Source organism: Zonotrichia leucophrys, chromosome 4 (assembly GCF_028769735.1).
Source record: "Zonotrichia leucophrys gambelii isolate GWCS_2022_RI chromosome 4, RI_Zleu_2.0, whole genome shotgun sequence".
In the NCBI taxonomy this organism is placed as follows: Eukaryota; Metazoa; Chordata; class Aves; order Passeriformes; family Passerellidae; genus Zonotrichia; species Zonotrichia leucophrys.
In genome coordinates, this window is record NC_088173.1 from 66,807,091 (window position 1) to 66,878,291 (window position 71,201).

Consider the following 71,201-nt stretch of genomic DNA (forward strand, 5'->3'; position numbering starts at 1 on the left):
TGTGAGGTGCTCAGCAAACAGCTGACAAAGAAGAAAAATGAGTATATTCCCAAATCCCAGGTCCATTAGTGTGCTCACATGGATTTCCTTTTCCACCTCATTCCTCCACTGGAATGGGACTTGTGCTGTGTTTGGGACATCTGCAGCTTCCCAGCACAGCTAAACCCTGTGGTGTGCTGGGCATGGAGGTACAGGAGGAATAATCTGGAATTTTGCATCAGAGGACAAGGGGAAATGGCCTCAGGCTGTGCCAGGGGAGGCTTAGCTCGGATGTTAGAAAAAAAAATTATTCAAAAGTTTGTCAAGGATTGGAACTGGTTGCCCAGGACAGTGGTGGAGTCACCATCCCTGGAGGGATGTAAAAGATGTGTGGGTTGGGGACACTTGGGGACACATTTTAGTGGTGACCTTGGCAGCGCTGGGTTAACAATTGGACCCAATGATCCTAAAGGTCTTTTCCAGCCTAAATGATTCTATGATTTTATGTTTAGAAAACCACCCTCTCCTGTCACCTTGCCTGCTCCAAGCACTCAGCTTTGCCTGTAAATCTCTGTTATGCCCTGACTCAAGCCCTTTATGGTGGCTTATGGAACATCCCTGAATGCTTTCCTGAAGCCCCATGCATGACCTCTGCTGGGCTGTGAGGGCTCCTGAGTGTCTCTCCTCTCCCTGTGGCCGTGCCTGGCTTTGGGGGCAATTTTAAGAGATTTGCCCAGTGGTTTTTGCTGATGAGTGGGGTGTGCAGGAGGGCACAGGACAGCCAGCAGCCACTGGTGTCCCTTAAGGTTTGTGCTTTGCAATCAGACACAAGGTGTGACTATCACAGCTCTGCTCAGGTACCCCAGCATCACTTAGGCTGCCTTCTAAGGAAAAAGATCCAAAAACTCCCATGCTCCCAAGAGAATCCCTGTGGGAGAAGGAGAACAAAGCAGAGGCATGTTTGCACATCAGCCTCACAGATCCCCAATCCGTGATGCCAAGCCCTGGGTTGAACCCCTGTGCCCCAGCAAAGCTGTCCCCTCCTGACCTTGAGCTCTGCTGTGGGGCTGGTGGGGCTCCACACAGCTGCAAAACCCCCTCTGCCCCCGTGGGCCCTGCCGTGCCCGTGGGATGGGGCAGGGGATGCAGCACTTTGGGGATCAAGGGCTGCTGTGTGTGGGTGAGGCTGCCTCAGCCTGGAGACCCAGCAGTTAATTTGTTTGTTTCCTTTCTGAATAGGATATTGTTACCAAAAAAAGAAAATGAGATGGGGGAGAGAGAGAAAAAAAAGAAAGGCTGAGGCTAAATGATGAAAAGGGCTCTCTCCTCCTGCAGCTATGAAATCTCACCCGGAAGGAGGCGAGGGGAAGTGTTTTCCAGCGGGGTACAAAGTCAGCAGCAGAGCTTTGAACTCGGGGGAACTCCACAGCAGCTCAGAGCCCTGCCAGGGAGCCCCAGCTGTGCATAGCTCAGCTGCAGCTGAGGGAGCTGGGGTCGCACCCTGCACCCCTGCTCTGTGCCAGGATGGGCTGGGCACCGGGCTCAGAGCTGCCCGTGGGGAGGGGGCTGTGCTGGGCAGGCACAAGTGAGACCTGTCCCCCAGACCAAAAACTGACCCTCCTGCAAGTTCTTGTTCTGGGATGGGTCACCCTGAGCTTGTCCCTGCAGTGTGGACATGGCCACCCTTCCCTGGCCCTGTCCCCTCCCCTGTCCCCTGGCAGCTCATCCCTGCACACCTCCATCACCCCACTGGGCTCTGATCATACCCAGCACCCTTCACCACAGGTGCTCCAAACAGGGGAAGGTTTGATTCAAATATGGTAACCAAAAAGCGGGGTTTGGAAGGGATCCCAAGTTACTTGGGGGAATTTAGGCAATTATCCCACCATACCTTTTTTTAAATTTTAATTTCACTCTAATGGTTTCAGAGGTACCTTTTCCCCATCTCATTTACAAGTGAAAACACTCAGTTAACTAAACTGAGGAAGGAGTTTGAAAATTAATTTAGGTAAACTTTGGGATGAGCAGTGGGCTCTGTGTGGAACTGGAAGCCAGGTGGAGGTGCTGCTGCTGGACTTTGGTTTTTGTTGAAGTGTCCCTCCCTTTGTCATCAGTCCTGGTGAACTGGGGTCTCTGGGGAATGCGCATCAGTTTGTGGCCCCATTTTTTGTGCTGGATCACAACTGGGCCAGGCAGGAGGAAAACAGCACTGTGAGTCTCCAGGAGAGGGATGAAGCAGAACAGCATCAGGCTCTGAGTTTCTTCTTCAAATTACCCCTACAGTCCCCAGCAGAGCCTTTGCCTGCCATCTGCAGCACTTCTCCTCCCTTATCTGCAGCTAATCCCTTAAACAACCATTTGAAGGAGATTTTGCAGTATTTGCCCGAGAAACAGCTCCCAGATTTGCTGTTTTCTCAAGGACTTAGAGCAGTGGATGATGCTGCTGTTCCCAGGGATCCAGTGACAGGCACCTCCACCCCTGGGAAAACACTGCCCAGCCCAGAACGGATGGGACACCACCAAATAAATCTCCATGTCACTGGTATTTCTGGGGACTGTAATCCCCAAATAAACATCCTGCCACTTGAACCTGTTGTGAGGAGCACGATGGTCACCATCCACAGGAAAGATGCTAAGCTGCCACTGGCTCAGGGATGGGCCAAGAGGATGGAGGTGATGAGCACAGATTTTGGGCTGGTTTGGGATGATGGTTTGGCTGGGTTGGTTTATCCTGGTGCTGAGGAGCAGTGGGACCAGGTTAGCTCTGGGCTCCCCAACATCAGAAGGATGTGGACCTGTTGCAGCAAAGATGCTCAGAGGGCTGGAACACCTCTGCTATGGAGACAGGATTAGAGACCTGTGATTGTCCAGCCTGGAGAAGCTTCAGGGAGACCTTCTAGCACCTTCCAGTGCCTAAAAGGGGCTACAAGAGAGCTGGGGAGGGGTGTTTTACTAGGACACGTACTGATAGGGCAAGGAGAAACAGCTTCAAACTGACAGAGGGCAGGTTTAGATTGGATATTAGGAAAAAATTCTTTATTGTGGTATAGTGAGGCCCTGGCACAGGTTGCCCAGGGAGGTTTTGGCTGTCCCATCCCTGGAAGTGTCCAGAGTCAGTTTGGATGGGGATTTGATGTGATGGGGATTGGGATTTGAGTGACCTGGTCTAGTGGAAGGTGTCCCTGCTCATGGCTGGGAATTGGACCTGGATGACCTTTAAGGTCCCTTCCAACTCAAACCATTCAGTGATTTTATGGTTTCTGGGGTACCCACACTCAGACACACCCCACAGTCAGTTTGATTTTTTGTGCTGAGGAATGAAGCCTGGAGAGCCTGTGAAGGATGGGCAGAGGGACCTTGCTGTTGTGTTGGATTGCTCATCCCAAGGCTGGCACAAACCAGCCCGTGCACAACCAGTGTAACACATCTGCCTTATAGCATCCCTGCAGGGACACCTCGGGCCGCTCCCGGAGATGGAGGGAATTTCCTGGGAGCACACACCCCACCGGAGCGGGAGCACTGCCTGGACAAGGACTTCGGCATTCTCTCTCCCACTGAGAGCCAAACAATGCCACCGTTTGAGCAGGGTGCTGCTTAATTAGCTTTCACTTGAAGGAAAAGGGGGCGGCGGTGGATGGAAGGAGGCGCAGCAAAAGACCACGAGAAAATCCCCTTTTCCCGCTGCGGAGAGGGACGTTCCTGGACTGAAACACCTGCTGCCCGGAGGGAAAGCCAGCTCCCAGGAAATGCAAGAAAGGCACTTTCCAATGTGGAATATGTTGAAAAGCACAGAGGAGGAGAAGGGGAGGAGAGGGGGGGTGGAATGGCTGCGGAGATGCATGAATATTAAAATGATTATAGCGCTTAATAAAGCACCGCACAGGGGAGGAACAATAACAGGTATTGTTGGCAAGCCTGACGCTCAGCTTCCCCTTGATTTGATGGGCCGATAAGCATCGCAGTATCTCTTTCATGATCCCTGGCTCCGTATCTCTCTCGCAGAGCCACACACATTCCAGGGCAGCCTTTGATGTCTCTGCCTCGCTCCCTGCCAGCCCTGGGCAGGCTGCGGGCGCCGCGGCTCCCCCGGCCCACGGCCGTGGGCGGCTGGGGGACACGGGGAGGGGGCTGCGAGGGCTGGGGGGACGTGGGGGGAAGCAGCTGCCAGCTCTAAGCCAGCTTGCTGCCAAAATACCCCAAAATACCAAAATACTTCTTTAGGGTCACCCCAAAGAGCTCAAATCCCAGGAAAATGGGATGCTGCGGTTCTGGGGGTGTCCAGTGAAAAACACTGAAAAGGAGAGAAAATGGCACTTTTTAGTCCTCCATCTCCCAGACAGGACAGGATTTGGGGTGGACTCAGTTAAATGAGAAATAAGAACAAGTCAGGGATTCTTTTAAAAGGCTGTCCGAAGGGACAGACCATGGGGGTTTATGCCCTGGGAAGCAGTCCAGTGTCCAGACCTAGAATGAATGATGAATTTTGGGGCTGGCAGCCACAAGCCCCTCTGAGTGTCTCTTGGGGGTGACACAGATGTGCCTGTAGTGACACAGGAGCCCCCCCATGCCAAAGGGACGAGCTGGAGGCTGTAGCATGGGGGGACACAGCTGTAGGACCCTTGTTAGTGGCTGGGACCTAAAAGGCACCAGACTTTCCCAAGGAGGGTGGGAGGGCAGGATTGGGAAGAGAGAGCGGGATTTTCACCCAGGAGAAAATGATATCCCAAAAAGATGCGTAGCAGGGATGGATGGTGCAAGCACACTCCTGAGCATTTCTCCCTGCCCCTCTTGGTCTGAGAGCTCTCTGATTTTGGGGCAAGGTTTCCTTATTTTGGGCAGGATTTTGAGCATGATGGAGACAGCGCAGTGGAGCCAGTGCTGCTCAGCCACAGCCACCCCAATGCTCCTTGGGTGCAATCTGAGAGGATGAAAGTTCTGCTGTAACCCACATGGCACCCCAGAGGGTTTCATACAATCTGGGGCTCATACCCCACATCAGCTGCTTCTTCTCACCCCCTTTCCCTCCTTCCTTCCCTTCTCTGCCTCTCTGGCCATCTGTACCAGACAAACTATCAGAGCTCCCAAGCAGAACTGCTTGCTTTGCTCTTTTCAAATCAAACTTCTGCCGGTAGCTTACACCTCACACTTCATTTGCGTTAATTGTTGTTGGGTTGTTTTTCAAATTTAATTATTGGTTTCAGAATGCAACAGAAGGAAAAAAAAAAGACACCAAGAATTTTCCAGCCCTTTTTTTTTTTGGTGTGTGTTTTCTTTCTCGTGGGAGGTGGCTGCAGTGGGCTCACCCCTCCATGAGTCTGGGGGGTAAAAGGGGGTGCTGGGAGACAGGAGGGGGCCTGAATGAAGCCACCCTGTGCCTTCATCACCTTCATCCCCCCAGCCTGGCATCTTGGGGATTTGGGAGAAGAGGCTGTGATGCCTTTGGTGCTGATAGGGGTGTGTGTCTGTGAGTGTGTGTGTCTGTCTTGCGCGTTGGCTCTGCCTTTGAGATTTGCCCCTGGTCATTTCAGCTGGGAGGGAGCTGAGCTGAGGCTGGCGCTCTGATGTGGGTGGCCCAGAGTTTGTTACCCGAGGACAGCCGGCTTTACCTCTGAACTCCTCCTGCCTCCCCAACGGTTGCTCTGCTTGTGCCTGCTTGCATTTCTGCCCTGTGTCTTGCTGGATTGCCTTGACCCAAGCTGAGGCCAGCAGCTCCCCAGGGAAGGGGTCAGGCTGGCACGCCAGGCTGCTGGTGATGGTGGTGATGATGGTGGTGGGGGTATCTCCCACCCCAAGGCGCACAGAAATGTTTAGTCTGAGTACAGCCAGCACCCGTAGGGGTTTGGAGTTGAAAAGAAAGGACTTAAAGGCAGAAAACTCCCACTGTGCCGTGGAGGGAGAACACATCAGAGGGAGGCAGTCAAAATCCCCTAGAGGAAAGGCAACCTGATGCTTTGCCCCAAGGTCCAGCAAAGTCATGAGCAGCTCCCCCAACTCTGCTTGCTAATGGGAAGCTTCCCTAGGGACTCCATAAGCACCTATCATTCCCTCTGTCATTTTTCTCAGCAAAAATAAGGAAGAATTACAAGAACGAGAGACTTTTTTTTGGAGAGAAGCACAATCTGCGCTGATGCCGAGCAGCCTCCAAACCCAGGAGAGAAGGGAGGGCAAAATTCCTCCCTGACCCTGCAGGCAACCAGCTTATGCCTTGGAGCAGAAGATTTGATTGCCTTTTACCATTAGCTCTGCTTGCGTTGGTACAAAGAGTTATAAAAATGATCCCCCCTCCCTCGCCAAGCTCCCGAAGCACAAAGGCAGAGGAGCGGCAGCGCCAGCCCCGACCTGCGGCGGGGGGAGCACGGGGATGGGAATGGGGATGGAGATGGGAATGGGGATGGGATGGGGAGGGGGAGAGGGGTGGAAACACAGTGAAACAGAAAAAGATTGACCCAATATCACCCAAGCTGGAGAGACGTCGTTATTCCATTTAAGCCCGCTGAACAGTGCCACAGCAGGGAATCTGTCTGTCTTGGTTAAAGGTCTCGCTGCCAGCCCGGCCTTGGAAGTGCCAACACTAATCTGCAAATTGTTGCAAACCCTAAAGAGCCGCCGAGCTGGGAACCTTGCTGCGGCCCAGACCCCTATGGACCGGGATGCCCTTCCCCATTAGCGTCCCGCTGCCGCCGCCAGGCAGCCTCGGCCGGGCTCCGCTCCCTCCCCGCGGGCTGCGCTGAAAATCCCGGGCATTAAAATCCCCGGCTCCTGCTGGCAGGAGCGGGAATGGGATGTGTGCCACTGACAGAGCTTACATTCTGCCCGGGGAAACTCTTGCATGCTCTGGGATACATTCGTGCGCGTCTTTGTGATTAGTGTCTTCCGGCAGGTCCCCGAATAGACGGTGATTCCTTTGTCCTCTCCTGACCTCACGGATCACATTCAGAGCCCGTAGCTTTTTACTGAAATGCCGGTTTTTTTGGCCTGAAAAAAATCTCTGGTGCAACCTCTGGTGTTGGCCAGGAAGAGGGTAGTCACATGTGCTCTTAGACTAACAAACAGCACTGTTCTTCTAAGACCATGGGTAGCAATAATTCAGGGTCAGTGAAAAGGGCATATCTAATAAGAGGACCTGGTCTAGAGGATAAAAAAGGGGAAAAGAGGGGAAAAAAAGCAGCTAAAAAGCCTTGGCTAGCGTGATAGAAGAGGATGGATGTGGAAGCCTGACTGTGGAGCCAGAGACAAGAGGCATTGGGGAAAATAAAGTGATACATGGAGAGGGATTGGGGGTTGGAAAAGCCTGGATTTAGCCATGTAAATCATGGCATCTACAAGATCTCAGATGGATAGGAGGCTGTGACATGCCACCTTTCAGGCTGACTGGTTGCTGCATGTCCTAGGGACACCAGAAAACTTGTTAGGAGAATCCCCACAGAATCTATACATAGTGCTGATTTTTGTTCAAGACAAGCAGGTAACCCAAGGGTGAGATCTGGGTCCAAACAAAAGACTGGAGCTGACAGAGGTGGTAAACAGTTATTCTTAGTAACCGTATTTATTATTAAAAGTATCAGTTGGAATGAGAAATGTGAACAGCAAATTTAGAGAAGCATGAATTCCTCTGGCAGGAGCTTTAGAAGCAGCCAGGGTTTTAGTCAGGTTTTTTGAGGTCTGTAATAAGGTGCCAAAAAAAGCACAAACATTCTTTAGAACATTAAAAAAACCAAAACCTAACAAAACCTCCAGTCAATCATGAGAGGGGAAAAAACAATGTTACCATAAAAAAAAAAAAATGCACTAAGGAAAAAAAGAAGGCTCCTAGAGCATTATCCTTAAGTCATGTAAAAATCAAAAAACCACTATGCAAAAAATAACCTGTCTGCACAGAAACTTGCTTATGCATATGACTGTAGCGTGTGCCTTTGCTTGTAGTAAACATGCCCTTTGCCTTCTGCTGATGACATGACACTGGCATGTCACAGCTGATTTATAAACACAATTGGATTTTCAATCTTCAGGTCTAAATTCACTGCAGCAGACCCCAGCAGGCAATGTATCTCTGTTTATCTATAAATACCAGTTACAGTGCTTTCTTGGATAGAGGTGGGTACAGTAGGATGTTGTTTATTTTCACTTGCAGTAAGAGGAAGCAGTGTTTGGTATCAGTCGTCATCATGAGCTAAGTGGCTGCAGGGCTCTTTGAGGGCACTGAACTGCAGAATCAAAAATGCAAGCAACACTCTGCAGTGAATCCTTCAGGTTTTGCAAGGACTCACCTTGGAAGAGGAAGACTGAGAGAGGCTTAGAAAATACAGCAGGTATTCCCAAGCCATGGGCAAGCTGGAGTTGCCTTGTGCAGGCCCTGAGGCTCCTGGCTCACATAGGACAGGTTGGGTGAGGGTCTTGGACTCAGTTCCTGCAGTTCCCTGCCAGGCTGGACACTGTGGGTGTGCACAGGGAATTGAGGCTAATTGGGTGCCTGCAGCCCTCAGCTCAGCTCACAGCGGCCGCAGCCGCGGGACACTGCAAGCGGGGCACTGCAGCAACTTGCTGAATTGCTTACCCCGAGCTGCTCCCTCCGTGAGGAAGGGCTGGCCCTCAATGAGCTTCCAAGGACCAGGAACTTGCTGAATTTCTTACCCCAAGCTGCTCCCTCTGTGAGGAAGGGCTGGCCCTCAGTGAGCTTCCAAGGACCAGGACACTGCAAGTGAGGCACTGCAGGAACTTGCTGAATTGCTTATCCCAGGCTGCTCCCTCTGTGAGGAAGGGCTGGCCTTCAGCAAGTTTCCAAGGACCAGGAACTTGCTGAATTCCTTATCCTGAGCTGCTCCCTCTGTGAGGAAGGGCTGGCCCTCAGCAAGCTTCCAAGGACGAGGACACTGCAAGCGGGGCACTGCAGGAACTTGCTGAATTGCTTACCCCGAGCTGCTCCCTCCATGACGAAGGGCTGGCCCTCAGTGAGCTTCCAAGGACCAGGACACTGCAAGTGGGGCACTGCAGGAACTTGCTGAATTCCTTACCCTGGGGCTGGCCCTCAGCAAGCTTCCAAGGACCAGGAACTTGCTGAATTCCTTACCCTGAGCTGCTCCCTCCATGAGGAAGGGCTGGCCCTCAGTGAGCTTCCAAGGACCAGGACACTGCAAGTGGGGCACTGCAGCAACTTGCTGAATTGCTTATCCCAGGCTGCTCCCTCTGTGAGGAAGGGCTGGCCCTCAGCGAGCTTCCAAGGACCAGGAGCAGAGGCCTAGGCATGTAGGCTGAGGGTGGAGAGGTAAACCTCCCTCTGGGCTTTCAGCCTCTCTGCTGCAAGCCACGAGCCTAAAAGCCATAGGACTCTCCCTCTCCTACCCTGTAAAGTTACTGCCCTTGGGAGCTACCAGGCCTCCAGCTCCAGGCCTGAGCTTGAGATTCAGATATCCTGCTATGGGCCCTTAGAACCCTGAATAACCTGACCTCGGTTTAGGCTACCAGGCCTCCAGCTCCAGGCTTGAGCTTGAGATCCAGATATCCCTGTATGGGCCTTTAGAACCTTGAATAATCCTGGTTTAGGCTACCAGGCCTCCAGCTCCAGGCTTGAGCTTGGGATCCAGATATCCTGGTATGGGCCCTTAGAACCCTGAATAACCTGACCTCGGTTTAGGCAACCTTGGACACCGGGTTCTGGTGATTCTTCCTGGCCTCAGTGGCATTTCCCTTCCCAGAAGGGAACCAGCTCACCTCACAGCCTGCAAGCCCTGGAATTTCCATCCTACAGGCAAAGCTGGGAGCTGCTCAGGAAAATCCTTGCTAGAGCTCCTGCAGCTAAGGGTGATGCAGCATCAGGTTCATGTAGGCAACCTGTGAGATCCTTGCTCTGCAAAGGTATCCATAAGAGTTGAGAAGAGACAACTTTTTGCTGTAGGAAGTGCTTGACAGGAACAGAAGGGGTAAAAAATGGCAAGGATTGAAAGGTGTTTGAAAAAGGCAGAGCACAAGGAGAAACAAAGTTGGGGAATAGCCCTTTGTGGTCCCTGAACTATTTAAAAGAGGCTTAAAGGGATTTGGTCAAAAAAATTACAAGAGATTAGAAATAAAATCAAACAGAAACTGTTATGTGCAGCCCTGTGTGGCCGGATAAATGTGAGCACTAGAGATGATCAATATCCAGATTGGTTTCATTCTGGGAGAGGAAGAAGAGGAGTGAAAGAGGAAGGAGGGAGGGGAAGAATTTGGTTGCCCACAAAGGGGCTGATGCTGTCTCAGGTCATGAGTGACTGCATGGCCATGGGGTCCAGTGCCAGAGCAGCACCTTGTCTTAGACAGAGCAGCCCAGGCAGTTCCCTGGCAGTGATAATGAACGTGAACCCTACGGGCTCCAGCCACCAAAACAACGGCATGAAAGGCAGCTCATCTAGACTTTCCTCTTCTGCCTTCGAGGAAGAGGCTTCCCCGACTATGTGACACAACACCAGCCTACAGGGGGAGGACACCAAACCACTGTTTAGATAAGGAAAGCCTTTATCAAGCAGAAAGGAATTTTTAAGAAGAGCTTCCGCTGGTGGCTCCGTGTTAACAAGATTTTCCCATGAGCGGTGACGTTTTATATCTAAATGGTTTCTAACATGATAACATTCCCAGAAAACATGTTTGGAAAGAGCCATAGATCCTCAAAGTCTTGCCAGATGGAAAATAGCAGCAATAACTGCCTTGGTCTTAGAGAAACTTCAAAGCCTTGGTGTCTTCTTGTCTGTGTCACACAAAATTGGGAATGTGCCTGCAGGAGAGTGTGAAAGCACAGCGTGGGTCTGGTCAGTATAACCACAGAGCTCAGCCCCTCCCCAAGGAATTTCATGTACAGCGCAGCATGGCACAGCACAGGGAGATGGTGGGACTCTTCCTCACTCTTGCCCTGTTTTTTTGAGTGATCCTGGGCATGTGGTTGGTGTCCCAAGTCTTGAGATGAGCCTTTTGGATCATTCAATGGATACGGGTTTCAAGGTCTGGTCCCAGATGTCTCCTGAGATGGACTCAGCATTGATAGGCTTTCCTGGATGATTTCCATGTGGTTTTAGGTCTCCTGCTCAGAGAAACTGTGGATGACCCATCCCTGGAGGTGTTCAAGGCCAGGTTGGATGGGGCTCTGAGCAATCTGAGCTAGTGGGTGGCACCCCTGCCTATGGCAGAAGGCTTGGAATTCTCTGATATGTTTTGTCCATTGCAACCCAAACCATTCTACAACTCTTTAGACAACATCCAAAAGTACATAACCATAACCCACTCACTGTACTGTTGCCATCAGACTTTTTCCTGCTGCCCCTGGAAAAGCAGGCCTTTGTTGCTTCAAGGTTTGGTCATCAAATTTACAGCTTTTAGAAGAACTCTTCTGGAGCTTCAGTGAGGGGATGGGGGAGCTCAGGATACACCAAGACCCTCACCTCAGCACCTGGGAATTGTCCTGGTTGTGATGGGGATTTGCCAGGAGAGCCAGGCAGCTTCTGCAGGCTTGCAAGTGAGAGAGATGCCATCCAAGAGTGGAGCAGGCCAGCCCACAGACTGAATGCAGGCAGAGAAAAGCTCAGCAGGCAAACAGCACACAAACAGCACGCACGGCAAACAAACAAACAACTAAATCCAGCAAAGGCCGTGTGAGCCAGCCAGAAATCACTGCCTGGTGCAAAGGGTGCTGGGGCCAGGGGCTGGAGATGTGGGAGGAGCACATCTGCCTTGCCTGTGGGGAGCAGTGACTGTGGCTGGACAGAAATGGGGTACAGATGGATAACCATGTGTGTGTACTCCGAGCTGGGTGTGTGAGACTGCTTGGGCAGAAATGGGGTACAGATGGACTTATGGACAACCATGTGGGGATGCTTGTAGCTGGGTGTGTGAGACTGCTTGGGCACGCAAACATTCTGTGCAAGACATGGACATCCTGAGCAGTGCACCCTTGGCACGAGCCTCCCTTGTGCCTGCTGTACCTGGCCACACTTCCCAGAAAGGGAACAAATAATTTGGGCATTGGGTTAAAGAGTGAAGAGGATGAAACTACTGCAGAGCAGCAGAGCTCATGGAGCCAGAGCTCCATGTGTGACCCATTGGGGTGAGGCTGAGCTCAATCCCATAGCAGGATCAGAGGATGAAGCAGTTATCATTACCCAGATCCCAAGGTGTCCCCAGTGGTGCAGGTGGAGCTCCCTGGCTTGGCTGTGCCTTTGGTGCTGCTCACCCAGGGGGGTTTCTGGGTGATGGGCACATGGGGATGGTGGGACGTGCTGCCTGATCACGTCCCTGGGGCGGGAAGCCTGAGAGGGGAGGTCTGTGAGATCACAAAAACCTTTCCAACACTGGGAAGAGGGGAATTTTCAAAAGCACCCCGAGCGGAGGGAACGTGTGCTGTTTGGGTGTAGGACTGGATCTCCAGCACGTTCACCTCTGGCGTTTGTTTTGGGCCCAGCTCTCCTCCCTGGGGCCTTGGGGCAAGCAGGAGTGCCATAACAGAGAGCCATGAAGAGAGTGGAGCCAGCCAGAGGCAAGGATTTTGTTAGCGTTTGGAGGAGAAAACAGGGAATTTCCACACATGGAAAAATGTTCCTTTAAACAGTGATTATGTAAAAATACAAAGCCACAACTGATAATATCTCTCACTCTGGGGAATGATGGAGAGTGTTTGTTTCTTTAATTGCATTTAATACTCATGAAAGTTACCAGCTTGCCACCACTGCAAGCAAAGCTCGTTTGTTGGATTGCAGCACACACAACACCAGCTTCCTTTCCACGCTCCTTCAGCAGTGAGTTTTGCCCTTGTTATTAAAAGACAGCTCCTAATTTAATATCTGTGCATATTTGATTGCTGGTGCTTTGCCTGAAAATTGCCTGTAGAGGTGCAAACTAAAATTAGGTGTATGATGAGTTTCTAAATGAGGAGCTTTAGCAGTCAGAGGTGAATTGACTCCTGTTAGGCAGGAGCAGAGCCATGAGCCAGGTGAGCATCCTGAGTCTTAGGTGGCTGCAGATGTTCTTTTTATCCCTCTGAACAGTCCTCATTTTCTTGAATTTCACCCATATTTTGGTCTCAAATGTAATGATTTAACCAGGGACTGGGTGGAAAAGTATTTCCATTGGTTTTGGATGTGCTGCCTTGGGATTTTCCTTTGATTCCTGTTCAGAAGCTCCCTTCCCTTGGTATGCTTTCATCCCATGCTCTCCTGTATTCCTCCTCTCTAAGGCAAACGGATTGGGCTGATGTATAAAGGGATGCAGAGGAAATCCACAGCGCAGGCAGGAGCCTGCGAGAGCTGATGTGGGCTGTGCTCCTGTTGCTGCTTTAATTCATCATCACTGGAGCATGTAAAACCAGGACAGTGGCTGGAGCTGCAGAGCATGAATCACCCTTTGAGGGAAACGTGCCCCTGCGTGCTCCGACAAGCCCTCCTTTTCAAAGTGCCATTGTCAAACCCGGCTTGCTGAGAGCCTGGATCCAAAAACCTCTCACTGCAAAGGTAAATTGTACACTGATCCCTGCCTGCAGTTTGGTGCTGTGCCAAAGAGGTGCTGAAACCTCCCAGTGAGCTATATAAATCACAGCCCAAAGCCCTGAGGGGGCTGGATTAATATGGGATCAATGTGAACGTGCCACGGAGTTATTTGATGGCTACAATGCTGGTATTGACTGTTATACACCTGTTGTATCATGAGGGATTACATCTGTTGTAAACATGCTGTTTGATGTTGCAGGCTGTGCTAACCACATGCACCGTAATCATGGCTTGTAGCTGCTGTGGTGGCCTCAACTTGCCCAAATTATGCTAATTTTCATGTTCTGTGGGGTGGCCCGACAAAAGAGGTTTGTTCAGGGTGAGCCTGTGCAGAGGGAGATTGAGCACAGGATGCTGCGGGGGACAGAGAAGGGATGAGATAACAGTCTGCATTGCAATGGAGATGAATGGGGAGGAAGGTGAGAACAAAAATAATACCAGATTACAGCAGACACCAGCTGAAGGAGGGAGCTTCCCAGTTGTGGCTCAAATTTATTGTCAGAATAAGGAGTGGAAAGATGAAAAAATGAAATAAGGATGGGCAAGTGTGGCTGGGCAGGCATGAGGCAGGGTTTAGCTGCTGGAGGGGCTGCTGGTGGTGGGGAGAAGTGAAGTGAGGTTGCTCAGCTGGGGTTTCACACCACGGTGGGGTGGTGGTGCAGACTTGTGGATGGTCCCTGCTACCAGCAGCAGCAGCAGCCTCAGCAGTCCCTCATTCAGCAGTGTGTGCCTGCATTTGGGAACAATTGATCCTTAATTGAGCAATTTGGGTTCACACCAGTGGCTCCCAAGACAGTATCAAATACACCCTTCCTTGCTGGGTGTACTTCTTGATCTCTGTTTTGGCAACTTAAGCCTGAGGGATGAGTTACTTAATGCCGACAACTTCCTTAATCCTCATTTTTCCTGTCTCAGATGAGGTTCCTCCCCTTTACTTCCACTTCCTACCCCAGAGAGGAGCCAGGCTTTCTCCAGAAACTGTCTCCAGAAAATCCTTTCCTGGACATGCTGATGGCAAGGTTGGAAACCAGCCTCTCCACCCAGTGCTGCTCTTCCAGCTGAGCATCCAACACAGATGTGGACATCATCCCCTGCATTTTTATTAGCCATGCCATGACTCTGGTGTAATGAACAATCTGCCCATGCTTCCAGAGGGGGAGCAGGGCAGGACACCCTTCCACCTCCCATATCCATGGAGGACAAAGGCCAAGGGGGTGTGATTGTTCTGTTCCCACATGGGGACACACCTCTGGTCCCCTGGGACTGTGGTGCCATTGCAGTAACAGAGCTCAGCCAAAGGAAGGGGGGATGAAGCCTTCAGGATTAGAGGGGACATCTTTAAAAAAAATCAAACAAAAACCCCCCAAAGCATCTCTGTGAAGTGTTCCATACTTCAACATTTTCTATAGGCTGAATGTCCAGTATATTTGATGTCTTAATTCAATCATTTCTCCCCCTTTCTATCTTACTTGTCTTGTTTTTTTTCCTTTCCTGGGGGTAAGCCAACAAGAGCTGGAAAACTCATACAAACTTGGGGGAAAAGACAATGCAGGAGCCATTCCCAAATATTTCAAAACTTCTGCTTTGTAGTTTTTGACCAGCCCCAAAAGTTTATTTACCTGAAACTGAAGAAAAAAGATGATGCCAAGAGTTGATATTGGAAGGATAAAAAATGAATATTCTTTTCAGTGCCTTTTTGGAGAAGGGTTGAGCTGTCTGCCTGACACATGTGGCCACTCGAGAGCTGGGCAGGAAACAGTGTCTGAGACTTTCTGACTGTCCTCCACACTGGCCCTGCCCCAGGCTGGGGCTGACACTCAGAGGTGGCCTCTGGGTCTCACTCTCCTCCCTTGTGACCAGAAGTCAGTTCAGTGATGTAACTTTTGGGAGGCTAAAAAGAGACTGAACAAGAGTGGTATTTTGGAAGAAGCAGGTGAGTAGAGAAAGGACCTCTGAACAGGCTCTCACCAGGGCAAAGGTCCTGGGCTGGCAGCAGGAAATTGAATATTCTGGGTGGGACAAATGATGGATGAAGTGGGTAGAAGGCCTTCTCTCAACCCAACCCCTACAGATGACCCAACAGTGGAGCAAGCAGGGCTCAGATTGTGTAGGAAATGCTGAGGAGCCCCCCCAGCTCTGAGCAGAGCTCCTCAGCTCTCATCTCACCCAGGTCAGCATGAGCCAGGATGGGGCTGGCTCTGATCTGGTGTGCAGATCACACACAGCTTGGCACTGTGGGACTGTGTTTCACTGGATTTCCTGACACCTTTCCATTCATCTCTTCCTGCAATCTTTTCTAAGGTGCCAAGTGTAGGAGTGTCAGGTCCCAACAGCCAAGAGTGCATGTACAACTCTGGGTCATCTTTTCTGATCTTTACCTGGGGCTTTGCAGTAAAAAAAAATGCCCTACAAACCATTGTGAGGCCCTGGAAGTGCTATCAGAGTCCTTCAGCCTGGGACAACAATTTCCACTGAACTTTTTTTTCCCTAAAACAACAGACAAAGTTTGGCTTTCACCCAACACCAACCCCAGGGTACAGCATGCAGCAGTGAATTTCCCAAGGACAACCTGGGGCACTGTGCAAATTCTGGGGCCCTTTTTGCTGGTCCAGGCAGTGCAGAAATACTCTGAGATGCCTTCCCAAAATGCCCCAGACTCTTCCTTATGCCAGAACCTGGCACATGGGCACAAGTCTTGCTTGCTCCTGGGTAGTGATGTGACTTCCCAGCGCAGATCTACAATTAAACTGCTTCATACTATAAGGGCACAAATGGGTTTTTGCTTTCTGTGAATGTTGGCTCACACTTTGAGACAGCAGCATCGTTCTTCCACACTGCTACCTCAGAGCTTCCCATCCATCTGGTATCCCAGCAGCCTTTCCTCATCCATCCCCTTACTTCCTCCCTTCAGGTACCTGGGCTCTCCAAGTGATGCAAATATGACCATGGCCCAAAAAACCAAATTCCCTTTTGCCCTGTCCTCCCTCTCCAGTGTCTCTCCCCCCTCCCCCCACCTGGGGATGAATGAGATGCTCGTTGTGGCTGCAATATATCATTCTTACTATTTGTTATGAGGTTTTAATGAGTGTGGAAGATTAGGATGTTTGCAACAGCGTAACAATAAAATACATATCTCGCTCATTCCTTGCCAAAAAGTACTTACAAATAATAAAAGTGAGGCTAGCTGAATGCATAAATCTCCTTTCACAAGCCCCCACCCACTGTGCAATAATTAGTACAAAGTGCAGTGCTAATAGATCATCTTACTTGTGTGGGAAACTTGACATTATGCTTTGTTTATATCATCCCTTTGGCAAGAATCTGCATGGCAAATCCTGGCAGCCAGCAAACAAGAGGCTCTCAAGGAAGGTTTCCAGACTGTCGTGCAGAAAAGCAAGCCACAGGATTGCGTGCTGGTCAGGATGCTGAAACCAGCTGGGGAGCTGAAGCGTTAGATCCAGCTTTTATGGAGCTGAGCTACCAAGTTTCCAGCTGACTAGGAGCAACATCCTGCGACTGATTTGCAAAGGGCTGTTCCCACCCCAGCCACAACAAATCAGTGTGAACCTTGGCTTCAGGATGGTGCCCTTTGCTTAATTATATATTCAGGGCCCAATTTACTGCCTGGGCCTCCTAATGGGAACAGACGGGGTCGCCCAGACTTGAGACAGGCACCGAATGCGGCCCCTGCAGGCTCTGGCTCTCTAAGGAGAGGGTTTGCAGCCAGTGCCCAAATAGCTCCAGCTCCCAAGACCTTTCTCCTCCGCTCAGCCCCTACAGAGACCTTGGCTGATGTGGGAATTACCTCTGCTGGGACAGCTGGCTCCGTCCCATGGACCAGGCTCGCTGCACTATGACTTGATCAGGGCATGATGGGGTCTCAACATTCTGCCCATAGGCACAAGGGCTGTCCTCAGCTCTCTGCTGACTGAAATGAGCTTTGGGTTAAAGTGCTGGGTGGAAAGCCAGCCCTCATCCCCCCCCAATGCCTGTAACTCTTCACCCCACAGCCCTTTTCTGTCTTCTTGGACTCAAGTCCCTTCCTTGTGCTTGTTTCTCTATCCCAGTGAGAAATGCTAAAACCAGAGCCCAGTTTTTGGATGTAGAGATGCATTCCTGCCTGGTGAATCAGAAACCATTAGCAGGACAGGTCTGGGTACATTCACAGGAGGGCATGTTCTAGAGAGTTTCTTGCCAGCTGGGAGAATGGGGAGGGGAAGCTTTCCTTTCCTTCCTTGAGAAATCTGGGAGTCAGCTGCAAGCTGGCTATTTCAGCAGTTCAGAGAAGGAGTGCCACCACACAGGACCTTGTCCTAATGACATATTCCAACAGTGGCAGCTTGTCCTTGCAAAGGCCCTGCTGCCCACCAGCCAGCACCTTCCTCTGCTGACACCTCCCCACATTTGTCCCAGCTGAATTTTTCCTGTGTGCTGGGGGTCTGAGCAATAACAAAAAGCCAGCAATGCCAAGATACGTGCTTCTATGTGGGATTTTCCTCTGCTGCTTCATGAAGTCTCTGCACAACGTGCTCCACCAGGTCCTTGTGTGCTGCCACGTGTGATCCTGGAGCATCTCTCCCTGACTCCAGCTGGTGTTGGGTGTGCTGAGCACGGTGTCCTCAGCACCTTCCCTCCCCTTTCTGCTTTGAAGGGCTTTGGAAGGGCTATCCTGTGAGAGGAGCCCATCTGCTGGACAAGCCCCAGCAGCCTTTCCTGCAGCAGGTGTGGCTCAGACTCCACCTCTGAGCAGGCATCAGCCTTGCATGTCCAGATTCACTCCTGCTCCAGTGATGTTCCCACATGTGTTTAATTCCCCACTTCCCTGCTGGATCCCTCCCCATCCCATCCCATCCCACCCACTGGTCTTGCTCGAGGCTGGCTTTTCAAAAGCACTCAGGCTGTCCTGCTTTGTGGCTGGGGAATGGAGACAAGGTGTCTTATCCTGAAGTAACTCACCCTCCTGGAAATACATAGTGGAATTGCCTGGTGCAGGCCCTCTTGCACTCTTCTCCGCCATCTTTGTGATGAAATCACCAGGAAAGAGAGAAAGTTTTTACTCATGGGCCCAGTGGACATATTCACTTGGAAATCTTCACCCTGCTTGTTTTTTTAAACTTGGGTGAGCACTCTTCCATGGGATCACAGCAGTGTCCTCTGAAACCTGGTTTCGACTCCCTGACTCCGCATGCTGTTTTTAAAGCTTTAAAAAAAGAGTTGCCAGCTGTGGCCACACATGGGCATGAGAAGGAACTTGCTTTGTAAGGTGTTGTTCAGACAGGAAGAGTATTTCAATCACATCTTCTTCCGTGCCAAACCCAGCTGCTAAGAACCACTGTGGAGACATTCCTTCTCTTTGTGCCGTCGGGCTCTGGGAATCCTGGAGTGATCCTGAGCAAAGGGATGGTAACCTGTGAGCAATCCTGCAGCGCTGAGGCAGCTCTGCCGTGCTGCTGGGGCTGGTTCAGGCAGGGGGAACTGGGCAGAGCGCTGACATTTCAGTGACTGCTGAGGTTATCTGAGGGGAAAGCGCGGGGAGCCCGGCGCCCAGCAGCCAGCGCCGGCAGCAGCCGCTCCCGCTAACCGCGTTGACTCCGCTGGCTCAGGACAAAGGCAAATGGGCTGAAACATTGACAGTTTCCTCACAGACTCTTCCCAGAGTTACTAAAATTAACCTTTTTATTCCCCCCCACTGGAGAAATATAAAGCTCTTACTTTCCTTAACCTCTCTTTCCCACCCAGTGGGCAAAGAGTTTGTCAGTTCTACAGTTAAAATAATATATTAAGGATTTCCAATGGTGCAAGTCAAACTTCACATTTCCTAATGATTCTAGATGCCTTTTTTGTCCTCAGACATTTCAAGTTAAACCTCTATGAAACTGACCTTTTGGCTTGTCATCCTCTGTAAGGACCCCAGAGATGAAACACTTCTTTCAGTCTGTCACTACTGTCCGTACACCGCCCCCCCTTTCCCCCCTCCTCTATTTTATCAGCAAGAACCCATAATTGAGCCCCTTGACAATAGCAGGACTGTGCATTTCTTTGTCAACAACAATGGGCCGTCCAAGTTCATTACTGGAGATTGTTTAAAAATTGATTCATGGGCCAGTAGTAGTAGCTTATTATACAGCATAAGTGACAGTGTGATCTGGATGGAGGCCAAGTCATTCTTGACCAGTCATGTCCAATTAGAAAGAACATTGCACACATTCCTGTTGGAGCCACATTAATGAATTAGTCCTACCACAAACTGAGAGAAGCTTGCAGGACCCTAATACCTTTTGTTCCTAAGGATAATTCAGTAATTTATAAAGAGAACAGCGCAGAGCACATTAGCAAAAGAACAGCAATCGCAGGACTCAGACAGTCCTTACACTTGTCCTTCATTTCAGGTTTCTGGGGAGCTCCATTGCCTCTGACATCTGAGTTTCCCTGGAGAGCAGAGACCTCTGACAACCCTCCCAAGGCTGTGGTGGCAGTGCTGGTAGTGACCAGGTAGTGACCAAGTAGTGCTGGTAGTCCAGCTAGTGACCAGGCAGCCCTGGTAGTGACCAGGGCTCCACAGGCCTGTGTACACCTGAACTTGGGCCAACATCTGGCATCCAGGCTCTGCTTCCCAGATAACAGGACAGCCCAGGCACACAGAATGCCATCATCCTGCAAAAGTCACATCCAAGGACATCATTCTGTCCTGGTGCTTCCTCTTTGCTCTGCAAATGGCACCTGTGTAACTCCACTGAGTTGTGCCAGCCCCACACCTGGGGACACAGGAGACAGGAGCAGTCAAGGCACAGTTTTCAAGTTTAGAAGTCTGGAGTTGGTGTTTAAGGCCTTAAATTGCAAACTCGATTCTGAGGTGTGCCGAAATCAATTTAACTTGCATGGAGGAGCTCCCAGGGACTGGGAGGCTTCAGGGAATTTGGGACCTCAGGCATGCAGTGCTGAGGACAGGCTGTGCATGGAAGGTCCTTGCAAAGGCTGTGTTAGGGGGAAAGATGAGAAAAAGGCATGTCCAGCTTACCAGGTGCTGACCAAGTCCATGAGAGGAAGCAGGGAATGCTGTCAGCTGACATCTGAAGGACGCTGAGGAATTTCTGGTGTAGGTACAAGTGAATGCAATTCATGGATTGAATTATATTAGCAGAAAGCACTTGTGCTTCGGCATGGGAGCTGCAGGAAGAAGGAATTGGGAATAGCATAAATTCCCAACCAAGCCAAGGTTGGCAATGTTCTCCATTACAAAGCTGACTCCCAAGAGGAATCCCCCTCCCCAGGAATGTTTACAAGTTAACTGTACAAAGCCCAGTGTAGTGTTACCTATTCAGGGGGTATGATCACAAGCAGTTACTGCTGCCACTGTCATCTAATATATAACAATTTTTGACATGGAGCAAATTCTGCCTATAGCTCAGGAAATGTCCTTTATTAGGGACCACAGAAACCCATTATTGTTTGGCCCACATGTCCTCAAAGTAGCTTTAGTGATAATAAATGTAATAGACATACAGCAGTGCCAGCTTCCAGTAATATCTGGACTTCACATGAAAAATAAGTAACTCACAGACAGCAGTACCAAGAGATCATTATTTAAATAAAAAATCATAAAGTGTGGGTTGTGGCTGTAAAAGTACATAAACTGTCACTCAGCAGCCTGTGACATTTTAATACTCATAGCTTCAAAGCACCTGTGATTTTTTGTAGCTAGTGATCATTGATCTCCATGCTTCCTGTCTATGCAAGGTTTTTAAAATGTGAAGTTCACCATAAATGCTACAGCATAACTGAATAGATCATGCAGCTTTAACTTTGTGTAATCAGAAATGTAGGGAATATAGACAAGTAAATGATTGATTACATTTGCCAGTATCTCAAAAATCAGAAGAAATAACATTTTGTCTCTAATCTTAACATGGTCACAATTGAAAATGTGTATAGTTAAAAATTCAGGGATGAGTTTTACTTCCAAAATGTGTTTACATATCTGTTCTGAATGGAACCTCCATGATTGTAAGGATGGTTAAATAAACTTTTGCTTTTGAATGAGAACAAACATTTTTTGGAAAACAGGGATTGCACTTTGCATTCACTATTACACCATTGCGATCAGTAAAATAAGTCTGAAAATTAGAGTGTACAAACACACATAAATTCATGTTTGAGTACATACCAAGTGCACCCACATACTGAAAGCTTTGCTGAACTGCATGATTACATTCTTGCTCACCAGTTTGATAAACAAGGACTAAATGGAGGGCTTTGGCTCCTCTTCAGAATCAGTAACTTCTGAGTTTCTATCATGATTTATGCATTTTGTCTTTTATATCCTGCTCTGGCAAACTGTGATGCTCAGGTAATGCTATTACTGCTCTTTTTATTTCCTTGTCTGATTACAGTTGTCAATCCAGGGGCTTGAATTCTGCCTTCTTCAATTTTAAAATTATAGGGGAAAAAAGGTGCAGAGATATTAGAAATCCATTTATCTACCAAATGCATCAATTTTTGGCATCATAACTAGTCTGCAAGGGACTTAAAAAACTCTGCCTCCACAGGTCAAGTCTGTTCTGTAAATTGAGTAGACTTTCTGAAGGTGTCCAGTACTGCAGGCATCCCAATTTGCTCCGCAAAAACCCCTCACTGCATCCTGACCTTGCTGCTGGAAATGTTTCCTAATAACCATTAGAAACAACAAATCCAGACACCATTACTGTTTGTGCTGCTCCATGGACATGGAGAACAGACCATTCCCTTCTTTTCCACTGCAACTTTTTATGTATTCAAAGCCCAATGGCCCATTTGCACTCTGTCCTTATGCTAAGCAATCCCAGTTTGTTCTGTCTTTCCTTGCAGATTATGACTGATACAGATTTATTTTTTTACTAGCAACTGCTCCTTCCTCTGTGCTTGAACTCAGACTTGTAATCAGAGTTTGTACCAGCAGACAGGAAGGGCACACAGATGAGTGTCTTCAGATTCCACCTCTTAGAGTTGAGATTTGCTACTCTGGTATTTGTAAAAGCTGCAAAAAGTAACAGGGGACCTGAAGTGGGATCAGCTGAAGAGAGGAATAATCAGTGTGGTGTCTGCAGGTCATTGAACAGTGATCATAATGGCTCTTCATCCACAGTTAATTGTTACCTGCTTTTAGATTCTCCTTTGCCCTCCCTGCTCATTTTCATTGTACTATGCATGTACATTTTGTACTGAATCATTAACAATATTGTGAGGAACAGGATGGGCAGAGCAACTCAACATTTGTCAGGTTGCATGAAATAGTATCTAGAGTGTTTAATAAAATTATAGGCAGAGTCCATTTACTGTCTCAGAGAAGTTTTGAGAAAAGGAAGTTTTTGTTTCTCAAGGTGAGCCATTAACTTTTGTGCGCATTGAATATCCATGAGATCCTGTCTTATATGGAAAAAAGTTCCTCTTTTATATGTAGGGGCTTCCACACTCTAGATCATCACCAAGGCTGACCCCTTGTCCCTTCCTTGTGCCCCGCACTGAAGTTTTTTCATTTTTAGCAATATTTTAGTAACCAACAAATGGAACAGAATCTCTGTGTCACAGCAGAAGCAGCAGCTGGAGGCAGTCACCTCCCAAAACCAAAATGCTGACCAGCCTTCAGACCTTGTCTTAGGAAATATTCAATTTTTGTCATCATATTGTAGAGGAATTGACCTGCTGGGCTCTGAGGGCTGGTGCAGAGGGACGGAAGAGCACAGCCACAGGGGCTGACCAAATTCAGAGTCCTCCTCTCAATTACTCTACAACCAAACACATCCTGACATCCTCTGGATAAGCATAGAAGACAATCAATAGAGTAAGAAAACATTAATACATTCATTTTCTAGATGGGGAGCTGGCTCATGGGCATGTATGTATCTATTCCAAAGCCACAACTTAACTTCATTTTCTGCTTATTAGCCCAGTGCTCTGACCACAAAATTGCTCTGGGTGTGAAAGTTCCCATAATGGTGAACCATCAGAAAAACAGGGTCAAACCCTCATTTGCCTGATAAAAATGAATGTCTGCAGGTCGGGAAGGCAGCTGTGGGGCTTGGAGAGCTGCTTTTGCAGTCAAAGGTGCCAAGCAGTCTGGTCACTCAGAGTGACACTCATATCCTTCATCACACCCCCCATTTTTCCTGTCCCCCATCCCTCTCAGTGCCAGCTGTCATTTTGTAGGATCACTCCCTTAAAAAGGCCACGGGATAAAGTGGCAGGAATGATGCTCAGTTTGAATGGAGGATTCCATACTGATGGCAAGACAAATGTCCTAAAAGTGAAAACAGATATCAGAAATCCCATTCTCCACCATGATGGACTAAATGATTCTGTGGTTCACTTAAAAAAAAAAAGTTGGATGCTGCAGACTATTCAAATCTGACACCATCAAACCACCTGAGTTAGTTTTATAGGGCCAGCTGTGAAAACTGACCATGGGCTCCCCCCTGGAAGTGAATGACAGAGTGCTGGACCTGTGTGAAGATCACCACACTCTGCACAACGTTGGCTGTGGGCTCACAATCTCTGGGCAGCTTTCAGAGTTTTTCATGTTCTGCATACTGAACTATCACTTGGAAGATGATGTGTATGAACAAAAAATATACCAAAGGCATCTAGTCTATTTTTTGCACACTTTAAAATTAAAATTACAGGAAACCATGCAAAAGCAATTACCTTTTAATACATGATTCCCATCTTTCTGTCTGATGAAGAGTCTGCTAAAGGCACCCTGCTCCATCTGCATAGTACAAGGCTTTTGCTGGGCATGAGCTACATCCCTTTATGGGATGGACAGCAAAATCATAACATGCTTGGAAAAGGAGGGGAAGAAAACGGAAGTGATCTGGATCTAGGGAGTTCTAAACACCCTAATGTCTGCATAAGTAGATTTCCACATTTAATCTACAGAAAATTTTCCCTCCAGCAACAGCCAAACACACAGAGGGGGACAGACACCTGCATGAGAAGAAACTTAGATGGGTACACACATTTTGGAGCACCTCAGGGTTCCACTGTCTGAAGTGGCAGAGGATGGTGACTGCCATAGATGTGGAATTCATCTCGGCTACATTGGAGGACTGCACATGGCCCATCCTGCCTAGTTACAAATTCACCATCTGCAAGCTTTCCCAAATATATTTTATGAAGGAACCATTTTAAAAAATGGGGATTATAGTGCAATTCCCTGGGCAGGAAGGGAGGCAGTGCAGAGCTGGAGGCAGCAGGCTCTTTATCCAGACAGGTGAATCCAGGAGAGCTGTTCCCAGCCTCCGAGCAGAGGGTGAATCTCAGGCAAGATCAGGAGGAGCAATGTTATCTAAAGCACCTTGCTGCCAATGCCTCCTTTCCCTCTCTGCTCTGAGAATCCCCTCCATACCCTCTGAGCTGGGCACTGTGAGCACTTACACTCAATGCTGAATTTCCCCTGAGCTGATTGAGGCTTTGCCAAATGGGATTTTGTTCCCTTTTGGTGGTTTTTCTGTTAGCTTTATAGCAAGGATGTCACATCTTTTCTTTAGCTGGGTGTGTTACACTTGATTGCATTAAGGTGTATCTGATGGCACTAACACAGAGCAAGATTCAAAGCCTTGCAACATGTTCCAGCACAGACAGCATTATGAACTTACACACAGCTCTGTTTAGATCTCATATCGAATATCCTCTGGCATCAGATCTGAAATTCATTCTGTATGGCAACCAAAGAAGCGCTCTATCTGTCTGAATAACAAAAAATGAAGAGAGAAAGAGCTTTGCTGTATCACCAGCTCCAATCTGGACAAATGGCAAGCATCCCAACAGACAGGCAGCCCCACTGCTGCAAGCCCTGTGCTGTTCCCACAGCCCCCTCCCTTTCCTCTCTCCTGCCTGGGCTCCCTTTTTTCCATAAAGAGCTTTACAGTCATCCTAGCCCTGGAGTGTCTCTCCACCTTCTTGCAGATCAACAATGGTCTTGTCCATCTCCATCACTGGTTTGGGTGGTGATGGGATGTGTCTGCCTGCCCTTTACTTAACAGGGTTACAGTGAGACCATTAGCACAGGCAGCAAATTTGGTAAATCCAAACTCCTCCATGCATCCACAGTGTGTGAAATTATTATCTTCTCCCATTAAAAAATTTTCAGCTTTGGAAGGAGACCAGGATTATACTTCACTGAGCTGCTGTGTGCCTGTATGGACATTTTACATAATGCCATTAGCCCCCAGAGTTCCCTGAACTCTCTCCAGACCTTTCCCCAATGGGATTCTCTGGTGTAGATGTAAAACATCATTGTTGGCCTGTCTGTGAGGGTACAGTGGAGCATTAACATTTCGTGTTATAGCTCCTGAGCACGATTTCAGACAGCGTGTTAAAGGAGCTGGGTCATTGCTTTGATAGCTCTGACTGTGAATTGCTCAGGGCTGCTCAAGCATGCGACCCCTCCGTGAGCCCCTCTGTGCTTGGCAGTGCCCCTGCTCCCACACCAGGGCTCCTCCAGCCACACCTCACCATGGAGCTCCTTGTGCCTGCCCTTCCCAAGGAGCAGACCCAGCTGCCTGGTTTGCTGGGTCCTTGTGTCCCTCTGAGTCTCCTGAGAGGCTCCCAGCTCTCTGGAGTGGCTGCTGATCTCCCCTCCAGCCCCTCCTCCCCTCCAACCTGAGGACCCTCACAAGAGTGGTGCAAAACACTTGGAGCAGTTTGTAATTAGGAAATAGTTGACTTCTGATTGTGATGGCATGGGTTGTAACATCTGTATCATCTCACCCTCCATATGGGACTGAAAATGGAATAAAAGGTGTTTTAAATGCCTCTCAGTTGCCCCATCTCTGGGTCAGAAAAGGGGACCAGCAGAGGCCAGCTGAGCACTGAGTGTTTGTGGGCATCCAGCTCCAGCTGAGCAGGGATCATTCCTCCCTCCACCCTCACCAAGGGCTGTGCAGAGGCCAAAAGGGGACAGGAATGCACAGCCAGAGCTTTCTGACAGCACTTTGAGTGCAGATTAACTCAGTGCTTGCCCCCTTGCTGACTCCAAGCCCCTTGGACCTCCCTGCTGCCCCAAGAGGCTTCCCCTCATCCTGGGGCTGTGTTTGGAGATGCTCTCCACATCCTCATGGTCCCACTGAAGGAGGAATTACAGCCAGGGTCAGGCTGTGCCAGCGCCCCAACCGAGCCTGTCCAGGCACTGCTGAGGGCAGTGCTGTGCATCTGAGAGCTGGATAAACCAGAAAGTTTGGAGAACCCCAAGAGGAGGTAAAAGAAAGCCCTGTTAAATCATTGCTTTTCAAAGAACCTACCCTGCAGCTAGCTAACTGATCCTGTCAGATCTTTCCTAAGTCAGATAAGAAAAATAATCTGGCAGTAGTCATCAAAGGCAGAATGATGCATTAAAAAGTCCATTGTGAGGAGACCTTGGAATCAAAGGTGGAGGGTTTGCAGGCAAGACTGGTGGGACCCACAAGCACCAGCCACATGGAAATTTCCACTCCCTGTTGTAGGAAGCAGGCTTGCCTTTGACTGAGAGCTGCTTTCCCATTGACAGCAGACACCTCCTGACCTCCCTGTCTCACGTGGTGACTCATTTCCAGGGAAAGAGGGATAAAGAAAGGAAAGGCCATTAAGGCAGTAGTCAATCCTTTGCTATTATTTCAGCTTAGTGGGAAACAAGTGAAGGTAAAGACAAAGGTCTTGATTTATCCTGATAATCCTTTCTCAAACTCTGCTCTTGGTCCTGTTGGAGACATGACTGGGCCAGCAGAGTGGTGATCTGAGCCAGATCTTATGTTCTTATGTTCTGACTTTTCATGCCAATACAAAAAATAACCAACAACTACATGGTGCTTTAAACACTAACTTGCCCTCACACTCCCTTCTGAGGCAGATAAACAGGATATCACTACCTGCATTTACAGTCTGTCAAAATGGGATAAAATTGTTCCATGAGATGCTTTATCCCTTGAAGCTGCGTGGTTCTCACCTGTGCACGTGTCTAAGCAGCAATGCCTGAGTCAGAACTGGCCAAGGAAGATTGGGGTGCTCTCATTGAAGGCCTGAAGTGAAAAAGAACCAGGACAGAGCAGCAGAAATGGGAGCTCTGCAAACACAAGGTGTTGCCATAGGATGCAGCTCGTGTCTTGCCAGAGTGCCCATAAGCCAGAGATCTTGTCTCACGTTGCCACATGTCACACACTGTACATAAATCAGTTTGGTTTTGGCTGCCTGCTGCTCCTCTTATAATCTCTTGTGTATCTTTCCATGTGTAATTATGAGTCAAGCCCTTGGAGGAGAGGGAAAGTCATTAAATGTCCTGCTGGCATTTCCTTTGAGGAGAAACTGCATCTGCCACTGGAGATGCTGGAGGAAGATGTGGGAAAAGGAGAAATACAAACAGGTAGAGAAGATACAACTCCAGGTTAAAATCGAAAGGTAAGCAAGCAACTTTTGATTCCATTCATTACCTGTTTGGAACTCAGCTCCAATGAAAAAAACCAAACCAAACAAACCACATGTCATGAAAAGCCACCACCAGTGAGGAGGAGAGAGGTTACAGATAATGCTCCATCCTCTCCTTCCCTCTGACACGTTGGTGTTATCTTGGCTGCTGAACAATCTAAGATGACAATAACAACTTCTGCTTTGCATTTCATTCATTTCTGTTTTGCACTTGTGTCAGAATGCCAGATTCCCATTCCCAGACTGAGGACAGGGTTTATGGACATCACTTGTGGAGTGATACTGGACCTTCTGGGCCAGGCTGTGAGGGGTCCCTGCTGCTCCATGAGAGTGTGTGATGCAAACATGGGGATGAATAATTCAGGGCACATATGTCAAAGCCATAAAAAGATGTATTAGGGGCCCCTGTAGAATTTAGCTGGGGTTGCACACATACTGTAGTTCCTATATCTGTGCTATTACAAGGTTTGAGTCCTTTGGTTCCATGCTGAAGGAGAAAAAGGCTGAGGAGAGGCAGCTCATGGTGCTGATGTCCCAGATGTCACAGTGGGTAAATGTGGGCAGTGCCAGAGGAGATCTCCTGCTCCTGGACTGGTTGTCAGGTGTTCCAGTGGTTTTCCAAGGGAAAGGAAGAATAACAGCCACATCAGTTGTGGATAGATAGTCAGGACTCACCTCACCTAATTGCAGATGTCTGTATGGAAGGTGTCTGCTCTGAGCTGCCAGGCAGGGCTCGTTTCATCAGCCAGATGCAGATATTGAATTAAAGAGGCTCTGAGAAATCCAGTTTCTCTCCCCTGATGAGAAGAGGAGCCTGGGGCTGGCTCAGGTGGAGCAAGGGGCTGGGCAGACACCTGCCTGGGATCAGGTGAGAGTCACCCACTTGGCCCCTGAGCACGCTGCACCTTGGGGGGTGCTCCAGGAGCAGAAATAATTTTCAGGGAAAATGAGTCCCCAAGTGTAGCCGGGGGTGCTCAGGAAGCCTCACTGGCCATGTGTTGAAGATTGCAATGTGAGATGTTTTCAATTGCCATCTGTATGGCAGTTGTCATTTTTCAAGTGGGCAGTTTGCCTTATCTCTCTCTTTGAGTGACCACAATCACACCTCCCTCGGGAGAGGACATCTGCTGATAGCAGCTATTGAATGTCCCTGCATGGCTGATAAGAACTACAGCATCCCATTGGGAGATGTGAGCCCAGAGGGAGGAGCCAAGCATTCCTACCCAGATATAATCCAGAGGTTTTGAGACACCAGCATGTCTTCTCCACAGGATTCACCAGAGGAACAGCAGCTGCCTCTTCTTCCCAGGATCTTCAGAGGAAGAACACATCCTTCTCTACAGGATCCCTGCTCCAGCAGAACCACCCCTGACACTGCAGGAGGGCTGAGCCACAATTCCAATGGCACTGCCACCAACACCCTGACCCACAGGTGTCAGGCTGGGTTCTGACTCTGTCAGTGTTGTTCTAGTGCACTGCATTATTTATTTTATCCTTTCATTTTTTTCCTTTCCCTATTAAAGAGCTGTTATTTCCTGCTCCCATATTTTTGCCTGAGAGCCCCTTAATTTAAAATTTACAGCAATTCAGAGGGGTGGGGAGGGTTTACATTCTCCATTTCAGGGGAGGCTCCTGCCTTCCTTAGCAGCCTCCTGTCTTTCCAAACCAAGACACCATGTTGCCCTGGTGTCCACAGCAGCCCACACAGCATCAGCACAATTCCACAGTGCCTGGAGCTGCAAGGTCCCACCTGCAGGGACAGAAGCTGCAGAGGCTGCCAAGGGCCATTGGCATGAGCAGCTGCTCTCAGCCAGAGCAGGGCATTGCTTGTAAATGCCACATCCTGGAAACAGAAACTTTCCTTCAGACAAGGTTCGTGTTTACATTTTTTCCACAAATATTTAAGTCCCTTTAAAAGCTGGTTTGGTCTTATCTTGCTTATCTTTTCTCACCACAAAATTTTCATGAGTAGTAATTAACTTAAAAAGCATTTTTAATTTTTTTTTCCTAAGGGGGCAAAAAATTCAAAATTAAAATCAAACATTTTGGCTTAAAGTACCATTTAGTGCATTAAACCACTAAGATTTTGGAAAAAAAGTATTGAAAATATGTCCACATGCTCATGCTTTCAATTTATGAACATTTTTCAGGATATAATTTCCAGGAAAATGATGGTATTTTTGCTTTTCATTAAAGTTTTAGGAATAAATAACTGAAACGAGTATATCCTGCAAGTGGGAAATTCTGGTTTCTAAAGAGGTGTGTTCATGATTGAACCAACTATTGTGCAGAAAGCCATAGTCTGATTTGTGTAATGACCCTCACAAATACTATTGAGAGATCTAGTGTATTTCTACATAATTACAATCAAATAGTTACTATTCTCCATCATTTATAATGTCTTTCATTATGCTCTCAAAAGAGCTTGTAGCATTTGTTAAACTAAAGTGCTCTCACCCTCTGCTCCTTTTAAATATCTGTAGCTATTTTAAACTCCTGAGGGAAGGGATTTAAATTGTCATTAGGAAAAAAAAAAGGATTTTTAAATAAAACAATTATTCCAACGACCGCTGTTCATATTAATCAAAAACAGTTTCTTAGCTGAGTTTTTGTTTACCAAACTCACTTTTCCTTGCTCCATGCTAATTATGAGGATTGCTAGATTATGTATTTGGAGGTTTTGTTTGATTGTTTGTTTCCAAACAAGGTTAAAGTATCTTTGAGAACACTTGATAATGAAAAATTGCCTCCTCACCTTCTTACCTAAGTCACTGACACCTCTTTGCAGCATGCCTTCATTTTTTACACATTTCCACTTACCATGGCCCAGACGTGACACTGGAGCCCAACAAAAGAGCATTTAGCCAATGTTTTTTATATAATTTCATCTTTAAGAACTCCAAAACCCAGCCTGAAGATGTTACAACATGAGAGTTTTAGAGGTTTATTGTGTAATTACTTATGCTCCGTAATCAGGGTAGAGTTATGTCAACGTTATTTTACATAAGATATGTGGGAAAATCATTCTAGAAGTGTCTTAATATCTAAGGGGAATATTCTCTTTACCATCATGCAGTGAATCAGGGAAAACTTCAAACTTGATAAGAGTCAGGTGGAGATTTTCCTTAATCTGGTTTTATATTTTGTGATGCTTAGCAGGACATTTCTGGATCCCCCCTCAGGAGCATTAATTAGAACAAATGCAATTAGTCTATGGCATCCTTATTAAGAAAGAATTCTTACATTAATCAGTAGAAGTTTTGCTGAATTAAAGGATTGTCCCAAGTCTTGCCATAAGATAATACTGAGTTGGCACAGGAGCCAGAAAGGATTTAGAGGACAGAGCCAGGAAAATCTGCTGAACCACAGGAGGCTTGAACAGAAACTTGAATTTTTAGCACCATCTTTATCCTGGGGTGGATCTTGTGTGCCATGGTTACTTGAGATGGCTTCAGAGGAGTTTGTCATGGAGGGCTCATCTGTACCAGCCAACAGGATGAGCTGAAAATTCCAACTCAGGTGGGACTGTGACTTTCTGGGAGCTCCAAAAAAAAGGCATTTCTGGCCAGGTATCAGGGCTTTGTTGAGCTCTTTCCTGCACAATTCCTGGGGTGCTGCAGGACAATGCCAGGTGAGTGCACCCACTTTGCCTTTTGAGCTTGCACTGTGACCTGGCCAGGGCTCACCACAGGCTGTTAGGGAGGTCACACTTGCTGTAAATCTATTTTCGAGAACATTGCCACCCAAATTAGAAAAAGGAGAGCAGATACTCAGCATGTAGAGGGCTGCTGCCACACTGCTCTGTCCCACCTTCCCCCACAGAGCAGCACATGCAAGGTTGCCCTGAGTCTTGTGAATCTCATGAGGACACAGCTCTGCTTATCACAGCATCACCTGGGCTGGAGGGGACCACAGAACAGCTCTGATCCAACCTCCTGCTCCAGCCAGGCTCAGTGCTGAATCCAGATCATCTTATCCAGCAGTAATGTAACCAACAGGCTGCAAGAAAATGGGGTAAGTTTAAAAACTGGGGTCTGGTAACCACCCTGCAGTTGGGATGCAGTTCAGTTTTCCCTGAGAGCACGCCTCTCTCTCTTCCTGCCTTCCAGGCAGATACATTTTTGATTAAGGAGGTGGCCTGACTCCAGCAGTGTGATCCCTGCGATAGGCACTTGCCCTGAGGGTGCCAGGATTGCCCTGAACAGAACTTTTGGGGCTGAGGGCTGAGCTTGCACTGCTTTCCTGTTCTTTCAGCACAAACAGCTCTTCTCCGCAATTTCCCTTGGAGCCCAGCGAAGAGCAGGAGGAAACTCATCAATCTGATGGTTCCATCCAGCTTTGAAAACCAATGCACGGAAAAACTTAGGTGAGAAGGACTGGTTTTTCTCCCAGAGTAATGTTCTTGGGATCTCCTTGTGGGATTAAGAAAAGCAACTTTGTGCATGTGTGTGAACCCTACAGTGGAGGATCCCACTCCCCAAAAGGGTTAACGCAACCTCTCTTTTCCCCCAATAGCTTCATGGTCCTAACAACTTTCATTGTGAAGTGGGTGCAGGTGTGGGCTATGCTTTGTTGATCACAATCCCTTTTGCAGAGGAAGCTTTGAATATGTTTGACATAATCAGCTCACAGCCTTTGCCCGCACTCTTTCATAAACAGGCCATTTTCACATCCTTTTCATGGGATCCGACAAGCGGAAAAATAATTAATGTTACCTCAGCCTAACAGTGACCCAGCTTTGATTCAAAAGGACGGCATGTTGCATAAACTAACCATTTAATTGAGTGATAGAAAAAGCCCACATGTATCAATTCTGCCTGCACCTATTATGATTACTGGGGCTTTGCAAGGATTGTGCTCCCTCGGTCATAAAGCAGAGCTTAAATTCAAGCCCATGAAGTGGTTTCAGGAGGGCTGATTGAGCATGAGCTGGGGATTATCTGTGTTTGTGGTGGCAGGAGATGGGAGCAGGGGAAGATGTGGGTGCCCAGCCACCGTGGCGCATGTTCAGGTTGTGCCCAGGTGATGTCACACGTCCTTGTGGGAACTGACAGTGGCCAGGTGTTATCCAGCCACAGGACATTTGGGATGCTGGTGACACTTCACTGCCACCTTGCCATGACCTCGGAACTGTCACAGACATCTCTTATGAAAAATCCTTTCCCTAGGATTTTTCCTCCTGAGAAGCTGAGAGGCCTCAGGAACAAAATGCAAACATTGATTATCTGCTGCTGTGGAATGCAACAGGTGCATCTGTGATTGGCCCATGTTGGATGTTTGTAATTAATGGCCAATCACAGTCAGCTGGCTCGGACTCTCTGTCCGAGCCACAAACCTTTGTTATCATTCCTTCCTTTTCTATTCTTAGCTAGCCTTCTGATGAAATCCTTTCTTCTATTCTTTTAGTATAGTTTTAATGTAATATATATAATAAAATAATAAATCAAGCCTTCTGAAACATGGAGTCAGCTTCTCGTCTCTTCCCTCAACCTGAGACCCCTGTGAACACTGTCACATGGAGCCACAGCTAACTGGGATATTCCACACTTAGGACTACGCCTAATGGGAATAGGATGGAGTCACTGTCAAGGTAACCAACCAAGAAGAAGTGTCCAAGATGAATTTCTGTTAAATTGAGATAGAGTCTAAGGGTATCAGTGACTCCTCCAGCAATCTTGTGAAAGGCAGGTCCTGCCTGAATAACCTGATGTCCTTCTCTGACAAGGTGACACACTAAGTGGATGAGGGAAAGGCTGTGGATGTTGTCTACCTGGACTTTAGGACAGCCTGTGACACCATTTCCCACAGAGTTTTCCTGGGGAAACCATCTGCTGATGGCTTGGATGGGTCACAGTTTGCTGGGTGAAAAACTGGCTGGATGGCCAGGCCCAGGGAGCAGTGGGGAATGGAGCCACATCCACATGGTGGAGTGTCACAACTGGTGCTCTCCAGAACACCTCTGGAGCCAGCTCTGTTTATTGAGGGAGGTACCCTCAGTCAGTTTGGAGATGACACCAAGCTGGGTGGGAGTGTTGATCTGCAGGAGGGCAGGAAGGCTCTGCAGGGGGATCTGTGATGGAGGGATGGAATATGATGTGAAGGGACATAGGGATGAGGAGATGGATGGATGAGGATGGATGGATGGATGTAAGGATGGATGGATGGATGATGGATGGATGGATGGATGGATGGGTGGATGGATGGATGGAAAATGGTGGATGGATGGATGAGGATGAGTGGATGATGGATGATGGGTGGATGATGGATGATGGATGGATGGATGGATGGATGGTTGGAGATGTGATGGGGGTGGATGATGGATGGATGGATGATGGATGGATGGGCGGATGGATGGATGGATGGATGGATGGATGGATGGATGGATGATGGATGGATGGATGATGGATGGATGGATGGATGGATGGATGGATGGATGGATGGATGGACGGACCAAGGTCAAAGGTCTGAGCTTCAGCAAGGCCAGCTGCTGGGTGTGCATTTTGGCCACAACAACGTCCTGCAGAGCTCCAGACCCCCAGGCTGAGTGGCTGGAGAGTGGCCCAGCAGGACAGGCCCTGGGGGTGCTGGTGACAGTGGCCAATCTGTCCCAAGGAGGCCATTGTCACCTGGCCTGTATCAGCAGCAGTGTGGCAGCAGGAGCAGAGCAGTGATTGTCCCCCTGTGCTGGGCACTGCTGAGGCCAGACTCAGTGCTGTGTCCAGCTCTGGGCCCCTCAGGAAGGGGAGACACACGGCAGGCTGTTTGTCACTGAGGTGATGTCAAATGCTGAATGAGTAGGAGATGTAGGAGCAGGTACAGAAACCATCCATCCTCAGAAACCTTCAGTGTTCTTCCAGTGAGCCATTTTGTATCTCTGGCAAGTATTGTTTTTAAAATTATCACAAGTAGCAGAGTGGAGGAGCTGGGGAGCAACCATTCTACTTCAGCTGTTTGTATTTTTTCACAGCTACTAACACAATCTTCTGTATTCCATCCCTGTCTTTGACTCTTCACACCTCTAGGTATTGGTCATGTTTCTGGCTTGTCTGCTGTGCCATTCACACTGAATCACTCTCTGTGTGTCTCACTCACTCCCTAATCTTTTTTAATGGTGTTTGATGATTTTTTTCTGAGCTGTCCATGTCTTTTCCATGTTCAAGTATCCCCATCCAACCTGCTGGTGAAGGAGGGACTGAAGAAGCACTGATCTCTGGGTGCTCACCAGTGGTGGTGGTGGTGGTACCTGTGGCCACAGAAGCCAAAATTTGGACCAGTTTTGGCTCCATTGGTCCAGTGGTCAATGAACAGCCCATGAAACCACAGAGGAAACCTCCACTGGGAACCTATTCAAAGGAAAGCTTGAAGGCACTACAGGGACCAAACTTAGGATTGGCTGCTCCAGCTCCCACACGTGTGGTCAAATGGGGCTGGGTGACCTCTTCATGCCTTGGGAACAGACATGGCCTTTCCTGCTTTCCCTGCTATGGATACTGCCCATAAAGTGGCCCTGCACAGGCAGGGCTTTCACTTCTTTTCCACTTAAAATCTGAAATTCTTTACTGTGGTGAGACTGGGAATGGGTGTACTGGGAATGGGTTGCCCAGAGAAGCTGTGGCTGCCCCATCCCTGGAAGTGCTCCAGGCTAGGCTGGATGGGGCTCTGATCAACCTTTTTTCAGAATAGAGGTCTGAAGTGCTGTTTCCATCTAGTGACATTCAAAACATGCTGGGAGGAAACTATTCAGTGTTTTTAACGCTGCATGACACGGAGGAAGGATTTGTTGGATCCCAGTGAGTGCATCCTGCAGCCTGGCTGCCAGCTCAGGGAGTGCATGCTCCTCACACCTGAGTCATCCTTTCGGTCCCTAACATTTATATAACCAGCCACTGCATAACTCCCATCCATTTGCATTGGGAAGACAAAAGGCTGCAGATTAAGGTGCCCTTTAGTGCCTAATTCTGCCCTCGCAGGAAAGGAGACAACACAGGCAGCTCCCCAGAGGGAGTATCCTCTGTATTTTTTTCACAGGTAAAATCCTGGCTCTGTTGAGATCTCACCCTCAGCTGGAACCAGAATATGCTTTGAGGCATGAACTGTCTAGAGGCAGTGCCATCACGTTCACCTTTATTTTGGGGGAGGCTGCAGATTCCGTGCCCTCAGGGGATGGGATGGGAGATGCTGGCACTGCCTTACCTGCCTGCTGGCTCCCCTGAGCACTGACACTGCTCTTCAGGGGCAAGGTGTGCGTGCGTGGGGGGATCAGCCCTGCATGGAAGAGTTTCCATGTGAAATGAGATCAAACATCACTGCCACGCCTCCACCTCCAGCAGTTTCAGCCTACACAGGAAAGGGGAACGTGCAGAGGAGCAGGGTCCAGGTACCGGTGTAACTTCTGTAAAGGTTAGAGAGGGAAGGGAAGGAATATGAAGAAGAAAGAAGATGGAAAAAAAAAAACCTACCAAAAAAAAAAAAACCAACAACAAAAAAAAAAAAAACAAAAAAAAAACTACAAAAAACCCCAACAAAATAGAAAGGAAAAAATTAAAATATAAAAATAAAGGAAAAGGAGCAGAGTCCAGGTACCGGTGTAACTTCTGTAAAGGATTAGAGAGGGAAGGGAAGGAATATGAAGAAGAAAGAAGATGAAAAACTACAAAAAACCCCAACAAAATAGAAAGGAAAAAAAATGAAAATATAAAAATAAAGGAAAGGAAAGGAAAGGAAAAGGAGCAGAGTCCAGGTACCGGTGTAACTTCTGTATAGGATTAGAGAGGGAAGGGAAGGAATATGAAGACAAAAGAAGATGAAAAAAAAAAATCTACAAAAAAAGCAAAAAAGAAAACCACAAAAACCCAACAAAATAGAAAGGAAAAAATTTAAATAATAAAAATAAAGGAAAAGGAGCAGAGTCCAGGTACCGGTGTAACTTCTGTAAAGGTTAGAGAGGGAAGGGAAGGAATATGAAGAAGAAAGAAGATTTAAAAAAGAAGAAACCTAGATAAAAAAGTAAAAAAATTAGGAACAAAAAAATTAAAATATAAAAATAAAGGATAGAAAAAGGAGCAGAGTCCAGGTACCAGTAAAGGATTAGAGAGGGAAGCGAAGGAATATGAAGAAGAAAGAAGATAAAAAAACCTACAAAAAACCCACAAAAACACAAAACCCTCAACAAAATAGAAAGGAAAACAATTAAAATATAAAAATAAAGGAAAGGAAAAGGAGCAGAGTCCAGGTACTGGTATAAATTCTGTAAAGGATTATAGAGAGGAGGAAAGGAATATGCAGAAGAAAGAAGATTAAAAAAAAAAACTAGAAAAAAAGAAATAAAATAGAAAGGAAAAAAATTAAAATATAAAAATAAAAGAAAGAAAAAGAAAGAAAAACAAGGAAAAGAATGTCTGGAGCTGAAAATTAAATTTGGCTCCCACTAACATCCATGGGACCTAATTGGATTTATTGCCTGAGTGCAAGAAGTCTTGAAAAATATTATGGAAAAAAAAAAAAAGAATTTGAAATTACCACATACAGTACATTTCAATACAAGTGCCAGAACTAGAAATGCAGCTAAGATTTGGAAAAACTTTGTAAACCCAGAAGGGTTTTAAGTCTAAATGTGATTTGGTGTGCCCAATCCTGATTTTTCTACCCCAGGCAGGTTTTGAAAACGTAATGTGAAAGGATAGTTTGGGAGGGTCTTCTTCCCCTTGACTGAGGAGGGTGGAGGAAAACACAGAGTTCCCCTGGAAAGGAAGGAGGGAGATTTTCCCTTCACTTCTTTGGGCAGCAAAGCCAGTGGGAAACCTGCACTGGGCACATTTGCCTGCATCCTTGCAGTGAGGACAAGTGGAGCAACCCAGGGGTTGGGAGGGTCCCTGTGGGCTGTTCCTCCCCACGCCCTGAGCAGCATTTCACAGCCAGGGCCATTGAACTCCATTCCTCGGTGTCACTCAGCCACCCCGGGCTGCCTTCAGAGAAAATGGAGCTGTCCATGCTGTGAAAGGCAGGATGCAGCCGAGGGGATTTGCATCAGAACAGGGACTGGGCCTCATTCCCTCAACAATCGCAGAAGCACAGTGGCTCCTGTAGGTGCTGGAGCAAAGGAAAGAAAAGATCTCTTCCATGGGCAGTGGAATGGATGAATGGTTCCTGAAGAGTTTGTCTGCTCCTGTTTAACCCCTCCTTCCCTCCCCATCTCCCACCTTGCAGCAGCACAGTCTGAAGGCCAGGCCTAGTGAAGCTTTCCCTGCCCTTCATGCCCTTGATTACTTTAATCACATTTATTTTACTGTGGAGAGGGAACTGAGCCACCTACAGCAAATCTCTCCATTGGCAGTAGGGATCTAGGGACAAATGAATCCATTCCTGAAGAAAACCTAAAAAAACCTAAAAAAAAAAAAATACAAGCAGGTGCACCACTCCAATTTCTGTATCAGTTCAAAGGGTGATTAGCTCAGATGTAGACATCTGACATTCTGTGCTGGAAGCACCTGAAGCTGGTGAAACCAATCCCACTGTCAGAAAGAGCAGGGGAGTTTTGGTGGGGATGTGAGGCACGCAGGTGGGCAGGGAGGGCAGGATGCAGCTTGCAGGTGAGACCCTGGATCACACGTGTGTGCAGGTGGGTGTGTGCAGGTGAGCAGGGTGCCCAGCTCCTGTCAGCAGCAGGGAAAGGGGCTGTGCCCACTCAGGGGCTGAGTCCCACCTGGATACCCGACATGAAGGCAGCTGGGGCAGTTCCTCGGCTGCAAACTGAAATATTTTCCTAGATTTATTGAGCCAACACCTCCCAGCAGCTGAGGATCCAGTCAGAGTGACTTGGCCAGGAAAAGAGATCAGTTCAGATGTGGAAACCCAGGGCACCACAGGGAATATTTCTCTGTCTGCTCTGGGGTGCCCTGACCCCCAGGGCAGCACTGACTTTCACCCTCATCCATGGAGAAAGTTTCCCAGACTTCAAGATAGACTGGAATCCACAAAAGTGTGAAATAGATTATAGAGAGCAGTGTGGGTGTATCACACTGCTGGGGAGAAATTGAGGTGTTGGAATTTTTAGAATGTTGTGGATGGCAGCAAGATGGAGGGCACAGGGTGTCATCCTGGGTTTCTTCTCCATGCTGCTTCTTCCTTCTTCTCCATGGGTTTGGGTGGCATTTTGTAATTGGGCAGACAAGTCTGCATTGTGGGCTCTGTGGGATCAGTTATTGGGTTAAAAGGGAAAATAATCCAGGTGTCAGTTCTTAATTGGTTGGTTTAGTCTTAAAAGCCCTTGTACCAAGAGATTGTTGGCCATTTTCTGCCTTCTAATGAAAGGCTGCAGAGCGTACAGTAGTGAGACTGTTTTACTGGTAAGAAATAATAAACACTTAGTCCAAACATTAATTACTGTGTCAAGTGCCTTCAATCCAAACCCAGAGAAACCAACAACTGGGACCCCCACACTCAGAAGTCATCCTTCCTCCTGCTTCCAGCACCCTCCTCACAAAAACTCTGGGCATCCTTTGAATTACAGTGGAAACAGATTGCTGGTGGCAAGGAGCAATGCAGCATTCCTGCACCCAAAGTGTTTCACCATGGTCCAGGAACTCATCTGTCCACCAAAAATGAGGAAAAATATCCCTCCACCCTCAGGAAAAGGAAGAATGGATGCTCCTAGAGCATTGCAGTGCCTTGATGGAGCTGCACAAGTGCAAGCAAGGCTGCTGCTTGGAGAGAGCTCAAACTGGGTGGAATCAGATTGGTATCACTCCTGCATGCAAAGAGGTTTGCACTGGGGGAAGAGAAGGGACTTGAGCTGCTGTAATTAGATTATCAGAGCTCCAGGGCAGGATTCAGCTCATAAGGCATTTTAACCCTTTCTTCTAATATTGTAGTGTGCAAACTAGATGTTCTCACTGCAAAGCCTGGGCAGATTTGGCGTGGAAAAGGATCACAAGTTTCTGGTCACTGCAGCTCTGAGCTGCTGGTATTGTTTATGGCAGGTTTAGCACGTTTCCAGTTCTCCTGGGTGTTACATCCTATGAGAATCCTTTGGGAGAGAACCAGCCCCTGGATGTGCAGGTCACCTGTGGGGTTTGGAGGGAGGAAGATGAAATGCTGTAGAATTTCCTGGGCAGGGCCAGTGTTTCCCCAGCAGCACCCATGCCTCTGTGTGGAGCCACTACAGGTAAGATTTAGGCAAGAAATGCTGGGATTTCTTGCCTGAGAAAGCACAAAGGAAGGATGAGTTTGGAGCCATGCCAGAGGGTTTCAGGCTGACTCAGCAGGGACAGGTCAGTGGTGGAGGCATTGCAAAGCGTGGATTTGTCACCTACATCTGCCACAGCACTGTGTGACCTTTGACAAATCACTGTCCCATGATGTTCCCTTGCAGTAAAACAGGGCCTGTGACACTTCCTCAGTCATATTGTCTCTTTGGATTGCCACCTTTTCAGATGAGGTTTCACACTGTGGCAAGCAGCTGCTGTCTGGAGTAGAGCAGAATTCAGAGTTATGCTAAATGGCCTTAACATTCATGACAAGCTCATTGCTGTGGCTTTCCCACTGCTCACATATTCCCTGCCTGGGACAGTGAAAATAAATACCATCCCTTGTTCCATTATGATAAACACATTCCCTGATTCCTTGAAGGGTCTCCTTGGTTTCTTGCCAGGCCTGCTGCCCCACCATGCTGCCAAGGAAAAGGGACAAATGTTGGAGAGGAGGAAGACACTAATTTTTTTCTCTACTGAAGTATGACAGCTCTTACCATCTTTTGACAACTTCTGCCCACATGCAGTCACACAGAGCTGCTCCCCATCACTCGCATGAGCAAGCAGGGAAAGTCCCCCCAACCTTTCTCATCAGGTGAGAGATCTGTCTGAAGAGATTGTGGTTTATTTTCACTTTGCTTGTGAAAGCCACAAAACTCACATTGTCTTAACCAGGGTGTAAATGTGTTTCCCTGAGCTTGAGGATGGTCTCTGGTGCAAATGAGGGCCCTGATGAAGCTTCAGCAGGGCAAGGCCAGGGCATCTCACCACAGCTGTCCCAGCAGTGCTGCTCTCCTGCTGCCCAGCAAAGGTTGTCCAACCTTCTGCCACTGAGACTTGTGATGGTTTTGATGCTCCTGACCAAATAATGATTTGAGCTCAGTTCCAAAACTGCTGCCCCAGGTGCTGGGGACAGTGGAGCTGCAAATTTCAGTGCATCACAGCTCTTACCTCCTGCCATCTCCAGCCAGGCTGCCCTTCACAAACAGCTGGTTCTAGGAGAACAGGAGAGCAGACTGCATAAATAAGAAACAGTATTTCGCTGAAACCAGAATCACAGAAACAATGAGGTTGGAAAAGACCCTGAGATCATCAAGTCCATCCTATGGCTGAACACCACGAGGTCAACCAGACCATGGCACTGAGTGCCACATCCAGTCTTTCCATAAATCCATAAACACCTCCAGGGATTGTGACTCCAGCACCTCTCTGGCTACCTGACCAAGCTATGGGTGCCAGATTTTCCAGGAATTTGCTGTGGAGACTGTGTCAAAGGCTTTGCTCAAGTCCAGGTAGACACATCCACAGCCTTCCCCTCATCTTCTAGGCAGGTCACCTGGTCATAAAAGCAGATCAGGTTGGTCAGGCAGGACCTGTCTTTCCTAAATCTTTGCTGGCTGAGTCTGATCCCTTGCCTGTCCTGTATGTGCTGTGTGATCACCCTCAAGGTGATCTGTTCAATAACCTGGGCTGGCACTGAGGTCAGGCTGACAGGCCTGCACTGCCCTGGATCCTCCTTCCAGCCCTTCTGGTGGATTGGTGTCACGTTGGCACCTCCAGCTGGGACCTCCCCAGCTACCCAGGACTGATAAATGATGGAGAGGAGCTTGGTGAGCCCTTCTGCCAGCTCCCTCAGCACCCTTGGATGGATCCCTTTCCATCCCACTGAATTGTGAGCATCTCAGTGGCTTAGCAGGTCACTAAACCCAAAAGATTTTCACTTCATGAGCAGTCCTAGCAGCAGGCAAGAGGGAATACACTGATTCTGCTGCATTGCTGGAAGGTGCTTGCACAGATTACAGCAGTGCTTGGGCAGGGATAAAATAAGTAGAGTTTAAAAGCTTATCAAAACTTCCTATTCCACCTCAAAGAATTCCCCCAGCAGGAGCTTTCTTCCCCCACGACAAAGGATGCTCACCTATGGATTAGGGCTGTGTCTTGCTTTGAAACCTCCTTCTCTGGTGGTCATGCTGCTGTTTGTAACCAGATACATGACCCCACATGACAGATGTCCCATATCTGCAGATATCCAGGAATTACTGCCCTGGGGGAGTCTAAAAGCTTGGCCTAAATTAGCTCTTCAGGCAGCTGCAGAGAGCAACTTGCCTGCTCTTACTTAGCCAGATTTTTTTTTTTTAGGGTGATACCCAGTGTCCTGAAGGTGATCCCAGGGTGTCTCCATCACCCTCCTCTGGTCTGCTCTGAACCTGCTGCCTGACAGCTTCATTAGATGTCCATTGTCTCGACTAAAACATTTCCATTAGTGAAAATGTCATTTCCACCCAAGGGCAATGTAATTTATCCCCATTTGAGCATCATTCACTCTGCTGAAGGAAGCCCAAGCTTGGTTGTGCTCCCTGTTCACTGTGACTCCCCACACTGTTGTGGAGCTGAGGCACTACCCCTGTGTCCTCCAGGATCACCCTTTGAGGAGTGATGGGGTCAGGTGTGGGTTCTGCCACCCCTGAACTGGCCTGGGAGGGAAAACATGGCCCAGCTCAGCTCTGCTATTTACTTTAATTAGATATAAATTAGATATAAACTAATCAGCACCCCTTCAAGGGTCTGAAGGCAAGTTAACCATCAGTCCTGACCTGATTTTTCACTGTTATGGCAAACGTGGATCGGCTGCATGGTGAGAGCTTTGCTTTGTCAATAAACCCCAGACACAATGGGCTGCAGGGAAGGGGAAATGATCCGAGGAGCTGGGGCAGAGCTTGTGCTCTCCTGGGGCAGCCAGTGCCTGGATCAGGCCTGCAACTTCCATTTCACAAATGTGCAACCTTTAGCTGCGTTTTTGTGTCCCCAGGCAGTCTCATAGGCAGCACCTGAAGTGTTTGAGAGCCTGGCTGATTATGGGTCTGCTCAAAGCCCTCTGAAGTCGGTGGGAGTCTTTCCCCTGACTTCACGGTGTTTGGGGCAGGCCCTGGATGACTATCCCTCAGGTTACACAGTTTAATCATCCATTCAGCAGTACACAAAGCAGATCACATACACTTTTAGCCTGCATTGTATGGTGTTATGAAACGAGAAGATTATTTGATATGATTCAGAGATAGCTCAGGTATAAGGTTAAAAAAAAAAAAAATAACACCTTTGATGTTTTACATCACACTTCAGTTATTCCTTGAGGGGCAAATTCTCGTCACCTTACCCAGGTGAATACTGCACTCAGTAATTTGGTCAAAAACGTTCCATCAACCTTCTTTTTCATAGAAATTGTTGAGGGGGGGGACAGGGGTGGAAATTCAGCTTGATGGAGATTTCTGCCTAACAGGACAAAAAAGAAAAGGCAAATCCATGTGCCTTTTTTCAGCAATTGAAAAAAAAAAAAAAAGAATAATTAGTTTTGAAGGGATTTTCTAACAAGGCAATAAAACCACTCTTTTTACTCTCCAAAAGCTAAGGAGAAATACCAATTTCCCAATTATTGCAGTCTCCATCTGGCACAGCTATTTCTAGCTGAGGTGTCAGCCACCCATGGACGATCAGCCAGGCCTGATTCTCATCTTGACTCTCTTTGGTCAAGCTACAAAATGAGTCTTTGTCCCTCTTATTTTGTGTGCTATCAGAACAAAACTGACAGCACCAGCTGGGCAGAATTAGGTACATCACACTCAGAGTCAGGTGAGATCTGCAGGGTTTGCAGGGCCTTATCTCAAGAAGTCCGATGGAGATATTTTTTATCTCTAGAAGCACAGAGAGGGAGAGAGCAGGGATTCTTGTTTACATCACTGCTGTATCATTTGAACTATTCCTAAAAATTTTGGGGAAAATCACCATTTAAAAAAAAAAAAGGCAATAAAACCTTCTGTACAGGCAACAACACACCGCAGCCAAATTCCACGGGCTTGGTGAGCGACAGGGGCAAATCAAAGGCTGCACCTTCAGAGGAGCAGAAACCACAGCCCGTGGCCAGTGGCGGCGATTGAAGCCCCGCTTGTGCAGGAGTTGGCGGGCGATGAAACCCAGCGTGGATGGTTCTGTTGTGCCCCCGGGATCCCCTCCCAGCGCCCCAACCAGGGCTGCTGCTGGGGCGGGGGGTTCAGCTCCCCTGGCACGGCACAGGCCTTTGTTGGGGGAGCCGGGTCTCCTCTAGGGGACGGGCCCGGCCCAGCTGTGCTGGCAGGGAGTTTGTGCTGCAGCAGCTCAAGTGCAGGCCTGCACTGGTGGGTGCCTGCCCCTGCACTGGTGGGTGCCTGCCCTGGTGGGTGTCTGCCTTGTCTGGGTGCCTGCCCCTGCCCTGGGTGGGTGCCTGGCCCTGCCCTGGTGGGTGCCTGCCCCTGCCTTGGGTGGGTGCCTGGCCCTGCCCTGGTGGATGTCTGCCTTGTCTGGGTGCCTGCCCCTGCCCTGGGTGGGTGCCTGGCCCTGCCCTGGGTGGGTGCCTGCCCCTGCCTCGGCTGGCAGCTCCGTGAGGGCAGCGCTGAGCAGAGTTAAACAACCCCGCGCTGGAGAAATGCCACACGTAGGAGCCAGCAAGCATCTGTGTTGCTGATCCAACCTCTGAAAATGCCTCTGGACTGTGCTCATTTTCCAGCGGGGAATGCCTTTTTTAGGGGTTTGTGGAAACCCAGGGCACCATGAATATTTCTCTGCTCTGGGGTGCCCTGACCCCCAGGGCAGCACTGACTTTCACCCTCATCCATGGAGAAAGTTTCCCAGACTTCAAGATAGACTGGAATCCACAAAAATGTGAAATAGATTATAGAGAGCAGTGTAGGTGTGTCACTTGGTGAGAAATTGAGGTTTAGGGATTTTTAGAATGTTGTGGATGGCAGCAAGATGGAGGGCACAGGGTGATGTCCTGGGCTTCTTCTTCATGCTTCTTCTTCCTTCTTCTCCATGGGTTTGGGTGGCATTTTGTAATTGGGCAGACCAGTCTGCATTGTGGGCTCTGTGGGATCAGTTATCCGGTTAAAAGGGAAAATAATCCAGGTGTCAGCTCTTCATTGGATAGTTTAGTCTTAAAAGACCTTGTAACAAGAGATTGTTGGTCATTTTGTGCCTTCTAATGAAAAGCTGCAGAACTCATGGTTGTGTGACTATTTTACTGATAAGAAATGAAAAACACCTGAGTCCAAACATGAACTACTGTCTCAAGTGCCTTCAATCCAGACCCAGAGAAACCAACAACTGGGATCCCACAAGGGCTGTGTGTGCTGGGAGTGTGGCAGAGGTGCCAGGCAGCTGAATTTGCAGTCATCAGCATAACCATGGTTTCACAGAGAGTACCACAGCTGGGGAGGCACCTCTCTGGGTGCCTAAAAATTAGTGGAGAAAACAAGAAAAGATGAGACTTCTTGTGATGTAGCCCCACATTTCTCTTCCTGGAGAAAAGCAAGGCACAATTCTTCTCAACAATATTTCCCAGTTTCACATTCTCTGAACATCAGAGAAAGAAAACAGAGTTCTTATCATTTGCTGTGCCTGTGTTTGTGCATAAGTAGAATGCAAAATGGAGATTGTTTACCCAGAGTGATGGAGTTTTGTTTCCTTGGCCTGTCAGGGCCAGGTGTGTGTGTGTGAGGACTGTTGGGTGACAGTCACGAGATTCAGTGCAGGGTGTGCAGTTGTGTGCAGGGTTGAGTGCTTGGCAAATTCAGTTTTAGATGTACAGAATAATACAGTATAATAAAGTAATTAATTAACCTTCTGATATCAATGAAGACAGAGGTGTAGGTGCTGGGGCAGCCAGCCAGAGCTGCAGAGGGAAAGGGAGCTGGACCATGCGCTTTTGCAAACAGCATTTCAACGTGGACACTTCCCAGGAGCTCTCCCAGGAAGACTGATCTTCTCACCTTTCGAAATAAGAGCACCCCTAAAGCACCAGCAGAAGGCAGATGCAACGTTTTTTTCCCCCATCCAGGAAAACATTAGGTGGTGTAGATGCTTTGCCATCTAAATTCTGCAGGTGTGAACTGAATTGATGTTTTCAGAGGTTTCTAATCCTGAATGTGTAACAAGAAGTTTAAAAACCAGATACATCATTCTCTCTTCCCTGTCCAGGGTTCCCAGCACAGCTATATTGTGGTGTTTAACTCTAGTGGCCAGCAGCTTGATCCGTGGGCTGCCAGCTAATCTGCATGAAATCGCTGCTCCCCTAAAGCCAGGCGTTCTGTGAAGGGCTGGTTATGGAGTGATCCCCACAGATCTGCCGGAGCAGAGGGGATGATGGCCTGAAGTTTGAGCCTTTCTCCTAAGGAAGGACATTTTTCTGCTGATTTCCCTGGGAGTGGGCTGTGCCCCGGGCTCCTGGGCCATCAGCTGACCCAGGCTCATTGTCATGGAGAACTGCCCACTCCAGGCATGGCCTTGGCATTTATAGGGGACTGGGGACTCTCAGGGTGGGACAGCAGGCTAATTGCCTTTGTCTTCCCCCTCCCTCAGTCGGGGAGTCTCAGCAAATCCCTAAACCCATGACAAAAGCCCTGCTGCTTTTAACTGCCTTTCATTAAACTCAATCCTCTTGCCCTCCCTCTCCCAAGATTTTCTAAAAGGAGTCTCTTTCAATGGCAAAAGGAAACCCAAAAGGCTGCCATTAGCTCATGCACTGTCTCCTCGGCAGACTGGGTGCCTATTTGCTGAAATCTGCTCTCAAGTGTCCCCTGAGCACACTGCGGGTGGCTCCTCTGGAGGAGAGGCCACATTCCCTGGTTCCAGCTAAGGATGTGCTGCTTTCCTTGGAAGATGCAGGCTCTGTGCTTATGGCTGTACAGATGCACTGGGGACAGTCAGACCTTCCAAAGCCTCCCTTGAGCCCACCACCATCCCTAGGACCAGCCTGGAACACTGTGGTGGGTGAACCCTTATCTGATTCTGCTCTGGCAGGTTCTGGCTGTGCCCCTGCCAGCTGAAGTGGCACAAACCCTGTTGAGCCATGGGATATTGCAGAGGACATGCTGCCAGGGGCAAACCACCCTGCAATACAAATTTGTCAGATTTGGGATCCTCAGGAGCAAAAGTTTATGGGTACTGTGCAGAAACACACAGCTGATGGAAGTGGGAACATGTATTTGCCATTGGTTCTGCATCCTCAAACATTTATGAGTAATGCCTGTAGAGACACAGCTCTACAGAAATGGAAGATAGTAAATTTAAAAAATGGTGGCATTTTATAAATAATTTAAAACAAAAAGAGATGGCATCTCTTCATTAGAGATGGAAGAGGGTAAATTTTAAAAAATCTGAGTGGAAGAACACGAGCTGGACACACACGAGTGTCCTGCATTGGTTCAGTGCTTGCCCAGGTCTGAGAGCAGCCTGCCAGAGGGGAGAAGGGGTGCAATGGTCACTTAGATACACAAGTATGCAGTTCCTGCTTAATTAGGGACTGGATCTTTATCTTTCAGAGCTGTTAGGAATCCCTCCACAGCTCTTACATCAAACTCCAAATAAAGCTATTCCACACCTGGTGGGATTGAAGCAAGGCAAGACTGACCACCTTGTCCTTTTCCTAGTGCTACTCTGCCCTTTCCCTCCCATTATCGCTGCATCACCCGAGATGGAACTAAAACCAGGAGGAATTACCCCTAAAGCCAGGAAGATGGTATCTGTGCTGGGAAGGGGCGAGGGGGAGGAGGGACAAGGAGCTGCCACCCGCCCACTGGTCCCAGGATTGCACAAAGGGATTGGCCAGTGCCGGGGCAGGTCCTTGGTCCCGATCCCAAGCACATGGGAGTCATCTGACGTTTCGTCATGGCTTCATTATAGTTTGGATCAGGCCGGCGGTTTGTCTTGCATCACTGCCCTGTACGTTCTGCAGGTAGGCAGTGCACAGGCTGCCAACTGCTCTGTGCTGTGAATAGCCCGCAGGGATGGCCCTAAATCACGGCACATGCTGGGTGTTAAACTGCTGCAATTGCACCGTAACTTCATTGTGGATGCCATATTCCCCATGAAGACACCTACATTTATGATCTGCCATTGTGGATGCCACATTCCCCATGAAGACACCTACATTTATGCCCTGTCATTGTGGATGCCACATTCCTCATGAAGACACCAACATTTATGCCCTTTCATTGTGGATGTTGTGTTCCCCATGAAGACACCTACATTTATGCCCTTTCATTGTGGATGCTGCATTCCTCATGAAGACACCTACATTTATGATCTGCCATTGTGGATGCCACATTCCCCATGAAGACACCCACATTTATGCCCTTTCATTGTGGATGCCACGTTCCCCATGAAGACACCTACATTTATGCCCTGTCATTGTGGATGCTGCATTCCCCATGAAGACACCCACATTTATGCTCTATCTGAAAACAGTCCCCAACAAACAGCTCCCGATCATGAGGGGGTGTACTGCAATGGCTGCTGGATGATGGATTCTCCTTTCCCAGCAGCAGGAAATCAGGGAGGATTCCCAAAAGTGCTTCCTGGCCCTCTGGCTGGCTGGTCCCACCTCTTCACTTGCCCACAGTGTAAGCAGGTGCAATCCTGTCACACAATCCCATTAGAGAAACTAATTGGTAAAACAGACTGAGCCTCCTGCTAGCTGGCATCGCGCTGGAACCAGTCCTGCCTCTTTTACCATTGCAAGTTTTTATTTTTTTTTACCAAACCTTGCCGAAAAAGAACATTTGTGATTCAGACCTTTGAGAAAAATAAACAAACAAAATCGACATAGTGGCCACACTGCATAGTGAGACTCCAAGAAACTGCAAACCAGCCCAGATGTGTCTCTTATGGGAGTAAAGCAGGTTTTTTTCACCCTACTCACAGTAGGGTGGAAATTTATGAACATGATATTGTTCATACATTTTTACACCTTTTATCCCAAATGATGTGAAAGAAAAACCTGTCTCCCACAGAGTTTTGAAATACTTCAAACATACTGATGAACAACCAGGCCAATATCTAACAATTGTTAATATTTTATTCCCAACAGCTGTTCAGCCTGAAAAGTTTCAGTAGTACACTAAAAACAAAAACCAACAAAAAATTCAAAACAAATAAAACAACAAAAAAGGGGGGAAACAAAGTAAAATAAACTTTAACAAAGTTTAAAACACATTATAAATAAGTACAGCTCCAGAGCATAATTTACAAATATAAAACCACATAGAAACGTATGTACAGAAGAGTTACATTACGTACAAATATGTATAAAAATACCCCAGTGTTTATTCTTGTGCTAAAGCTGCGTGGCTAGAGTTATCTTTGGTACTAAGCTCAGGGAAAGAAGATTGTTTTACAAGACACAGCCCTGCTGAACAATATGCCAGACACAGGAAGACCCTCGGTGAGTCTGAGGAGGTTTTGGGTGGGTGTTTATACAGGATATTCCCCCTGTGCATTGCATATTGCAGGATCAGGGCACAAGCAAGAGCTTACACAGGCAATTGCTGGCAGAAGAGGTTTTTTAATACATTGTACAAGGCACTTCATAAGAAATCTCTTCATTTTTTTTTCCCTGTTCTCTTCTAAAACTCACTGGATGTCTACGCTTGGCTCTTGCCAACACCACTTTATGGCTATGGTTTTTAAACTTCTTGTTCTACATTCAGGATTAGAAACCTCTGAAAACATCAATTCAGTTCACGCCTGCAGAATTTAGATGGCAAAGCATCTACACCACCTAACGTTTTCCTGGATGGGGGAAAAAACATTGCATCTGCCTTCTGCTGGTGCTTTAGGGGTGCTCTTATTTCAAAAGGTGAGAAGATCAGTCTTCCTGGGAGAGCTCCTGGGAAGTGTCCACGTTGAAATGCTGTTTGCAAAAGCGCATGGTCCAGCTCCCTTTCCCTCTGCAGCGCTGGCTGGCTGCCCCAGCACCTACACCTCTGTCCCATCCCGTGTGTAGATGAGGCTGTTGACTGTGAAGTTGTAGTAGTGGTTGTACTGGGCGCCCTGGCTGCCGCTGCTGGGGTGGAAGGAGCTGTAGTAGGCAGGGGACGGTCCCGCGACCCGCTGCAGCTGCTCCGGGGAAGGCACCTCCTGAGAAGAGCTGCTGGAAGGGGTGAAAGTGCCACTGCTCAGCTGTCCAGCAGAGAAGTTCCTGTGATGCAGGTCACCGCCGAGACCCCCCGTGAGCCGGCTGCCCCCGCCGCTCAGGGAGCTCATGCCGCTGAAGAAGGTGCTGAGACAGCTGGGCGTGGATGAAATGATACTGGAGGGAGAGGAGCTCTTGGGATGGTCCCTGGCAGAGGGTGAGGGGTCCAGCTCGGGGGGTGGGCTGTTTCCACATGGTTTGCCTGTGGCTGGGATGGGTCTCTCCTCCTCGGCCTTCAGGGCCCCCAGAGAGGAGGCCGCAGAGGCGGCCGCGGGCGCGTTGGGCTCCGAGCGCCGCTTGCGCTTGCGGCGGAAGTTCCCGTTGTCAAACATCTTCTCACAGTTGGGATCTAAAGTCCAGTAGTTGCCCTTCCCTGGTGGAAAACAGGAGACACAAGAGAGAAAGTCAGCTTCTGTGACAGTGAGACCTGCTGCTGACAGATAAGCAGCATTCATGTCTTGTCCACCTGGCAGAGACCCCCCGTTCCTCCTACACCTGCTCCTCCTCCCTCTCTTGTCCAGTACATGGATCCAAAACTTGTCTCCAGGACAGTTCCACCTCCATCCCTCCAATGCCCAAGTGGCCTTAAGGTCACATAGAAGAGGAGAACCTCCCCATCCTAAAGCACAAACAGATCTGCACCTGTACCTCCAACCTGGCTAAAGAGAATGTGAAGAGGGGCTCCCCTTGCTCTGGCTGCCCCACAGAAGCTGGGCCACTTACAGCCATCTCAGCAATGGTGACAAGGCAGTGCCGGGCCATGGCTCATGGGAAAGCTGATGGAGAGGCGGGCTGGCACACTCAGGCCAGCAGCACTGAGCTGCGGGGGCTGCACACAAGCTGCCCCTCGCACAAGCCGTGGTGCGGGGTACTGTGGTGCCATCAGCTGTCCCCGCTCGCCTCCTGCCCACGGCCGGGACGGGCGCAGTGACCCCGCCAGGTCCCGAGCGGCCCCAGCCCGGCACGTCCCGGCACCGCCGGGCCGGACCAGCGCTGTCCGGGCGCGCCTCCGCCCACTCCGGGCACCGGCTGCGCCCCGGGGCCGGCCCGGGCAGCGGCGGGCAGGGAGGGGAGCCGTGAATCACGGGCCGAGGGAGCCGAGCCTTGCACAACCGGCGCTCCCGGGCTGCGAGGGCAGGGGGCGAGGGCTGGGACCGGCCGGCCCCCGCCTACACCGCCCGCGGGCAGCGCCGGGCCGGGCTGGGCGAAAGGGAACGGTCCCATCACAGGGCCGGGTCAGGGGACGGGCAGCGCGGTCCCATCACTGTGATGCCCCCGAGGGGACGCGCAGCGCGGTCCCATCACAGCATCCCACTGGAAGGGATGGAGAAACGCGGGCGCATCACAGCGCTGGCCCAGGGGCACGGGGATCGCCGTGTCGGGACAGCGCCCGCCTAGAAGGGGACAGGGGACCCGCCGGCCACGGGGACGCTGCCGCCCCTCTCTGACGGCCGTGCCGGTGTCCGCACCGCCGTCCCCGCTGCCCAGCCACCCCTCCCGCCCGGCGCGGCACCTCACCGGGGTCGTCCTCGTCGCGGGGCACCTTGCGGAAGCAGTCGTTGAGGCTGAGGTTGTGGCGGATGCTGTTCTGCCAGCCGGCCTTGCTGCGCTTGTAGAAGGGGAAGTTCTCGGCCACGTACTGGTAGATGTGGCTGAGGGTGAGCTTCCTCTCGGGCGCGCTCTGGATGGCCATGGCGATCAGCGCCGAGTACGAGTAGGGCGGCCGCACCAGCTTCAGCAGCTCCTCCTGGCTGGCCAGGCTGAGCCAGCTCAGCTCCGCGCCGCCCGCCGACGGCGAGCCGGGCGCCGGGGGCGAGCCCACGAGCTGCCCGCCCCGCGAGCAGCCGTACGAGGCGGGCGGCAGGAAGGGCGCGGCGGCGGCGGCGGCGGCGGCGCCGGGCGGGCCCTGCAGGTAGGGCGCGGGGCTGTTCATGCCCCACAGGTAGCCGGCGTTGGCGGGAGCCCCGTAGTCCCCCAGCGCGTAGCCGCCCGCCCGCTGCCCCGAGGAGGCGGCGGCGGCGGCAGCGGCGGCGGCGGCCGCGGCGGCGGCGGCGGCGGCGCCGGGCGGGTGAAGGCTGGGCTGGGGGTACACGCTGAAGTTCTCGCTGCAGTACACGGCCATGTCGGGGGCTTCCTGCGCGCTGCGGGGCTGCGGGGGCGCGGGGGCGGCCGCCGGCGCCGAGGCTCTGGGCTGCGCCTGCTGCAACTCACCGGCGCTCATAATCCCTGGCCATGCAGGGCGGCCGGCGCTCCCCGCCGCTGCCGTGCTCTCCCGGCGACACCCCCGCCCCGCGGCCCCGGCGGCCCTGCACCAAAAACTCCCGGGGGGCTGCGGCGCGGCGCCCTTATAGGCGCTGCCGTGCGCCCGCACTCCCCGCCCGCGGCCGGGGCCGGGGCTGGGCGGGCGGCGGCGGCGCGCTCGGAGCAGCCAGTAGCGCGGCTCGGCGGCGGGCGGGAGGCGGAGGGGGGCAAGGCCGGGCCCCGGCAGCGGCCACGGGGGAGGGACCGGCGGGGGAGCCGCGGGAGGCGCCAGGGATTTGGCTCCCGGCAGCGCGGGGGCAGCATCCCCGAGCCGGACCCACCCCCCGTCCATGCTGTGCCTGTCCCCCCGTTCCCGAGCTGGGGGTCTCTCCCGGTGCCCCCGCACCGGCCGCCCCCTCCCCGAGTGCTCCAGCGCTCTGGGATGCCATCCCGCTTTCCTAGGGATGCGATCGCCCCGATCCCTTCGGCCCCGCATCGCTGCGGGTCCCCCGACGGGAGCGCCAAGGGAGGAACTCGCTCAAACTCTGTTCGCTCAAACTCTGTTCGCTCAAACTAACTCTGTTCCTGAAGTGAAGCTTTGCCGTCCGTCTCCCAACAGCCGCGGCTGAGATCGCCGTTCATTAATTTTGGATAAGGAATTGCCCGAAATTAAACAAACAAACAAACCCCACCGGTGTCTTCTCTCGTACCGCGGGCGGAGCGGGCTGGAGGGCGCGGGGCGAGATTTAGTGAATAAAAGTTATTTTCGCCTTAGTGCTCCGGGGGAGCCTGCATGGAAAGCTCATCCTTTTGCAGAGAAAAAGCTCTCGGTGTTCGGAACGATCCCGACAGCCGGGATCTACACAAATCCGGCAAATCTTCTGGTCCGGGGCAAAGCACACGTGTAACAACAAAAATACCGTCAATAGTGCCGGATGATTTAGAGACTTTGTCTTAGTACCAAGTACATGAGATGCACATTTAATTCCCCGTTTTTAAATGGAGTTGTTATTCAGTTTTCTGCTGGTAAAAATGCCCAAAAATGCCCTTTCCTGGTGTATACCCGATGCGCTCTCTGCAAGCGCCGGGTGTCTTGGTCTGACAGCAGGATTTGGGGCAGAGAGGAGCGTTTGGGAAAAGTCTTTGAATTTATGTCTTCCATAAAATAGTTATAAGAGCACGTGTGAACCAGTGAAGCTTTCCCGAGCTGCCTTCAATCCCAAATTTTCATCCCCTGCGTGATTTGAGCAGGGACATAGTAGCCGAAGTGTTTTCAACTTTGTATTTCGTTTTAAAACAAATGAATAAACGATTTTTGAGACAGAAAAGAACTGAAAAGTGTTTGGGTTAAAGAATTAGGATTTGGGGTTTTCTCCTTTAATCATAAAAATCATAAAGAGAGGTGTTCGGGGGCTTTGTTGGTTTTTTTGTTGTTTTTTCTTTTCTTATGTTTTTGTGTGTGTGCGTGTGTGGTTTTTGGCGATGTGTTTTTTTTTTTTTTTCTTTTTTAATTGTTATTTTGTTGCCGTCACTGTTGCTTTTGCTGATTTTATTTTGCATCCCTTGGGAAAAGAGCTTCCCGTGAGTATTCGGATAGCCGGAGCAGCGGGAGAAAAGTTTACATTACATTTCACAAGGTGCCTTTTCCCTTCTCAGCTTCTTTTTCTTTAAGATTTATAAGAGCTCCTCATCTTTTTTAGAGCTGGAAAACGCCGGTTTGAAGTCCGACGGGACAACAGGCACCCAAAGCAAGCATTTTACAGAGAAATCACAGCTAGAAAGAATATTTAAAGGACAAGAAACAGGTAGACTTTTAAACAGCAATTTCCCTCTGAGTCTGAAGAGCTAAGCCGAAAATATTATTCTCTAAAATTACATCAAATCCGTGTTTATCCGTTTGGCCAAAACCCCCGCGATCGCTGCAGCAGGGAGAGGAGCAGTCAGTGGTGACTCCGCATCGCTCGAAATTGAGGTTTTTGCGCCAGGGATTTGATGTTTTTGGGCAAAGGCAGAGCCATCTAGAGGAGCAGCCGGGCTATGGCCAGGCGGGGAAGGCAGTTTCCCTCACGGGCACGGGGTGCTGCCTTCGAGCTTCCCTTCGCTGCTTTCTGTGCCTCCGACAAAGGAAACGGGTTAGAAAATAATGCTGAATTAGCTCTAATAAAAAACGCGTGTCCTCAGAAAACTCCAGCTTGCTATAACAAATAGTAAGGAACGTAAAACAAAAATAGCTTTAGAGAGGTTATTACATAGCTGGGATGGCACGGGTATACAAACCAACACTTAATTTAAAGAGGGGAGAGAATAAAGCTTTGATGCTGTGACGGCTGTAAAAACATTTAATTTTCTTAAAGCATTTATCCTGCAAGCAGCACGCAGGGTTGCCTCGAAACATCATCAGCTCTCAGTACAGACCTGTTGCTGCTCCCTTCTGCCAAGGCATGAGGAGAGCATGAAGAGGTAAAGCACTCTGCCTCCCTGCTGTCTAAATGCTGCTTTTTTCTGGAGAGCTCTGGGAGACTTTGCAGAAACCCACCAGCGAGCTGGAAAGAGATGATGAAACACAAATCAGTTTCAAGGTAGGAGTCTGAGGCTGCTGTCCATCTCTGGGAGAGCTTTGGGGCCGGGTTTGAGCAGCTTTGTTGGCTCTGTGAGTGGGCAGTGAGGAGCCTGCGGCCCCTCGAGCTGGGCTTGCATCCCCATCCAGCTGGGGTTGAGTGCAAACCTCTCCATCCAGCTGCCTTGGAAGGTGTTTCACGGCTTCCCAAGAGCTGCAGGAGAGCAGGATCCTCCCCAGCCTTGCCTGGTGCTGTTGGCTCGGGGCTGAGCCTGTCCTTGTCGTGCACGCTCGCTTTTCCCCTGCAGGAGGATTGGCTGTGCCCCTGGGGCCCTGAACGTGCAGGTACAGGCTCCCCTTCCCTGCCGTGGATCTCAGGTGTGTGTGTGTGTGTGTGCAGCTGAACACAGAAACCTGAAAATGCTTCAGAGCTCAGTGAGCCCAGCAGTGGGAGCAGATTCCTGCACCCACCTTGGCCTCTCTGTGGAATCCATCCCAAGGATGCTGAGCTCTGGGAATGGGGTGTGTGTTGGGGGAACAGAGAACAATAACCCATATTGGCTTCTCTTGGCTTGACCAGGAGGGCAGAGGAACCAGGATCCCTTCAGTGGCTCCAGATCTCTGCAGGTTTGTTTTGTTCTGGCTGCATTTGCAACCTGAGTCTCCCTTTTTCCCCAGGGCTGGTGAGGAGCAAGGTGGTGACTCCGTGGTCCACATAAAATCTGCTCAGTAAAAATTCTTTTCTATCTTTCTCCAGAATGATCAGTGAAATTGGGAATGAGTTCTTCATCCTCAGAGGCAAGATGGAAAAATTATCTTTTCTCTTGAAGTACTCCAGTGTCTCCACCCTCAAGAACAATAAGGAATTTACTAAGAGCAGCTCAAATTAAATTTAAGATCTAGTATCCCTCCCTTCCTTAGAGCCAAGCATTTTTTCCCTATTCGTCCCTATTAATATGCTATGAGAACATCTCTTTTTTTCACTCAACCTCTGATTTGTCCTGCAAATGGCTAACAGAACATCTGAAGGTGTGCAATGGATGTTTCACTGCTGTGAATTTGGGAGGAATGTTCTGTGTATGTGTACACAGGTTAAAGTAATTTTAATCCCATACCTAAGGAGAATGATGTATATTCCTCCCTCTCTGTATCTAGTTATCTTCTGGACTGAAGTTCTGGCAATCTAATTTTGCCAGCTCTCCTTATGATGAGGTCAGAGGTTTTCAAACCTTTTCTTGATTTTTCTGACTCTACCATGTTTCCTGTCCTCATCCCACCATGTTCAGGCTACCAACAGCAGGCTTGGTTTGGTTCTGAGTTCACAATCTCTGTTAAACTCTGCAGGCTGCAAACTGAGGGTTAATGCTTTGGATTATTTATATTAATATTTTCTCAGTGCAATTCTATGCTGCTGAGTGTCATGGAGCCACAAAACAAGGAATAAATCATCATTCATCACAAGCTGCAGATGCTACTGGGAGCAAATCCTGGTTGAAAGGAGCAGTGTCTGCTCTGTGTGCCCTTCTCCCTGTTTTCTGTGGCTGTGTGCTCTCACAAGTGTTTCTGTGGCTGACTGGAGCACTAATCCAGTTTGAGAAGAACACTCTCTTCCCAACCCTTTTCTTTCCCCCTTTTCCTTATCCCCTCAGGTTAGCTTTAGCCTGGGCCTGCCTAGCCCCTTCCTGAGCAGGAGCTTGTTAGAGACTGATTAGCTGAAGTTCTGATAAAAGCTTCATTGTCTGGAACCCCTGCAAAGTCCCCAGAGCTGTGCTCCCAATAAAGGTGGGATTAAACAGACGCCTCCGGATTGAGACAGTTGCAAGTGGGAATTTCAGAGTTTTCAGGGACTGAGGGATGTGGGTAGGCTGCAGTAACTCTGTGATTTCACCAAAACTGGGAAAGAAGCCTGACTTTTGTGTTTTTGGAGGAAAGGAACCTGGTGGGAGACAGAAGGAAGTCACCTGTTTGTGGCTGGATTAAGCACACGCTCCGGGGCTTTGGAAACGTGTTTGCAGGAGTTCTCAGCACCCTGCATTCCTCCAGCCTCTCCTCAGGCTTAAGATCCATAAAAAGTATTTTAAAATCCTCACTCTGATCTCATGAATTTAATTCTTCCTCATTTTATTTTTCCAGCAGTCTACTTTTCAGGCAATGATGTTTGCCTGATTTGGTACTGTTGGGTTGTGTCTTTTCTGGGAGGAATGTTAAGCAAGGGGCTTCTTCCCTCCTGCCTACAGCAAGAAATTGACCTGGGCTGAAATAAAGCATCTCTGGGCTTTTAAAATGTTTTTTTTTCTGTGTGTGTGTGTAATGGGATATTTGAAATGGAGCTTGCTGCTCTGGGCTGGTTATTCTATAAGTGGTCATTCCTATAGGGTAAGGTAAAGGGCAAAATCTTTTGGTGCAATTCATCTGAATGAGCCACCTCCACTCTGGAACGAGTAATGGAAACAGAAAAACATAAATTTATGGTCAGCTAAGGTAAAAATAATCAAAACTATTGGTAGATAAAGGCAGTGGCTGCCATCACCACCACCACAAGGAAATGGAGGAATGTTAAATTAGTATTTCTTTTCCATGTTTGTCTGGGGCAGAAAAAATCAGATAGTGTGCTAGTTTCAGGTGCTGGCAAAAGAACATTTTGGGCTCCATTAATAACTAGGGATTATGTTAAACAGCAACCACATGAATGAAATATTTTATGATCAGCCGGTCCTGGTAATTCACAGCCAAGGGTTCCAGAACTCTCTGAACCAGGAACATATTGTGTGGGCTGGCTTTTCATTTTGGGACGCTGGGAGAGTTTAGAGCACTAAGAAAGCTGATATTGGCTCATTGTTTAAAAGCTTTGGGCTAATGATTTAGTGATGCTCAGACTTTCAGCCCTTCACTGTTAAAGGCAGGAAATGTATGGGTGCATCTCTTAATTAATGATTAATTTCCTTCTTAAAGGAAGGCAATGAAACTGATACCAACAGGTGTGTGTAGATAGAAAATAGACATTGTCAAATTAATTTGCTGCTGTTGTCCAGCAAGAGGGAGCAACTCTTGATGTAACTGATTTCTGAAAGTGTTTGATAAGTTCTGTCTTGGAGGTGGGTTGTACAAACTGAAATAAAATCACCATAGTGCAAATTAAGTGGATCCAACTGGTTAAACCAAGATCTCAGAATTTCACTGTGCAAAATGAATCCCTGAGTCTCTGCTGAGGGAAATTTGGTGGAAACTGGTTCATTATTCTGTTTCTGTCATTGATTTAGGGGGAAAATAAAGGGTCATTGTCTACCAGTTGTGAAGGAGTCTAAAATTGAATGTATGGAGTATTAAATAAGGAAGAAAAGAGCTCACTGACACAGATCTGTCTCTGCCTTGGAATGGGGGGCAAATGGGCAGGGTGTCTTTTGATATGGAAAAACAAAAGGACACATTTAGGGAAAAAAGATGATTTTGAAGAGGTGATGGAGTCTGTATCAAAAATTAATAATTTTAAAAAAGGTTATTGTGGTTCTTGAGAACAACCAGCTGTTCCTTGCTGTGCTTTTGGCGTGAAGGAGGCACAAGAATAAGAAATCGTAATAATTCCATATTGATGCTGTATGGAATTGCGGTGACACCTATAAAATCATGAGTAGCAGGGTAAAATAACAGGGATGAAGTTTATTATCCAGTTCAATAGAATACAAATAACTACAGGATTTAAACTGTTTATGAGCAGTTTCCACCACACAATGTGCAGCTCAAGGAATTCTCTTTAATTGCTTACAGGAAGGGAATATTAGGGGTGACTTATTTGTAGTCTATAAAATCTGAGCAAGACCTGGAGCTTGAGGATAAAGGACAAACTCAGAGCAGGAATCAGGGTGCAGAACTGAAGCAGGACACAGAGAAGGGGCTCAGTTCAGCTGGGCACCCAGAGATAGCTGACCACAGTGACACTGTAAAGGAACATTTTGGGGCCTGTTCACTCTTCTTGGCTCTCTGGTGTCTCCAGCTTGGTCAGTGTCTGATGAGGGGAAGTGGTCCAGCAAAAGGGTTGCTGCTACTGGAAGCTGTGGCCAGCAGAAACAGGAGTCTGGGATCAGTTTGGGTAAAATCTCACTGCTCATGAGCTGGTTAAAGATTCCAGCACATCCTGTGTGCCTTGGAAAATCAGGTGGACAGGCAAGGGAGTGACACCACACGGAGAAAAAACATTGTTTTAAGGCAGTGATGTAAAACACCAGAGGGGCAGCAGCAGGACTCACACTTATAAAAAACCAAACCTGGCAAACTCCAGATTTGTCACCTTACAGAAATCAGCCTTTCTGTTCAGGGCTGTGGGCCAGGCTCCCTGACCAGCTCCATGGGCTCCTACAAATAATGCTGAGGAAGAAATTCCCTGATTTCTTTGAAGGATTTCAGGTGATTTTGGTACCAGTGAAGGTGTGCCTAAGCCTGACCTTGGGAGGGAGCCACTCATGTGCCCAGTGACTGGCATTTGTGAGTGACTGGCACATGTCAAGAACCAGCAAGGCCAACACCAACCAGGGCAGTCATGACAAGGCCCTGCAGGCTCTCATGGGGCTCTACATGAGCAAAAAGAAATGCAGGTGCAGAAACTAAACAGGCAACAGAGCTGAAAAGCTGTGATTGGCATTTAGGAAGACCAAAATTAGCAAGGAGAGGCCTGGATTTCTCCTGGGGTCTTCTGCATTAATGTTGCAGATATCTCCTTGCTTTGAGGGAAGGACAGGCTGAAGAGATGGGGGAAATATTACCAGAGTTTTTAAACACTACCCATCAAGAGATTCTCAGTGTTTGGGAGATTATAATGCCTCAGAAGCAGGCTGACAAGATCATCTTGCTTCTTGCACCTTCAAAGGTGCAAAAAAGACTGAGAGAATTGGAATTGTTTGGCCTGGAGAAAAGGAGGCTCTGAGGTGACCTTATTGCAGCCTTTCAGTACCTGAAGGGAGCCCACAGGAAAGCTGGAGAGGGACTTTTTACAAGGGCATGTCATGACAGGACAAGGGGGATGGCTTTAAACTGACAGAAGGCAGGTTTGGATTGGATATTAGGGAGAATTCCTCTGTGAGGGTGGTGAGGCTCTGGCACAGTTTGGAGAACCTGCCTCATCCCTGGAAGTGTTCAATTCCAGGTTGGACAGGACTGAGAAAAATCAGGTCTAGCAGAAAATGTCCTTGCCCATGCTAGGGGTGTTGAAACTGGATGATTTTTAGAGTTTCTTCTATATTTTTATTAAAGGCCAGGAGACTGAAGAATTCTGAGGGGCTGAGAATGGATTGGTGTGGCTGTGGCATGGGGCACTGGCCCAACCAGGTACCTGCATGCTATCAGGAAAGAAAAGATCCCTTAAACAAGGAAAAGGGCTCCAAGTGGGTGAGTTCCCACAAGAGACCTCCCAAACCTTGTGAGTTTCCTGACACCCAAATTCCTCACTGTGCTGCTTGCTGGAGCAGTCAGAAGGTAAAACCATTTCCACAGAGCAAGAGGGACAGCACAGCAAAACCAGAGCAAGAGCTGATCCCTGGCAAGTTCAGAGATATCAAGGAGCACTTCATCTCTCCAGTTGCACAATTTCAAGGAGTCATTTGACCCGGAATGTTGCAATGGGTGTGTGGAGTGTCCTAGGGCTGTGTGATATGTGCAAGAAGCTGCTGAAGAACATTATGGAGAGGTGAGGTCAGCAGTGCTGGTCAAGAACAAGCTGAACAACTGGTTCAACACCATGGCTGGCAGCAGACAGGGTGACTTGATAATTCACAGCAGCTTCTGGAGCTGCCTGTAGAAAGCAAAGGATGGAGTTACAGTCACCAAAGAGTTTGGGTGAAGGCAGAGGATCAAAAACCCGAAGATGATCACATCTCCAGCGGTGGTGCCGGTTCCTCAGGCCTGCAGAGCCAGGCTGCTGTGTCCTGTGATGGATGGTGCAGATCAGGCATTGGCATGAGCCAGGCCAAGGCCAGGAGGAAGGGGAGAAAGGATGGGAACTGCACGGACAGGCAGCAGCTGGGTGGACAAGGTGGGCAGCCCTGCTGGTCTGGGACATCCTGCCACACAGCAGATCCCTCACCGAGATCTGGAGGAGGATGCTGCTGGCACATGTGGGAGCAGGTCAGCTGAAACAGCCGTGAAAAGACACAGAAAAATTAAGGAAGGAAAAAATAAAAATCAGGCTGCTCAGTCGGCCCCTGTCCTTGCTTTGTGTGCAAAGAAATGAATGGTCAGGAAGGGAAAAATAAAATTAAAAAAAAGACATCTGGGGTTTGCAATGAAGTGTCACCAATTTTGGGAGTGTGCCAGGATGTGCAAAAAGTCACCTCTGTGAGGAAGCTCTGACTGCTGCATGGATGGATGATCTCCTTGAACACACCCTGTCCTTTATTCTGGTAAAGGGAAGAGGGTTAACATTCACATGTTAACAGAAATTGGTTTATTGCTTTTCATTTGGATTTTTGTTGTTAGTTTATAAATTTCTCAACAGAAGTGTGCACTCTTATGCCCTGCATTTGCACCTGCCTCTTAATATTCCCTCTTAGACCCTTTGGGTCCACAGTCTGTGGATGGAAGGGATGGAGAACACACAGAAAAAGGACCCTGCACTTGCTGAGCACAGAGGAGCACTTGGGAATGACTTGTCACTGCCCTTTATGGCCATTAGTCTGTGGGACAAAAAATAAAGGGCAAACATCTCTGAAAAGGGAGATGGCAAAGCCAAACTTGGAAGGAAAAGGGACAAAGAGCAGATTTTTGCATGCAGCAGTTCCAGTTCATCCGTGAGCAGTGAAGCCACTTAGAGTTTCCAAACGTGGGACCTGTGTCCCCTGGTCACTCTGATGGGACAGACAGACAGAGCCCTGACAGACAGCAACCAACACCAAGCGTGTGGAAGAGGCAAAACCAAATTTCCACAGTCTCCTCTTGACAAGGAGAGTGTAACCTGGCGCTTTACAAGCCAGGAGATTCCTGCAGAGCCGTGAGCTCACATCACATAGTCCCAAAGTTTTGGATGGGATCCCTTAGGAAAAAAAAAAAAAATTGTTCAGGATGGAGGGAACCAGATGATTTAATCTGGGTTGTAGGAAGGGTGAGTGAGATAGAGGTGATTGAGCAGCATCAAAGGGTGACAATCAATTTGAATTTCCCCAGAAGTGATGTTGATGCCTGTGCTGCTTCTCCCCGTGCTTTTTCTTTAATTAAACACCGAAATGTTCCATTAGTAGTTGGAATAACATGCTGTTCTTGGGGGAAAGAAAACCCGAGTAATCCCTTTATCTGCTAAAATAGATGATTTCTAGTAGATTAAACAATGGCCTTTCAGCTAGCAGAGCATAGTTCAGGCCATAATTGAAGTCCTCTCCTTGGCCTCTCGTGGGTCCGTGGCAGCAGCAGCACCAGAGATAACCCCAGTGACTCCTGTCTGCACTGAGTGTTTCTCCAGATGAGGAGATTAGCCAGAGATAAAGCATATTACCTGAAAATAATAAGTGATTACAGTCCTGCACTGTCTCTCCACATTCATTTCATGCTGGTTAACCCTTGCAAAACTGGCTGCTGCTTGGGTTTAGGTCTGCAAAGAGGAGGGAGGGCGGAGGGAGGTTTCCAGTGCCTGATGGAAAAGGAGGAATTTGGCCCTTTGTTGTCTGTTTCATTGTCTGCGTGGGGATTTTTGGGAATGGCAGGAGCCCACAGCCCATGGAGGAGCTGGAGCTGTGCCCTGTGGGGTGTTTGTGTGATGCCATCACCCTGTGCTGGTCAGCTGGGAGCTGTGAGGACTTAAACTCCCTTCAGTTGGACTCCCTTGGGAGGACTTAAAGCTCCCTTGCAGGTGATTTTCCATTTTCCTGATAGGTAAAAAACAGGAGAGCTCTGGATGCCCAGAACAGGCTCAGTGCTGCATTTCCACTCCTGCATTGAGCAGGACCATGGGCCCAGGCAGTGACCTGCAGCAGTCCATGCTGTCCCGTTATTAGCTATTATTAGTTATTAGTCCAGATATTAGTTATTATCCCAGGCACGTTTTGGGGTTTACAGTACTCTCCCATCCCCAGGCATGGCTCAGAGGCTGTAAGCTCCTCCAGTGGGCACTTTCCATGGGACCAGTCTGCAACTAGGAGTGCTGGGCTGTGAGCTCAGAACACAGAACACCCCCTGGTGTTTTTTCCAGCATGGATGTAGCTACTCTGGCTTGACAACACAAAGCCATTTGTAGCTTCTCTATTCATTCAACAGCAAGAGATCCAGAGAAATACAAAAACCTTGCAAGGATTTTATAGCAAATTTTAAACCTGTCTAGATGGAAAAATATATATATATATTTAATATTATAAAAATATATTATAATATATTTTTATATTATCATTATATATATTATATTATATTATATTATATTATATTATATTATATTATATTATATTATATTATATTATATTTATAAAATAAAAGTGGTTTTCTAGCAATTCAGGTTGGTTGCCTAGGGAGGATGGAGATAAAAATGTAAAAGAAAAATGTTTTAAAAATGCCTTGAAATCTGCTTATGGGGCTCTGTGTTGTTACCAATGCTGGGAATGATCTCCCGTGCTACAGAGAGCGTCCTGGTGGGACAATCATTTCCTTGGGCTCCCTGCAAATATTACAGATGAAGTCCTGGCCCCATCTGAGACACTGGGAGTTTTTCATTAGCATTAGCAGCACCACGGCCATTTCATTCATGAAAGGCTCCGTCCCAGCTCCTGTGCCATTCCAGCATCCCCTGTCTGTCATCAGGCAGGTCTCCCTGAGTGAGGGGGAGCAGGTTCATCCTTCTTCTTCTAAATGCTCCATCAGCCACTCCCTTGAAAACTGTAAATAAAGGCCGCTGGGGATAGCTTTTCTGCTTGACCCCTCACCTGAAATGAAAATAAAGGTGGCTGAATTTCATCCTGACGTGCAGCTCCTTCCCAGGCTGGCTCTTTCCCGTGGCTGTTGACAGTTCCCTGCCAAGCCCCATGGTTACCTTTGATTTTGCCCTAATGACATCTCCGTGCTCAGGGTGGCTCTGTAATCCCCTCTGCAGCCTCAGCCAATTTATGGGGTAACCTGAGACCAGGCTCTCTCTTCCCCGTGATTTTTCCACTTGTTAATACTCACCGAAGGCATCAACAAACTAAATGCAGAGGGGTTTCTTTTGTTGCACGCCCGGGGTTGGGTGAATATCTGCACTCGCACCTGATACGAATCTTGGCCTTCAGAAAGGTGCTGCATGTTCTCGCCACATGAAAATGGCACAGGCTTTAATTTCCCCAAAGTGTGCTGCTAAAACAAATGCTCTGTTAGCACAATCCAGGCAGTGCTCCAAGGAGCTGTTAAGAGCAGAAGTGAGGACTCAGCAAAGTGGGATTTATCCACAGTTTTGCCACACATTTTCTGTGTGATGTGTAGCTTGCTTTGTCTCAAAGTGATTTTTGTCTTTAAAATCCTTCCAAAGTCTTGATGTGCCTCATGTGTTTAGACTGTAAGCTTTTCAGGGACAGGGCTTTTTTATTTGCACAGCAGCTTTTATACTAACTCCCTGATCTCTAGGGAACCTACCTGTGCATGTGTAACACAGTTTTAAAAGGGAAGGCTCAAATTCATCACAGTGAATGATCCTGGTGTTAGGGGAGGACACAAGTCCTGCTCCCTGCTCCCTAATGTGTATTATTTGGCTTTTCTGAAGGAAATCTTAGGGCAGATGATTTACAAGGAAGTAGAGGGAGGATCCCTGGGGAAAGCAAACACTTGAGACCCCAGGGTGGGGTGGCTTTGGTGGCACACTCCTCCCCTGGCCATCCGATCCAGGAGGTGCCCACTTCCCAAGCACAGATCAAAGGCAGAAGGTGACTTCTGAAATGACATGCAGCCACCTCTGGCATTGCTTAAATTCTCTCCTCCTGCTTCTGTTTGATCTCACTTTACTTTTCCTGTCCCTGGAAGCAGGTGGTTCCTTTATTCTCCCCGACAAGTTTGGATCAGCCGGACAGCCCTAATGGCTGCAGTGGGAATCTCCCAGCCTGGGCCTTGGAGCAGGCAATGGAAAAGCTCCTTTTCACTGCAGCAGGGTGTGGAGGGGGTCTGGACGAGCAGATTCAGAGTGCTCATTGTCCTGCCAGCCTGGCCTTTAAGAAGCAGATGTGGTTGTAATGTGAGGTGACACTCAGGGACAGCCCAGGGCACACAGCTGGAAGATTTTCATGGTGTGCTCAAGGTGCTCGTTTCCTCTTTATGTCTTGTTAGCAAAGGTTTGGCTTGTTACCCTGGGCTCTCAGCTCCAAAGGGTGGCTCTGTTGACTGAAAATGTCCAACAGAGAAAATAAAATGTTCATCATATGAGGTGAATGTGATCACAAGTGACAGCCATAAGGCAAGTCAATGTCATATTGAAACCAGAGTTGCATTAGATCAAGAGACTCCCCAGTCACTTGTGTGCTCTGCTCTGAATTTTTTCTGTTTTGCCCATTTCTCTGCTTTACCCCTCTGAGCCTGTCTCTAATTTTAACCTGCTTCTTGCAGGGAGAAAAAGAAGCAGAATTTACCTAACAGGCAAGCTCTTAACAAAGCCTGGATACCTGATACACATAATGGTCCCAGAGGCATGTTTACTTTGGCCTGAGTGAGTGAGTGAAAACCATTTTGGAAGGACTTTTTCACCTCCAGCAACTTAACCTAACGAGGAGAAAAGTGATGTGGTTAAAGGGCTGTTTAAACAACGGCATTAGGGAGCAGATTTAGGCTCCCTGACAATGCCCGTATGTATTTGCCTTGCACAGGTGCATAAATATGCCATGATTTATATCACAGGACACATCTCATAGGCAGTGATGAGATTTCAGCCGTCCTCTGCTGATGGATGGTTTTTGGGGGATTATCAGGGACGAACAATTGGGTGTTTTAGCAGGTTGTAGCAGAATTGCCCGAAGATTTGGAGCACCACGAGTGAGTTCAGCAGCTGCCCTTGTGGAGGAGTATCTGCAACAAGGACTTTGGCTTTGGGGGCTCAGTCCTGTAAGTGCTTTATGTGGCTGGAGGAGAGCAACAGCAGCCTCAGATTTAGGCTGAAGGATGCTGCTGGTTTCTGCTCACAAAAAGTCATAAATGCCCCACCAAGTTAACAAGAAAGCAGGAGAGGAGGATGAAATAAATAACTCCTAAATAACAAATAAATTTAACTAACAAATAAAAATGCGAAATGACCATGCTGGACTGCTGCACTGCCACAAAAGTTCATGTTTTTACACCCAAATGGGTGGCTGACCTCCTGCTGACAGAACGGGCTGTCAACACTCCTCCCTTGAGGAAGAGTCTCCTCTTTGCACTCTGTGTCCTGGTGGTGATAGCCTGAATGGAGATCCCCAGATTAAACCCTGCCTCTTCCACAGGCTGGGGGTCCTGCTCACCCATCACTGCCCTCTTTCAACATCCCCATGGGGACAATGAATCTAATTCCTGGCCCAAGGAGCTCCTGCCAGGGGCTGGGCTGGCAGGGAGGTATATCCTCCTTGGGCATGTTTTTGTGCATGGAGTTGTTCATAGCTGAGAGGGTTCCCCCAGTGCCCAGAGCAGCGCCTGGCACAGGGGCAGTGCACACCTAGAGAGAAGTCTTGTGTTTCAGGGATGGAAAAGACAGCAAAAGTGGCAACTTAGGGCCAAACTGAGGTGAAATTTATCTCTGCATCCCATCCTATACGCAACTGCAGTGTTACTGAGATTTCAAGATTGACTTTCCAGAGGTACCTCTGAGTACAGGGGGAATGAGCAGCAGGATGCCAGGAGGGATCTGCACATGCCAGGTACACAAATCTCATTGTTTTACGTTATAGTTGAGGTCCTTGACTCCAACTTAAACTCTTCTAATGTGATTTTAAAGGATCTGAGCTCAGTTCTCACACATTTCACAAATTCTCCCAAGGTTCTTCTCAAACACATGAATGTCTGCCTTTGATTTTCTGGTCCTGGCTGATGTGTGCTTTGCTTTTGTGCAAATGTGGAGAGGCCAACAGCACCAGCACCCTCTGAAAACCTTCCTGGATGTCTGGAGCTGCCATTGCCTTGAGAAAGAGGGGCACTGCCATTCAGGTGAATGGTTTAAGCTCCTGACTCTGGGAATCTGAGCCATCGTCTCCCTGGAGTATTGTGAAAATAAACCAATTATTTAGGAGTAATTTCCTCCTGCAGGTGTTTGTTTGGTCTTCAGCACTACCTTCTGTCTCAGGGATGTGCAGAGCAGCCATGCAGGGCACAGCTTTCTCCATACCTGCATTGGCAAAGGGGAGGCAAAAAAGTTCTCTTGGAGCTGCAAGTTTGGTTCCTCTCCACTTCTAATTGGGGTTATGCTGGCAGCAATCAGCTTCATCTTTTGATATTTGGGAGGAAGAAGTGGGAAACTGAACAGCAACAGTGGGCTGCTCCTGCATAAAGCATTCTGGCAAAATGCCTTTTAATTTCATGTGAGCTGTGCCTGCGAGAAGACGGAAAGATCAAGCTATCATCAAGAAAGATTAGGATTTGGAGCCAGGTTTTGGAAATTGTCTCCTATCTCAGTAATGAATCAGACACCTTAGGTTAAATTCGGATCCTACTGAATAAGCATTTTCCTTTTTTGTGTTTACCAGGGCCAGGATTTCACCCCTAACTTCAAATATTCCCAAACACTGCTGTGCCTGGGCTTGGAGCTGGTTACCAGTGTTACATCCTAAAATTGTATCTCATTTAGTTTATGCTTGTAGGGCCTGATTTCCTCCCCATTATGGGGATTCCAGTGCTGAGTTCAAGATTTTTTTTACCTTTTGTCCTTTTTTTACTCTGCTGTATTAGAGAATAGTGATATTTTTAAAGTGATTCTTCTTAATTTTTTATTATTCCAGGTAATTCTAGATTGCAGGCTTGGTTTCATTTACATCAGAAACAGAATCCATTTTCTCTGCCCTGGAAGGAAGACACTCTCAAGGGCTTACTGATATTTGTGTGTTTGACTTTAAGGCAGAAGTTTGTTCCTAATTAATTGAATAAGTGCTTTAATCCCTGGCCTGAGGGCTTCCCATAGAGCATTAGCTGTATTAAGAAGGAAATGGAGTGTAATCCCTTTAATATAAGCACAGGAGAACATGAGAGTTTCACATTTCTGGAAATAGTTTCTTTCCTTGTTGCGTTATTTATTCTGATATAAATTTGCATAAAATGCAGTGAGGACAAAAGGATTTTACTCTTTCCTGACACCAGTGCAGAGCTGCCAGCAGCACAAAACCCTTACCAGAGCATCCTTGGGCACTGTAACAGCGTGCAGAGGGAGAAATAACTCGTGGAATTCAGCTCATTCCAATGGTCTGTGACTGGTTCTCCTCCTGGAGCTGAGATCTCATCCTCCTGCCTCATCACCAACATTCACCACTATTTGCATTGCTGTAGTGGCAGAGAATCTCATGTCTGAGCCAATGGCTGCACTAGGCTCATGTGCAGCTACAGAAATTGGACTCTTGGGTGAGATTCAGCACACAAAACTTGGGTTTCTGGCTTTATTTCAGCCCCAGCTGTGTACCTGCATTGGCCACATGAACGGTCCCAAATGAGCCAGGAGGTCAGGAAGGATCTGCTCAGAGGGAGATGTCCTCATTGTGTACACCCAAAATGAGGCAAGATCAGTCTTTTGGTGAGATGCATCCAAACCTGGTCAAGGCTTGGTGTTTTTTAAGGACTGGATACTGCTCTGTGTATCTGGTGGGGTGTTCCTCTCTATTTATGGGACAGACGACTCCATTTGAGCATCCCCTGCTCCCTCATCAGAGGAAGAGAATGGCAGCATTTGAGGGGGACAGTTCAGGTGTCCTCAGCCACCCTCTGAGCCCTGCCTGCCCCAATTCTGCAGTGTTCCCCATCCTTCCATGCAGGGGGGTAAGGATGCTTTCCTTCTGCTCAGCACACTCACAAAGCAATGTCCTGTTCTCCTCAGGTTCCCCACCTTTGGCTCACCTCTCTCACAGACATCTTTTTATGAAAAGTCCTTTCCTTAGGCTTTTTCCTCCTGAGAAGCTGGGAGGCCTCAGGAACAAAATGTAAACAATGGTTATCTGCTGCTGTGGAATGCAACAGGTGCATCTGTGATTGGTCTCATGTTGGTTTGTTTGTAATTAATGGCCAATCACAGTCAGCTGGCTTGGACTCTGAGCCACAAACCTTTGTTATTCATTCCTTTCTATTCTATTCTTACCTAGCCTTCTGATGAAACCTTTTCTTCTATTCTTTTAGTATAGTTTTAATGTAATATATACCATAAAATAATAAATCAAGCCTTCTGAAACATGGAGTCACATCCTCGTCTCTTCCCTCATCCAAGAACCCCTGTGAACACCATCACACTCCTCTTCAGCAGGATTTGGTGGGGAGGCTTCAAGAGCTCACAAGGGCAGCCTTTGTCCCTCTCCTGGCCACATGTCCTCAGCATGGCTGGCAGCAGCTGGAAAAGTGATAACAGCTCCCCTGCATGATTGTTGGGTGCCTTTTTCTCCAAGAAACAGCACCAACCCTCTCAGGCTCCCCTTCCTCCACCTCCAGGGTTCTGAAGTTCAGTGGTGTCACAATGGAGTTTCCCTTGACCATGGATACACAGTGACCCCACAGGCACTGCTGGATCCCATCACTGATGTTCCTGCTGCAGGAGGGGCCACACCTGCTCACCCCCTGGGTGATTTTGGGGTTGTTGGTGCTGGGATGCCTCCATCCCCTCCCTTCTGAGTTCCAACAGTCTGCATCCCCTGAGGCGTCCATCTCCTTACATCCTGCTTGGGTATATTTTACTTTGCTGGGGTTGGCTGAACTCAGTCACACTCTGCCAATTTGAATATTTCAGCCCCATCTGAGCTCCCTTTCTCCTGCCAGTAGCCAGCTCCAGGTCTCCAGTTCCCTTATCCCTTGAGGTGGGATGGAGGAGAGGACCTGGTCTGCTGGTTTTTAACAGAATAACTTTTCTGGTCCAGGTTCCTGGGTCACCATGGAGATGATAAAAGATGCAAAGGCCTGGAAGGTGAGGTACACACAGGACTCTCATCCCCACTGGTGTTCCAGTAGTGGGTTTGGCTGGGTCTGCTGGTCTGGGGAGATAATAGGAGCTGGTGACAATGGAATTCTGCATCCTGGCCAAAGGCCAACACCGGTCTGGGAATCAGGGAAAAGAGGGAAATGTTAGAAAAAAAGGACTGAGAATATAAAATATATCCTTGCCCAAGGTGGGTGGGTGGTGGCAAGGCACACGAAGCCGTCCCTGAGGTGCTGCTGCAGTGTCCCCAGTCCCAGGGACAGGGCAGCTCCTGCCAGGGCTGGCCAAGCCACCCCTGTGTGGTGGATGTGCTTGTGTAACAGGGGACATCACAGTGACACAATCAGAGCTCACCTCTGTGGTGGTGTTTGCAGGGGTCTTAGGATGAGGGAAGAGACGAGAATGTTGACTCCATGTTTCAGAAGGCTTGATTTATTATTTTATGATATATATTACATTAAAACTATACTAAAAGAATAGAAGAAAGGATTTCATCAGAAGGCTAGCTAAGAATAGAAGAGGAATGATAACAAAGATTTATGACTGACCAAGACAGTCCGGACAGCTGGACTGTGATTGGCCATTAATTAGAAACAACCACATGAGACCAATCCCAGATGCACCTGTTGCATTCCACAGCAGCAGATAACCATTGTTTACATTTTGTTCCTGAGGCCTCTCAGCTTCTCAGGAGGAAAAATCCTAAAGAAAGGATTTTTCATAAAACTTGTCTGTGACACAGCTCCCCCAGCCCTTGCCTTGCATTGATGAGTTATCATTGATGAGTTATCACTGATGAGTTATCTTTGATGAGTTATCATTGATGAGTTATCATTGATGAGTTATCTTTGATGAGTTATCACGTTTGATGCTTCAGCATAGAAACAGCTCTGGAGCCAGCCTGAGGGCTCATCTCAGCAGCTTTCCTGCCTCCAGCAGTGCATGCTGAGGGACAAAACACACAGACAGTGCTCTCTCCCTAAAATCCTCCCCCTGTCTCCCAAAATCTGCACTGCAAGGATTTCTGGTGTCAGTGCAGGTGTCACTGCCTTTATATCCCCTGGCAGAGTTTTCCTCCACAGTTTCCCCAATGGCTTTGCAGAATGAGTACTGACATTAGCCAGCTCTTTAAATACGTGATAAGCACCCAGCAAACATTACTGAGATGGAAGATGGAAGCGTGTGCTGATTTGACCTG

General features: G+C 48.5%; 1 protein-coding gene across 1 annotated transcript; it reads right to left on the reverse strand.

Annotated features, from left to right (window-relative positions):
* Positions 1–49,411: 49,411 nt before the first annotated feature.
* On the reverse strand, positions 49,412–52,380 carry FOXI3 (forkhead box I3). The gene is made up of 2 exons (XM_064712450.1): positions 51,678–52,380; positions 49,412–50,532 (listed from the first exon to the last, which is right to left on the reverse strand). The coding sequence occupies exons 1-2, from the start codon at positions 52,378–52,380 to the stop codon at positions 49,943–49,945; spliced, it is 1,293 nt and encodes a 430-aa protein (XP_064568520.1). The 3' UTR covers positions 49,412–49,942.
* Between the last annotated feature and the right edge of the window lie 18,821 nt (positions 52,381–71,201).

Excerpts from the sequence above, each read along its gene's own strand:
- FOXI3 (XM_064712450.1), bottom strand. The coding sequence starts at position 52,380 with ATGAGCGCCGGTGAGTTGCAGCAGGCGCAGCCCAGAGCCTCGGCGCCG. Across the intron at positions 50,533-51,677 it reads CCGCGACGAGGACGACCCCG|GGAAGGGCAACTACTGGACT; the intron begins GTGAGGTGCCGC and ends GTTTTCCACCAG.